The sequence below is a fragment of the Cetorhinus maximus genome, chromosome 1 (genome assembly GCF_964194155.1).
Source record: "Cetorhinus maximus chromosome 1, sCetMax3.hap1.1, whole genome shotgun sequence".
In the NCBI taxonomy this organism is placed as follows: Eukaryota; Metazoa; Chordata; class Chondrichthyes; order Lamniformes; family Cetorhinidae; genus Cetorhinus; species Cetorhinus maximus.
Genome location: NC_135879.1, coordinates 13,209,470 through 13,281,558, shown reverse-complemented (window position 1 = coordinate 13,281,558; position 72,089 = coordinate 13,209,470).

The window sequence follows — 72,089 nt, the reverse complement described above, 5'->3', positions numbered from 1 at the left end:
AACCTGAAATCTGCATCTCACCTACCGCTGATAACCTATTACCCCCTTGCTTACCAAAAATCTACCCACCTCTGCCTTAAAAATATTCAAAGACTCTGTTTCCACAACCTTTTCAGGAAGAGAGTTCCAAAGACTCAAAACCTCTCTGAGTGAAAAAATTTCACCTCATCTCTGTTTTAAATGGACGACCCTTTATTTTTAAACAGTGATCCCTAGTTCTAGATTCTTCCTCAAGAGGAAACATCCTCTTCACATCCACCCTGTCAAGTCCCCTCAGGATCTTATAGGTTTCAATCAAGTCACCTCTTACTCTATTAAACTCCAACGTATACAAGCCTAGTCTGTCCAGCCATTCCTCATAAGACAACCCACCCATTCCAGTTATTAGTCTGGTAAACCTTCTCTGAACTGCTTCCAAAGCATTTACATTCTTCCTTAAATAAGGTGACCAACGTACTCCAAATGTGGTCTCACTAGTAGCCTGTACAACTGAAACATAACCTCCCTACTTTTGTATTCAATTCCCCTCACAATAAATGAGAACATTCTATTAACTTTCCTAATTACTTGCTGTACTGTCATACTAGCCTTTTGTGATTCATGCACGAGGACACCCAGATCCCTCTGCGCCTCACAGCTCTGCAATCTCTCACCATTTAGATAATAAGCTTCTTTTATTCTTCCTGCCAAAATGGACAATTTCACATTTTCTCACATTATACTCCATCTGCCAGGTCTTTGCCCACTCACTTAACCTATCTGTATCTGTTTGTAGCCTCCTCACGTTCTCTTCACAACCTACTTTCCTACCTAGATAAAAACAAAAAACTGCGGATGCTGGAAATCCAAAACAGAAACAGAAATACCTGGAAAAACTCAGCAGGTCTGGCAGCATTGGCGGAGAAGAGCACAGTTGACGTTTCGAGTCCTCGTGACCCTTCAACAGAACTAAGTAAAATTAGGAAAGGGGTGAAATATAAGGAGGGGGGGGGAGCGTTGTTGGGACAAGCAGCCAGTGATAGGAGGAAATAGCCAAAAGCTGTCACGGACAAAAGAACAAAGAGGTGTTGAAGGCGGTGATATTATCTAAAGGAATGTGCTAATTAAGAGTATAATACAGGACAGATAAGGTACAGATAGCTCTAGTGGGAGTGGGGGAATACTAAAAGGTAGAAATAAACAATGGTGGAAATACATTTAAAATTAGTGGAAATAGGTGGGAAAAAAAACAATCTATATAAATTATTGGAAAAAACAAAAAGGAGGGGGAAGAAACGGGAAGGGGGTGGGGATGGAGGAGAGCGTTCAAGATCTAAAATTGTTGAACTCAATATTCAGTCCGGAAGGCTGTAAAGTGCCTAGTTGGAAGATGAGATGCTGTTCCTCCAGTTTGCATTGAGCTTCACTGGAACAATGCAGCAAGCCAAGGACAGACATGTGGGCATGAGAGCAGGGTGGAGTGTTGAAATGGCAAGCGACAGGGAGGTCTGGGCCATGCTTGCGGACAGACCAAAGGTGTTCTGCAAAGCGGTCACCCAGTCTGCGTTTGGTCTCTCCAATGTAGAGGAAACCGCATTTGGAGCAACGAATGCAGTAGACTAAGTTGGGGGAAGTGCAAGTGAAATGCTGCTTCACTTGAAAGGAGTGTTTGGGCCCTTGGACGGTGAGGAGAGTTTTACTTTCCTACCTATCTTTGTATCATGAGCAATTTTGGCAACCATCCCATCCATCCCTTCATCCAAGTCATTTATATAAATTGTAAACAGTTGAGGTCCCAGCACTGATCCCTGTGGCACGCCACTCATTACAGGTGGCACTGTCCAAACCCACGACCAATAGCATCTAGATGGATGAAGGCAGCAGATACATGGGAACACCACCACCTGGAAGTTTCCCTCCAAGTCACACACCATCCTGACTTGGAAATATATCGCTGTTCTTTCACTGTCGCTGGGTCAAAACCCTGGAACTCCCTCCCTAACAGCACTGTGGGTGTACCTACACCACAGGGACTGCAGCGGTTTAAGAAGGCAGCTCACCACCACCTTCTCAAGGGCAATTAGGAGTGGAGGGTGGAGGAAGGGAGGAAGGAGGGGAGCACGGGGGCAAAGGGGCCCAGGTTGTTTTCCTGGAGCTGGGAGGAGCACTCCTGCTCCTCCTGCTTCAAGTATCAGTAATTTCAAGTTCATCTTTCCAAGGCCCGTTTGGCTGCAATGCCAACGAATTTGGACAGTGTGTGTACAGCACTCGTGTCAACCAGTCCCATCCCAAAATGACAATCGCGGTCTTATGTGTGTCATATCTCCCTAATCTACATATTTAAAAGCACCTACAATCTGAAATAGGTGGGTAGCTGTAGGTCCCCCTAAAAGAGGCAACTGGCAGAATATTGGCATTGCCAGGGTGATATCCCCTGAGGAAAACCCATTGGAAATATAAGCTGGGCGTAACCAATCGCCAGTGGAATTAACCGGTCACCACTGGTTTTAATGAGATGCGATGAGTAACTGCAGTCCAGTTGGTATCCCTACCTGCCCAGTTAGCTTTAGCTGGAACCATTTGAATCTTACTGGAACTAGTTGCCACATTGACCTGTTCAATTGTACATAACCGGTATAACTGGCAGTTACAATCAGAAACCAATTATGATATCACCTGCCCAGTTAATTTCAATTAACCCTTTGAATCTTACTGGAACCAGCTGATTTCTGCTGGAATAACTTGGCAGGCAAACTGGAACCAGTTGAAATTAAGTGGAGCCAATTAACATTAGCGGCTTCAATGATTCTTTAAACTGGAAATGTTGGATGGGGTGGGGTTGATGGAAGTGTTGATGAGGGTAATGCATTTGATGTGGTCTACATGGACTTTAGCAAGGCTTTTGATAATGTCCCTCATGCCAGACTGGTCAAGAAAGCAAGAGCCCGTGGGATCCAAGGCAAAGGATCCAAAATTGGCTGAGAGGCAGGAAGCAGAGGGTGATGGTAGGGGGATGTTTCTGTGACTAGAAGTCTGTTTCCAGTGGGGTTCCGCAGGGCTCTGTGCTGGGGTCCTTGCTGTTTGTGGTATACATAAGTGATTTGGACTTAAATGTAGGGGGTATGATCGAGAAGTTTGCAGATGACACGAAAATTGATAGGGTGGTAAATAGTGAGGAGAATAACCATAAACTGCAGGAGGATATCAATGGACTGGTCGGGTGGGCAGAGCAGTGGCAAATGGAATTCAGCCCAGGAAAGTGTGAGGTAATGCACTTGGGGAAAGTTAACAAGGCAAAGGATTACACTATAAACGGTAGGACCCTGGAAAGTACTGAAGATCAGAGGGACCTTGGTATGCATATCCATAGGTCCCTGAGGGTAGCGGGACAGGTAGATAAGATGGTTAAGAAGGCATATGGGATACTTGCCTTTATTAGCCAATGCATAGAATATAAGAGCAGGGAGGTTATGCTGGGACTGTATAAAATGCTGGTTAGGCCACAACTAGCGTACTGTGTGCAGTTCTGGTCACCACATTATAGGAAGGATGTGATTGCATTGGAGAATATGCAGAGGAGATTTACCAGGATGCTACCTGGGCTGGAGGGTCCGAGCTATGAGGAAAGATTGGATAGGCTGGAGTTGTTTTCCTTGGAGCAGCGAAGGTTGAGAAGGGACCTGATAGAGGTGTATAAGATTATGAGGGACATAGATAGGGTGGATAGGAAGGCACTTTTTCCATTAGTAGGGGGGTCAATAACCAGGGGACACAGATTTAAGGTAAGAGGTAGAAGGCTAAGAGGTGAGTTGAGGAGAAATTCTTTTCACTCAGAGGGTGGTGGGAGTCTGGAACTCACTGCCTGAAAGGGTGGTTGAGTCAGAAACTCTTGTAACATTTAAGAAGTGTTTAGATATTCACTTGCATTGCCATAGCCCCAGGACTATGGGCCAAGCACTGGAAAAAGGGATTAATGTAGTCACATCATTGTTGACCATCGCAGACTCAATAGGCCGAATGACCTCCTTCTGTGCTATAGACGTCTATGAGTCTATGTACAGTTGAAGCCAACTGGATTGACTTAAGTGAAAAGACTGACTGGGTAAGCGTACAAGACAAAAAGGCATTGGCGTGTCAGTACACATTTTCACATCAAGTTTGCAATGTGTTACAAAGAGCACAATTATATTTATCTCTTCACCTCACACACGTGAATGTGTTACACAGATACAAGTTTACGAAAGCTGGGCCTTCAACCATTTCAATATTTTTCCTGATGTTGAGTACAGCCACACCCAAAGGGTCACACAGTGGCAAAACATTATAATCAAAAACTTCTCAGGGCAGCAAAAGCTCCAAAAGAATTTTTCTTATCGACAAGCATGAAAAGAAGCCATTATAGGATTAACCATTGCCATTGTTGCCATGACATAATGCCAGTCATAGCCCAGTGGTAGCATCACCAAAATACACTGTCATGAAAGTGATTGGAAATACCTCACATTCTCCGATAACCCCTGTTAGGATAATGGCAAGTTGAACCTACGTGGACACCAATTTAGAGTGTGAGCTGAAAAAAGTGGCAGATCCAAGCAGAACAAAACTCAAAGAAGTGGACATATAAACACGGAAGGGGGAGATACCTTGTGCTTCCCAAATACCCTTCCCACCTGCGAGCCATCCACAATGCTCCCATTCCCCAGTACTGGCTGCCTCCCCCCACTCTTGCTGGTACTCAACGCCTCTCTCCCATTCCTTCCCAACCTCCTCCCAATTACCAAACTCCTTATTGCTTCATCCTCACCCCATGGCTGCCCCTCTCCCAAGCCCTTGCTGCGAGTGAGGAGCTTGGGAGGGGCACGGCCACAGGATTGCAAGCGCGAAGCAACAAGGAGTTTGGCAATTAGGAGATAATCAGAGAGGAGAGGGAGAGAGGCATCGAGTACCAGAGAGAGGGGGAAAGGCGTCAAGGACCGGAGATCGGGAGAGGAAGAAAAGTGTCGAGTGCCGGGGAGAGCGAGTTGAGAGTCGGGAAGAGGGAGAAAGGTGTTGAATGGCAGGAAGAGGGAGGCATGCACTGGAGTGTGAGGGAGGACAACCCATGCCAGGAAGGAATGGGGGGGAGGAGGCCATCACCAGAGAGCAGGAAAGAGCTGCCGAGGATAGCCCATTTAGTGGCTAGGAGGCTGCAACATGGCCCACGAAGCTGGAGGGAGAGATGCAGCAAAATGACCCACAGAGCAGGTGAGAGAGATTGGAGCTAGTGGAGCCACCTGATTGGCCGGCTTTAACAAAACTCGCTTGCTGATTGGCCAGAATGATTGTCAATCAGCAGCGAGCATCCCTCATCCCCACCATGTGTGTTCAGCCCCTGTAGAATGTACGATATTCTGGGTGGAGGGCGGGAAAAATGTTTTTCTTTTTAATTTTCATTGAGAGAATGGGGCAAGGAGTGAGAGAAAGAATTTTAGAATGTTTGACAGTCTACTGGAGACAGGTTTCTGGCTATGGGGCTGTTTTAATATCACTTCTTTAATTTAACACTCACATAATATCTTTGCTCTTAATATTCTTTCCCTCTTCACAGCTAAGCCTACCAATTCCATTTTGAGACCGTTTGTAGCTGTATCGCGAGTTACAATGGAGCCTGAGGAGTTGCATGTGATCCATAGCTGCTTTTATAAATGTACGGATGGGGCTTGGGTTCCCCAAGATTGCAATGACCTTATCCCAGCCTAAGGCCCTGTTCTAAAGCAAAAACAAAAATTGCTGGAAAAACTCAGCAGGTCTGTGGAGAGAAAGACAGAGTTAACGTTTCAAGTCCATATGACTCTGTCTTTCTCTCCTCAGACGCTGTCAGACTGGCTAAGTTTTTCCAACAATTTTTGTTTTTGTTTCAGGTTTCCAGCATTCGCAGTATTTTGCTTTTATCTAAGGCCCTGCTCTTTTTGGAGTGCCACAAATTTAATCATCTACATTGGTTCCATGTTCACCAATGCCCCACGTTTAAAATTCTCTTCACCTTGTTCAAATCCATCCATGGTTTCATCCCCTCCCTATCTCTGTAATCTCCCCCCAGCCGTACAGCCCTCCAATAGCCCTCTCTGCTGCTTCAATTCTGGCCTTTGGTGCACTCCGATTTGCCTCACCCCACCACTGGCAGCTGTGGCATCAGGCATCGGCTCTGTCATTCCCACCCTAAGCATTGCTGCCTCTCTACCTCTCTCTCCTCTTTTAACATGCTTCTTAAAACCTACACTTTTGACCAAGCACTGGGTCACCTGTCCTAATGGACAGGGTGTTCCGGTCCTGCGGCTCCCACCCAAAGTCAACGGACATTTTGCCGGTCCATCAAATTATCCGTCCTGCTCGCTGTGATTCCTGCGGTGGGCAGGACTAGAAAATTTAGGCCAAAATCTCCTTAAGTGGCTCGGTGTTGTCATGACCATGGATCATAGCCCCAAATTACTTAAGGGCATTTTGAACTTAAGTTAGACAGTTGTTTTTTTTTAAAAAAAAAAGGACCTAAAAACAAAAGCTGGCTGAGACTGTAAAGTAACCATTTGCTGGAAAACTCCCAAGTGGATTACACTTGACCAACTAATCCAGAGAACAGGATGTCGCACCTAAAAAGATGCCAAGGCCTACTTCAGGCAGAGACACGTCAAAGGAAAAGATGCAATGCAAAAACTGAACCATAATCTCCTGTGGTTGCAGAGGTAATGAAGGCTCATTACTATCTCAGTAGGAACCATATCCTGTGAGCTATAGCCCAGACTGTGGACATGATAAGAGTTGAAAAAAAGGCAGATCTGGGTTAAAGACATGTTTGTTTTATTCCCTTCCAGGAATACACAAGAAAGGGGGTTAAAAGCCAACTGCAATCTTGGTCTCTATGTGCTAGTTTTGGTGTTCCAGGCCTGGTGTGCGAGGGTGCACTATGAAGGTCACAGCTGAAGAACATCAACTCGGCATCCCTGCACTTGCAGTTAAAAAAGTCCTCTCTCTCTGATTGCTGGAAGGCGCAAGTCAGCAAAGCCACAATTGAAAAGGAAACAGGACAACTCCTTTCAGCTAACCTGCAGAACCATGAATCTCCAACCCAACTGCTCAGCTGCCCAGTCAGCTCTACCGGAATCGCCCAACATAATGGCCACAAGGTTTCATCATCTACTCCTCACGGACCAGCCAAAGACTGATTTGTAAACTTTTATTTCTGCACTCACTTTTCATTTCTAATCTGTGCGTGTGTGTGTGCATTGTGTTTTTATTTTTATTCTCTCATGTTTCAGTAACTAATAAACTCACTCTTTCCTTAACTCAAGGCAACCTGGTTAACTTGCCTCCTTGTAAACCATAAATACATTTGGACTGGGAAAAGGTATCCACGAGGGAAGGGATCCTTTTTAAATTAATCTTGCTGCGACCAACCAAGGGGGTTGAATAAAGGAGGGGGGCCAATTCATCCCTCCTCACTCTGGAGCATAACAATTTGGTGTACCTCATCCGGGATCATAAGAAATTGGGGGAACCTCGCCCAGGGACAAGTCATAACAGTGTCAAATTTTGTTTAATAACACAGATTGGAACATTTTGCTACATTAAAAGCACTAGATAAATGCAGGCGGTTACTGTAGTTTACTGCCAGAAGTCGAATCGCTATTAACAGTCTCCCAGAATTGGAACAAAACAAACACTGGTGGACAAACAAGACTTAGACTCATTTTCTGTGCTAATGCTTGCTGCAGAAACATTCCATGTCCGATGTGCAAGCAAATAACGATCTCCTTAGCACTCTAGCAGCTCAGCTCACGGTACAATATGCACAAAATAAGAACAGCTTAAAACAGAGCTCATAAAATCAGACCTGTCACCACTACCCGGCTTAGTTGAAAAAGTGTCGGCAAATACAGTGCATTTTGCAATAATTACATTCATAATGGAATAGCCCATTTTATTCAACATTACCTGCTGTTGTCTGTCATTTTCTGCAGCCTTCTAGCAGATTCTGATTCAATGACATCAAACAGATCACCCTCTTGAAGCACCGAACTGATGCTCTGCATTTGAGTAACTGGGTGGATTTTGCAGAAGATATCTGCAAATACTGACAAGGAACTCACATTATCACCCAAGTTTTGAACCAAAATGAAGCCAAATAATTGCATCAAATGATTTATAAACTTGTCTGCCACCTGGCAAGCTGTACCACGCTTGTAGTAATTTAGAAATCCCACTGGTGTTAGATTTCTGCTGTTTATGTGTCTCGTTGGCAACTCACCGGTGTAATCGAGTAATGAGTTCTCAACTTGTGAATGCGAAAATGGCAGGGGCAAGTTTAAAAAATGTTCATTCATTTGAACGAAGGTGGAAAAACATTCCCTCTGACTTCATGAATCTGCTGCACTCATTGCAGAGGGCATAGACCGAGGCATAAAGCACAGCTGATGGCCCAGGGATTTTTATGAATGGAGTGGCATTGGACATCATCATGAGAGCGGCAGTAGTAAATCCCTGACATGTGTTTGAGATCTTAAACGCTGAAGCAAAACAGCCACCCGGCGTTCCACTGCTGAGGCTGGGATGACGGGATTACACTGGGATAGAGTGCTGAATCTCAGAATGCCAGGGCAGATTCAGTTTAGCAGGTTAGCTACTTGACTGACAAGTATTGCCAGTCTAATCTGCCTTGCTTAAAAGGTGCACACCATGTCACACAACTACCCATGTAATTGAGGGGCATCCATTCACAATATCCTACAAAATAACTTACAATGACCCTATTCTGTTGGAGGTTGTTATCTTCCAATGACTAAGTTAAATTAGTAAATATGAGAGATCATTACTCAAGCCTATTTGCATGTCGTTAAAGTTTATGGACCAATATCAGTTTTCCAACATCTGTTGTGCACACGAGGCCAGAAAACACAATGATTAACATCTTTACAAACCAAACCTGTTGACCAATTCCCAGCATTCGACGCCACAAAAAGACACTCCGATACCAGTAAAAATTTTAATGTCTCTCTCTGCCAAGGTTTTCTTTCTAAGCAGGTCAGTAGAGGTTGGTTGTCAGGCTAGTTAAAGCCACCCCAGTTATTGCACTGCATACTTCCGTGAGCTAGGCTCTGCAAATCAGCCTGGCAAGGAAGGAGCGCAGACACCACTTGCAGCCTCGGCTTCAAGATTAGGCAGCCTCTGGTGATTTGTCTGGGTGACCCACGCACCCCCTCTCCACCCAAGTTGAAGAAGCACATAACCAGGCAAAACTTGCCAGGCTGCGGGGGAGGGGAGGGGAGGGGTGGTTGGAGTGTCCACCTCAAGAATGGCGAAGAACCAGTAGCCCACTGTATCAGGGGATTGCTTCACTTGAAAGAGAAAAAGGGACTAGGGCAGGTGTGCTTGATGCTTTAACTTCAGGGTTTCCAGGCTGGAACTGCGGCTTGGTAAACTTGAAGAAGTAGATGGAAATCTTTGTATAACCATTTGGTGTCAGACATGGCTCAGTGGTAGCACATTTGCCTCTGAGTCAGAGAGTCATGTGTTCAGACCCTCGGAGAGTGAGAGTGCACTGCACTGTTGGAGGCGCCATCTTTTGGATGCGATGTTAAACTGAGGCCCCATCTGAAAGGGCAGAAGAGTTCTCTCCGGTGCCCTGGACGATATTTATCCCTCAACCAATACCTGATTACAGATTATATGGTCGTTATCACCTTGCTGTTTGTGGGATCTCGTGTGCAAATTGACTGCCACAATTATATTACAACGGAGTCCATGTGAAGGCAAGGGCAAGAGCTCCCAGCCAATTCCACTTCGTGGGCGGAGCTTTAAGGTCCCTCCCACCAATGGGATCTTCCGTTCCCACTGAAGTCAATGGAGTTTTGAACGACGCTGCATTTTCCGACCCCCCTCCCCACCTTAATGACAGGGCCATGAAATCCCACCCCATATGTTACTTGGCTTGGACGGGCAAGCAGAAACCTTCCTGGGAACTTGACTGTAGCAGACTGCTACTGAATTTACAAGGGGAGTTTTGCTGCAATGGCCCTGGAATCTTAGAATTCACAACATTAAGACCCCCTTGTTTTTATTTGTTTTGGAATGTGAGCATTGCTGTCAAGGGCAGCATTTATTGCCCATCCTTAATTACCCTTGTGGTAAGCTGCATCCTTAATTGCTGCAGTCCATGCGGTATCGGTACACCCAGAGTGGCTTTCTCCTGTAGCGGTTTGATACAACTGAGTGGTTTGCTGGGTCATTTCTGGGGGCAGTTAAGAGTAAACCACATTGCTGTGGACCTGAAGTCACACGCCCAGGTCAGGATGGCAGGTCTGACTAGCATTTTATGCCAGATTTATTTATTAATTGAATGTAAACGCCTCCTCTCCCCACCCATCGCCTTGAGGGGCTTTTCGAGTAGTTACTAGTCCAGTAACATTATGCTACTCTCCCCGATTATATCATGGCAACACTTCCATTATCAGTGGAGGCATAAAATGGGGGTTAGCAGGTCACCACAGCAGAGAACTCCCCAGCTTTTCTTTAAATAGTGCCATGGAACATTTTATGTCCAATTAAGCAGATATACAAGAGTCTTGATTTCACCTTTCCTCCAAGACAACACTGTCGACAGTCAACTGATTCTGTACTGAAGTTTCAATCAGTTGTATAGTCAAATTCTAGAGCAGTTGCAACTTCCAATTCGGAGGAAAACGTGAAGAAGAAAGAAAGAACTGTCCTCTGTTACTGGAAAACCAGCCAATGTCGTTCACTCCATCTTTTTTTACGCTATGAATAGAATGTCCTCTCTTGAGTATTGCTGAAAAAAGAGACATGCTGTCTCAAAGCTTTTTGTCTTGCGCCCATCAAGACAGTTTGCATGAATACCAATTGTAAAGGAAACAACAATTTATACTGCATGAGAAGTCAGTGCTGATTGGTTGGCAAGTAGACTCTGATTGGTAGAGGTGTTGCCCTAGGGGATGCACCAGGAAACAGTTAACTGCCAAGCTTTTGTTCAAATTCAAACCAGGCAGGTCGACTCGGATTGGTCAAGGCATTGCCATGGGGAATGAAGCAGGGAATGGCTGTGCCCCAAGCTTTTGTTTAGTTGAAAAAGGCTCAATACGTGGACATGCTCCTTCTGTCTGCAAAGTAAGGATCTTGTGTGTGAATATATGTAGCTTCTAACAAGTCTAAGTGAGCCACACTGCGAGCCCAACTGATAATTCTAAATTGGTGTCAGTGTAATTCTTAGCACAATCAGGATTGTTTAGCAAGCACTGTCCAATTGTGGAATCACTACTAATGTTGGACACCATGTTTTGAATTTTGCAAGTGCGGGCTGCTTGTACTTTGGCTGTTACAAAGCCAAATTCATATACCTCATTACTCAATTACAGAACATCTTTTTGGGTTGATGGCAGCATCCTGTTAGTGGCGAATACCACTCATGTTGCTACTGCACAGGAACAGCGTGAAACAGCTAGCTTCACCTGTTGCTCAAATTTTTGAGACATCTTACCCTTCCAGGGTAATTGGATGCAGACTGGGCACTCTTCAGGACTGAAAGAGGCTGCCTTAGGCCCATTCATGAATTGGCACAATATATATTGTACTCCGGTAATGAATGAAATCTTCATATCGTTTGTACTGTTTTCCTGAAGTAAAACAATGTTAGGTGTTTGAAATAAGTGACGATGATAATGATTATAATTGACCCAAAGTCCAATTATGGTTTATAATCCTATAATGTTAAGTTTAGTGTTATAATCCTATATGTATCAAGTAATTACAGATATTCTAGAGTCAAACCATTGCACAGCAATACCAATTAAAGCTAGAATCAAGTTCTTCTCAATACATTAACAAATAATGTAAATAACACAGGGGTTGGGGCGGGGGGTGGGGGTGGGGTAACGAGTTTCATCCCTCACAGGCACAGATTTATATTCAACCCAGAGTAGCTTGACTGAACACTCTAATGACTTTCAACGGTCACAGTGTTTAGGTGTTTCAACCCACTGCATTCACCAATATCCATCAGCTTATGAGCCCTGCACTGCCCCTTCATGACGTACTTCAGTTCTGAGCAGGTAGGCTAACAGAGTAGCCATTAAATGCACTATATGTTGTCTATATCACAAGATTGACTAAAAATGTGTCCATTTGCCCATGGGTCATTCAGAAACTGTGTGCCCTGCCCTGCTCATCTAATTTAATTCGGCCCACCCAAATAGCTGCTTTCAGTTTCATACCCCCATCACCTGTTATACCACACACCTGGTAAGGTCTAAGATCAACCTACTTGTCCCTAGTCCACTGTGTTAGTCTGGAAAAAAAGTGAACAGATGTGACTTGGGATGATTTTCCATTTAACTGATGACTACGCTGTGATTTACGTTTCACCATATGGCCACATACCTACTTCATGTCATAGGGGAAGGGGCTGGGAGGGGTTTATTAAATGGCATGAAGCCATCTGGGTGGGCGGGAGGTCGTTACTTCTGCTGTGGCCAGAGCTGGGAAAGTCCAGGACAGAGCGCCGGCTTGTTTGGCAACCCTCTCATTGGAATCCAATAACCAACACCCCCCCCAGTGCCGCAGATGCAGCATGCACAACCACAGGCTGCTATGCAGCAACTCACCAGGCTTAACTCCAATGGCATCTTCCAGCCCCTGCAATCTCAACCACAAAGGAGGGCAAGGAGGGCAACCTCATGTTCCACCCTCCAAGACATACAATCGCTACTCGTTCATTGTTGCTGGATCAAATCCTGGAACTGCCCACCCAACTCCATTGAAGGAGCACCATAAATTCAAGGCCTTCAGATCTTCAAAGAGAAGATACAGGAGCATATTCTCATGGGTGCTTCCCACTGTCACCCACATCCGGAAAACAATTTTTTTTTAACTTGACCATCTGCCAACCTTTAATTAAAAAGAACAAATGCGATTGCCATATTATTTGCATCAGTTGTTAAGGTCTGAGAATTACACAGAAAACTGAAATGGAGTGATTTATGAATGTCGACTTTCAGACAAAGGCTCATACCCTGAACGAGCACATCACGTCAATTAAACTAATAGTTTCTGGTAGGTTAATTGCTAAAGTCTTGAAGGAGTTCCGATGCAGTAATTGAGCATCCCAAGTGTAAGGTAAGTCGATACAGAAGAGCTGTCTGCCTCTGTCCCGGCCCTTTCTGCCATGTTTACTTTGGAAAGCACTGTGCTGGTTATGCAGTCACAAGCCCTGGAAACATCCTGTGGATCACACCAGAAGTAACTGGCATACTGGCAGACTGTAAATCATAGCAAGAACTGTCAAGCTTTGAATTAAGTTTTCTATCAGACCCACTACAGTCAAGCTCCCGGGCATGCTGCGGCAAGTAAAGGAAGACACTGCAGCAAGACACTGCTGTGCTGCAACTTCATAAATTCTGCAGCAAAAGTGCATTCACTTAAAGCAAAACAGATACCATCTTTTATTAATTTGAGGGTCAGGTCACTTTTTATTATTACTTATCTTCACCTCCTTTATTTATCTTATTTCATCTCTCACTTGGTGTTCCCCAGTGAAGTTGAATTCACTGACGTGCTTGATACTCTCCACCGATTTCATGGGGCCATTTCATTGAACGACATTTTACATTGAAAAACCCTCAAAAAACAACATATTTTGTTCATAATGAGAGTACATTCTCTGGCCACTGCAACCCTGTTGACTATGGGCTAAATTCTGGGGCCAGAGTCAGGCACTTTCCTAAATCAAGAGATCCTTTGATCAATGGGAAGGGGGACCTCACTGGCTTGGTTGAGCCTCCAGATGGCTCAGTTAAGTCCCGATGCCTGGGAAAGATTTTGACACCAGCGGAGTTGCCCGAGCACTCTTGTTACACAAGAACTTTTCTTTTTAAGGAAACAAGTAATTAACTAACCCTCTATTAGCAGTCACAGGGCCTCTGAAGAATCTCAAGTGACATAGGTCCAAAGCCTGCAACTCCTTCATCGCCAACTAATTGCTGGTTCGGGGTCATTCAACAGGCATTTGGCTTACACTTCAGGGGGAAGACTCAGAAGTTTTTTCATCTTCTTCTAGGCTCACACAGAAAGCTTGCTGAAGAGTTGCTGAACTTGTACCTAAGCCCACACCTTCGAGAGAGCAAGGAGTGACATGCTCCTTGGAGGAGATGGTTAGAAACATAGGAGCATAGGAACAGGAGAAGACCATTCAGCCCATCCAGCTTTCTCCGTCATTCAGTGTGTTCATGGCTGATCGAACACTTCAATACCTTTTATGCACACTATGCCCATAACCCTCTATGTTATTGTTAATCAGAAATCTATCAATCCCTACCTTAAACATACTCAATGACTGAGCTTCCATGGCCCTCTGGGGTAGAGAATTCCCAAGATTCACAACCCTCTGAGTAAAGAAATTTCTCCTCAATTTGGTCCTACGTGGCTTCCCCTTTATTTTGAGATTGTGTCCCCTGGTTCTAGACTCCCCAACCAGGGGAAACATCTTACCTGCATCTACCCTGTCTGTTCCTTTAAGTATTTTGTAGGTTTCAATGAGATCACTTCTCATTCTTCGAAACTCTAGAGAATACAGGCTCAGTTTCCCCAGTCCCTCTTCATAAGGCAGTCCCACCATCCCCAGAACAAGTCCGGTGAACCTTCGTTGCGCTCCCTCTATAGCAATAAAATCCTTTCTGAGGCAAGGGAACCAAAACTGCACAAACGGTTTCACCATTTGTGATCATGAAGGTTTTTAATTTGCCTCAGTATGTGGCAACTTGGCAGTCACGATGGTCACCTTTGGTAATGGTTGGATCATAGAAGCTTACAGCACCAAAGGTGGCCATTTGAGTCATCATGCCTGTGCTGACCCTTTGAAGCTAGACCCTTTTTCCTGAGAGCCCTGCAAGTTTTTCAATGGTTGTTGCATTAAGGTGTATAGCACACTCGCACAATCGATGCTGATGCAGCTACTGCAGGAGACAGAATGACAGAAATGACTGACCTTGCAGCAAAGCTTATTTACACACTGACTTACATTAAAATCGGACGTAGCACTGTTGATCTGTTTGTGTGTTGGCACTCTAGATGATACTCTCACCTGTGTCAGAAGGTTGTGGATTCAAATCTCACTCCAGAGACTTGAGCACCTAATCCAGGCTGAGACTTCAGTGCAGTACTGAGGGAGTGCACTGGCAGAAGTGCCAACCCCCATTTGAGCCATTAAACCCATGCCCTCTTAGGTGGATGTAAAAGATACATGACAATATTCAAAAAAAAAACAGGCGAGTTTTCTCTGGTGTCTAAGCCAATGTTTATCCTTTAACCAAAAAAGCAAATTATCTAGTCAACATATTACTGTATGTGGGAGCTTGCTGCGTTCAAACTAACTGATGTATTTCCTACATTACAACAGTGACTAGAGTTCAAAAGTAAACTAAAGCGCATTATTAGGTGTACTGAGGTTGTGAAAGGTGCTATATAAATGCAAGCGTTTTACTGCAGATTAAATCTGACTTTCCTGTATCTTACACTGGTAACAAAATAAAGCACATGCAAGGTTACACCAACGGCTGGGGTGCCCTCTTCCCTTTTAAGTCACCAGAGGCTTTCAACAAGCCAATATTCACTGGGAATTAGGGGACAGCTTAAACTCACTTCTGGGGTATCTGTTTATCATGGAGTGGAGCCAAGCCAAAACTGGAGGTGTGCTCCCTTTGACGAATGCTGTGCTGACCAATGATTGCAGGTTATTACTGTCAGAACTCACTCTGGTGCCCTGAGGAGGTAATATGAGTGAGTGGCTGGAGAGGAGGCTAGCACATTACAGGTCAATAAAGAAATTGACCCTTTTGAATTAGTAAGGGTTGTTTGCAGCTGACAAAGTCAGTGAAAGTGATGCTTATTGATTGACAATGGAATTAAAGCAGTTATGTAAGTTTTGGAGGCAGGTTGAGAGGGGTGGTGGTGGAGCTGAACAACAATTTGTGTAATGTGATCATTTTGAATGATGTCACAGGATACACATATTGGCAATTAGTAACTGTTCACATGCCAAATTGATCTGTTGGGACCTGAATTAACATTACACTAGCATTAAAGAACATGTGGAAGATGATGAACAGCTTCTCTTTTCTCATGGCAAATGAGTTTTCAGTCGAATGATTTATTTCTTGCTACGGTTCAATACATTTTTCTTTCTCTCTCCGTCCTCTCTGTGCTATAAAGCAGATTTATAGTTTAAGCACACCGTGGAATCCCTTTCCCCCCTAAATCCCAAATAGCAGAAGACACTAGTATCCTGTAAGACACTAAAAGGGAATATCAATCTAGGTATATGCTCTGTAACTAGTGCAGTCACTTTTACTTCTGCTTCTATGTGGAAACCCTCAGAGCTTTTACAGGTTTACTGCATGGTTTGTGTCAAGACAGATTCGACTATTAATAGTCTGCTAAATCAAAATTCCCATAACACTTGACACCTAGAGCACTAAGTAAGTAGGTAAGATGCCCTGCTTATATACATAATTTAACTGGATTGAAAATACACCGCTGTTTTATTCATAAGAAAAATAGCGATACATTTTCAGAGGGGAGAAAAACATTCTTCCCTCTTCCCTTCACTAGTGGAATAAAACAATACATTTTCACGTTAAAAGGAGCCACAGCCGTTGCTGCAGACTCCCCGACAAGTTTTTCCACAATTGCCCTATTAAGCCCCTTCATAATTCTAAGGGCCTCAGTCAGATCCATCTCAAGTCTTTTTTTCCCTCAAGAAAGAGCCCCAGCCTGTTTGATCTTTCCTGATAAGTCATATACTCTTAGATCTGGTCACATCTTGTAGCTATTTTCAGCTTTCCCACAGGGCTTCAACACTCTTTCTTAAGTATGGAAACCAGGACAGCGTGTAGTACTCTAACCGAGACATCTGGTGACCAACCACCGCTCGTGCTGTTATAACTGTTCGTGGAATTGGCGACCGTGAGTAAGCAGCTCATCTAATACCCTGCCCAATTATCACAGAATCTCAAAATCACAGGATTGGTACAGCACAGAAGGATCTTTCCTATTGATCTGATCAAGTAGGTGCAAGATAGGCTGTTGATTCACGATTGGCCAGGTTGTGCTACCACTGAATACCAATGTTACTCCACCCTTGTAACTTTCAAAAGTCCTTATTGTGGTCTCGCGGCCTTAACCTCCCATTCACCTGAAGCATAGCGTGGGCTCAAACTGGTGGCACCACTGTAAACAAACTGCCTTTCTGGATTGAAGAGAAGCTACTCGTTTGGATCACAATTTCTGCGGTTACTGGTCAGGGCCACGTGTGCAAATCAGGCGGGGCTGCCCCCATGCCTCTCACGCAAAGGTGAGATAGGCCATGATGATGCCGGGTTGGCAATACACGTCATCAGGCCGGTCTCCAAAATCAGGGAAGGTGAGCGGGTGCAGAAATCGGCATCTCTCGAGCTTGTTAAGGACCCAGTCGTCTTGCACTTTTTCATTGCCCGCTGCATTTCGGCCGTGGAAAGGTTTTGGAGTGTGTTACGCCACCGAGGACGAGGTGGCACAGGGGTAAAAGAAAAGGCCTGTTACCAGGATCATGATTGAATGTAGCAACGGATTCTGTTGGGAAGCATCGGTATGTTTTTATTAAAACTTATTTTTGAGTCTTTTTTGAGCCTGCAAATATAAAAAAAACACAAGTGACATTCTGAGAGCAGGGGACCATTGAACTCATAGCCACGAGGGACTCCCTGCTTACAGCATTACCCCTCTGCTGTACGACATCCCAGCCTACATTCCCAATTGGGTGCCGAGTCCCCGCGTTTGCACATCTAATTGGCCTCCTTCCTGCCAGATGGTTTCTAACTGGCCATCTGAAGCTCGACTGGGGGTCCAGCTGAGATAGCAGGGACAGGAGTGAGCGGACCACTCAGCTTCCCTCCCTCACCCCAACGAGAAACGTAAAATCCAGCCCGCTGGCTCCCGTCTCAATGCTAACTCTGTCTGGCTGGTTATGGTTTCCTGTCAATCATTATCAATTTTTAAAAAGTGACATTTGAATTTTTTTTGGTGAAATCATTGATATTGTTTCCAGCATTGAAATATGAAATTGGTGTTGATTTAAGAGACTGGAAAGCCGAACCTCCCAGTTCATTAAAACGCTCTCTCATCTCGTGACAAAATTGCAATGTATTGAATTCTGCTTTTGTACTGACTGCTGATTATTGTGAAGGAAACCTGCTATTCATGACATTACTGAAGCTATTCAAACAGATGTATTAGCTAGAGCATTGAAGCTGCTAGTGATTTTCTTTGGAAAGGCCCGGAGGACAAGAGAGGGTAACAGGTCAGCTTCTGTGACCAAGCCTAGTGTACAGAATCTGCCTTCGCTAATCTTGAGCATTTTCTTAAATCTTTACCCAAGTTTATGACCTTCTCTTGCCGCGAGAAACAATCCAAATAATTTCTGCTGAGTTTGCCCTGAATAGATAGGCCAGGATTTTTAGGATGGCAGGGTTTCCCTTCCCCCCCTATCCAAAATGTCGGCAGATAACGCATCCCCGCCAATGCCATTTGCCCTGGAGACAGGATTTCCACCCCTCACTTGGGTGACAATGACATGTAACCTACAGCACAGAGCAAATGGCCCGAGTCGTCTTTGCCAGTGTTTATACGTTAGATCAGCCTCTGCCCATTTTAATTATCCCTTCCTGCCCTTCTATTGCCTTCTCCCTTGTGAATACATCAAGCTGGCTTTAAAGACTTTAATGATATCTGCTTCAACCACTCCACGTGGGAGTTAGCTCCACACTCTCATCACTCTGAGTCAAGAAATTCAATCCTGAATTGTTGATTTGGCCTGTCAATGGTTATCTTCTATTACCTTCTGTTTAAGTCTCCTTTGTTGTAGACGCCCCCACAAATGTGAAACTTTTTTAAAAAAGGAGCTCCATACTGCTCATAAAATAAAAACGGAGAGTGCTGGAAACACTCAGGTTGTGGCACCCCGATCTGATTGGCTGGCAGCTCGCTAGTCCCTGCAGCGCCAGAAGCTGCAGTGGACAGGACTGGGACTGCATCTAGTCCCCAAAACCGAAGCCCTGGTAGCCCAGGACCAGAAAAGCCGGGGGGCCCTCAGGGTGGGGTAGGGAGGTGAGGCCCAAGGGAATGGGCAGAGAGGGGTGGAGGTGCTGGGGGGGATTGGGGGTGAGGGGGTACCCCCACAGGAGTCAAACCTTATGAGGGGATGCCCGATGTTAAAAGGAGGCTGCTGATAGAGGCGCTTTACCCCCCACCACCTCCCCCCCACCCCAGCCTCTCCGACCGCCCCCACAAGGCCTGAATATGGTTCATTTCAGGCTCCCTCCAGCTATTGAACTCCTCCTGCCGGCCTGAAAATTGAGCCTGGGCGTGAAATGGATCTTAAGTGGTCAATAATTGGTCACTTAAGGGCCTCAATTGATGCAAGGGTGGACGGGCAGGCCTAGGCTCCACCTGTCCAAACGTAAAATTTGTGGAGAGGTTGGGGCGGGCGGGAACTCGGTGGAAGGCCATCTGAGAAATTTTATGGTCACCCCACCCACCCACCACTGCCTACAAACCTACCCATGGGGCAATGTAAAATTCTGCTCATAGGGTCCCACTCAATGCAAAAACCCATGCTGAAAGCTTCTGCCTACAAGCTGACAATTGGGCACACAACCTTAAACACAGCATTAGATACAATGAAATACAACCTACAGCACAGAGCATTTGGCCCAAGTGGTCTATGCCAGTGTTTATACATTAGATCAGCCTCTGCCCATTTTAGTTGTCTCTTCCTGCCCTGCCCTCCATATCCTTCTATTGCCTTCTCCCTTGTGAATACATCAAGCTGGCTTTAAAGGCTTTAATGACATGGGCTTCAACCACTCCATGTGGCAGTTAACTCCGCATTCTCACCACCCTGAGTAAAGAAATTCCTCCTGAATTGTTTATTTGGTCTGTTAACGGTTATCTTCTATTAATGTCTCCTTTGTTGTAGGCACTCCCACAAATGTGAAACTTTTAAAAAATAGAGAGCTCCACACTGCTCATAAAATAAAAACAGAAAATGCCGGAAACACTCAGCCGGTTATGGCAGCGTCCGTGGAGAGAAACAGAGCTAACCGTTGCAGGCCTGTGGCCTTTCAATCAGAACTGGGAAACGCTAGAGGGGTTTTGAGCGAGGAGTGGAATGGTCTAATTAAGGACAAAAGGAAGGTCCGTGAGAGGGCGAAAGTCAGGAGAGAGTGAACGACAGAAGAGTTAGTCTCCCGGAGCCAAAGGGAAAGGTGATGGGACGGGAAATAAAGAAACAGAGGGCGGGATTTTCCGGCCCTGACACCGGCGGGCATTGCCGTAACAGCTCTCCAAATGCCCCCGTCCTGCCCGCGACAATGCCCGCTGGCGTCAGGGCCAGAAAATCCCTCCCAAAAGATGTGCCCAGAGTGGGTGTGCTGCTGATTGAAAGAAAAATAAATAATGAAACAAGCCAAAGAAACAAAATTCAGCAGAGATTATGGTCTGAAACTGTTGAACTCAATGTTGAGTCTGGAAGGTGGCAAAGTGTCTAATTAAAAGGTGCCGTGTCCTGAAGCTTGCATTGAGTTTCACTGGAAGAGTGAGGCACATCAAGGACAGAGATGTCAGTGTAAGATGGAGATTAAAGATGGCAGGCCACCAGATTACTCAATCTTTCCTGATAGTTGAATTCTCTCAATTCTGGCAACATCCTTGTAGATCTTTTCAGTACTTTCTCCAGGGCTTCACTATTCTTGCTGAGAATGACATGCAGCGCTTCAAGTGTACTCTAACCAAGGCATTCCCAAATTCTTACAACTGCCACCCCATGTTGTTACATCTGCTTCGCGACTGCTAAAAGAAGCAACAGCTGAAGACAGAGTCATTAATGGGCAAAAGGACATGGGCGGGGGAGATGGGATGGGGCGATTCTGCAAAGCTCTGCTCACAGTATGGAGCCTCAACCGGGGCAAGAGATCAACTGGAAGTCTACCCGCCATGGGTGGAGTGTGCCACATTATGTGGTAAAGAAAGTTTGGCCTCCATGAGAATTGGTGCCGAACATGAGCCTCACTAAAGACACATGCATAAAGGATACCCTCCTGAATTTTATTTGAGGTTTTTTCAGCCTGCTGTGTCCCATATTGAATCACGACATGACTAATCATTCGACCTGACCTGTTCAAATTGGATTCTTGAAACAAGATTACCGTTATAAAACTTTATTACAATATTTTCCCCATTTATCATTGGTGCTGTACTGCTCACACTAGTGTTGGTTGATGGATGGCGCTGATCATTTTTGGCCATACTTACCCAGAGTATTTGTCAGTGCTGATGCCATTGGCACAGCCCCAAAGCAGTGAGGATGAAAATTCCTTTAGGGTTTGGCTAGCACTGTTAAATTTAGAGTCACAGGGCTAAATTTTACACTGGGGGCAGGGACCACCCCCAATGTGTAAAAATCGGGGCTGGGGATGGGTGTGAGTCTACCTCCACTTGTCCAGTATCTATTTAATGGCCAAAAAGCCTTCTACCCCCATCGGGAAGGATGTCCTGCTTCTGAGAGCTGCCAGTCAAACAAATGGCTGGCAGCTCTCTTGTTCCAGCAGTGCCACCAGGTGCAGTGGCCACTGCTGGAACTGCAGCCAGTCTCCGAGGAAGATGTTCAGCGATGAAGCAAAGGCTGTGAGATGAGTCCGGAATCTTACCAAGGCCAGGCTGCAGGCTCCGGTGAGGGAGCAAGAAGGGTGAGGGGGGCAGGGCATGGTGCAGGTGGGAGTTCATGGGCCATCGAGCTATAATGACACAGGTGGATGACATTCAGGCCATCGAGTCCATGCCAGCTCGCTGAAGAGCAAGTCAAGCAATGACATTCCCCCGCTCTATCTTCACAGCTCTGCAAGTTTAATCCCTTCAAGTCCCCATCCAATTTCCTTTTGAAACCTTTCATCATCTCCACTTCAAACCTCATGGGCTGTAAATTCCAGGTCATTGCCACTCACTGCGTAAAAGAGTTCTTTCCAACCCTTCCCCTCGCATCTGTAGTCCAAAACCTTAATATGTATCTCTTAGTCCCTATACCATCAGCTAATGGGAAAAGCTTTCATTTGGCCGTCTTATCTAAACCTGTCATAACTTTGTACACCTCGATCAAACCTTCCCTCAACTTCCTTTGCTTCAACATGAACAGCCCCAGCTTCTCCCTGTGGCTAAACCTAACCTTGTGGCTAAAATCCCTCATCCCTGGAACCATTCTGGTAAATCTCCCCTGCACCCTCTCAAGGACCCTCACATCCTTCATAAAGTGCGGTGACCAGAGCTGGACTCTAGTTGTGGCCTGAAAGAGCTTTATGAAGGTTCAGCATAACTCCCTTGCTTCTGTACTCAATACTTCTATTTGTGAAGCCCAGGGTACCAGATTAATCACTAATATGCTAACTGCTCTCTCAATATCTGCAGCCACCTTCAAAGGTCTATCCACTTGAACACCATGGTCCCTTTTAGAACTCTCTTCAGAACATTCATTAGAATTGTGCCTTTTAGTCTAATTTGCCTCTCCCTATCCTTTTTGCCAAGATGCATCGCCTCATACTTCCCTGTATTAAATTCTATCTGCCCCTAGACTGCTCATTCTGCTTGCCTCTCTATGTTGTGTGCAGTTGATAATTTAGATTGCTCTGGAAAATTTGCAAATACTACAAAGGCTTATTCACATTTCCAGAGCCAAGATGTCCTTTTTGGGTATACATTCAGTGCAAAGGAGCTCCCATGTAGATGCCATGCATTCAGTTTTTATGCCCTGTGGCCCTTCTATGCCAACACTGGTGACCTATTCCAAAGCAATGGAGCTGTGCACAGATGCACTGAACAAATAACCAAATCTAAGCTTGCAAGGGGAAACACAATCATCGCATGCCCTGTATAAAGGAGTATTCAACTCGAATGTGCACAGAGCATTTCCTTGGTGACAAAGATCACAAAGGTACAAGTTGTAGTAGATGGTGACAACGTAAGGCATAGACCATTGAACTAATCCATGATCTCCTCATGACATAGACCTCTCATACCTGTCTGATGAAGCAGCAGACAAAGTTAGCGGCACCTGACAGGGATCAGGTGGTGCAATGCTTAATCACTAACCTCAGACTCTATTAAAAACCTCAACTTAAGGGTTTCTGATAACGTACTCTGCCTGGCACTTTTCTTCCCAACCTTCCCCATCCCACCCTCCTATCCCCCACCCACCACCACCACCATCCTCCACCCCACTCCTGAAGCTTTACAAAGTTTCAAACAATATTTACCCCCATGTGCAACCACTTACCACTAATTGCACGCATCCTTTAAATTTGGGCTGTTGGCTTGGTTTGGCATATCATCCACCAGGGTAGTCACGGACACAGGGACAAAGCTCTCCTGAGACCTTATGTTAATCTCTCAAAGAAGCGATTGCAACAAAACTGTAACCAGTGGGCTGGTGTGTCAGCAAGGCAGGCATGGCACGGGTTTTGATGGTCTTGCAAAATAAGGGGTAACATGTATAAATTTTCTCCATAAACTTGAGCTCATCCCCAAATCCTGCTGTCTATATTGTAACTTGCACCTGTCCCATTCACCCATCACCCCTGTGCTCACTAACACACATTGGGCAATACTTCAATTTTAAAATCTCACTCCTGTTTCAAATCCCTCCAAGGCCTCCCTATTTCTGTAAGGCCCACCAGCCCTACACCATCCAAAGTGCTGCGCTCCTCCATTCCTGATCAATTTTAATTGCTCCACCATTCATGGCTGTGTCTTCAGCTGCCTGGGCTCTGAGTTCTAAAATCCCTACCCTAAACATCACCATTCCTTCTATCTCCTTTGAGAGCCACCTGAAAACCTATATCTTTGATCTACATCTGCTTATGTGACTCAATGTCAATTTTTGTCAGATAATGATCCTGGCTCCTTGGGCGTTTTGCTACTTTATAGGCACTGTATAAATGCAAGATGTTAATCAGTGCAAAAGTGGCCTAAATGGTACTTCTGAGTGTGTGTGGGAACAAGGTTTTACTTTGTCTTTAATACAAGCATGACAAGCAGGAGTTGTTAGTAGAATTAATTAAGTGGCTTCCATAAACAGCAGTGCAAGCTGACATTCTCTTACTGCGAGAAACAGTGCTAACATTTCATCGGAACTTGATGAAAGGACTCAGACCTGTAACTTTAACCCTCTTTCTCTCTCCAGAGATGGTGCCAGACCTGCTGAGCATTTCCAGCATTTTCTGTTTTAAATTTCAGATTTCCAGCAACCACAATATTATGCTATTGTTCACTTGCTGAGCATTAGTCATACCGCTGGAACTATCATGTGCACATAGTTCAACACTGAAATGTAAAGCAATAGAAAACAGCCAGTGCGATGTAAAAATTAGCAGTGAGTGACCACATCATAGCACATCTAAATTACAGCCTAATGCATTTTTTCACTCCCAATAATTACGAATACTATAATAACAGCACTATGACTATCCAAAAGGATATGAATTTGCTTTACCTCACTTCAATTCATTGAGCACTCAAAACTAGTAATTACTATTGCTGAATGAATGCCCAACACTCCTCTCTTTTCTTCATGTTGACAGAGGCAGTAAGCCATTTATTTTAAACCACTCAGTCAAAATAGCAGCAAGAGACTTGATATGACCATGTTATTGTTTGTATGATAATAATTACCACCTTACAATCATTTAATGCTTAGATAAAATATTTGCCTGAATAACCAATTAAAAGTTTTTATGCATGCATAAATAACCAAGCTGATAAAATTGAAACTAGGTTTTCAGAGAAAATTGTTCTCTGCCATTTTTGTGTCCTTGGTCCAATGAATAAATTTCCCTTTAATGTTGATCAATCACCATTGCACTGTAAAGTGGAGCCCCTTTAAACATTTTGGCTTGGAATTCAGCTCCGTAATGCCCGTTCCTTTTAGCCTATGAATGTCGTTTTGCCCCTAAAATAGCCTCCATGGTGCATGCACTCACTTCTGGTCCGAGCCACGCTTGGCGCCATTTTGATGAGGGTGTTTATGGTGTGATGCTGATTTGATGCCAGCACTGCAATTTTGGAGATTAATGCTCCAGCTAATGCCTCCTTTTAACTTTGCAAAGCTGAACATGCATTCAACAGCAGGAAGGAACCCCTATCGGCACGACTTAAAACTACTTTCAGGTTCCTTCCTGCTGGTTCCCGCTGCAATTGTAGAAGTGTTTGGCTTTTCAGAGAGTTATTTAAAGTTGCTGAAATTGACAAAGAGTGATATGACATGTGCTTTTGGGCTTTGTTCTGAATTCAGGGATTCTGCAGAAAACACTTGCTCCCTGACATTTATAACAGTGACTACACTTCAAAAGAAGCTTCACTGATTGTCACACACTTTGAAACATCCGGTGGTCATGAAAGGTGTTTTATATAAGTCCCCTCTGGGTTACAGCAAGGCAGAGAGAATGAGCAGAGGTAAAACAGAGCAGGACAAGTTTCTAAAAGAGGGAGGAGAAGAGGGTGGAGGGCTCTCAACTGGGGGTCATCCATGCCTAGGGTGTTCGGGGAGCAATTCTCTTGCCTGAGCCTCAGTGAGGAACAGTCTGCCAAGACTTCTTCTGTTTCCCTAAGGATGTCCTCACTGAAATATGCTACCTGCTGCAGCCACAACTGCTGCCTCAGAGCAGGGTGAGGACAGCATTGCCAGTGGCTGTGAAGCTGACAATGGCCATGAACTTTTATGTGCCAGGCTCCTTTGCTGGCAATATTTGCAACAACTCTCAGTTTGCCATCCATTGTTGCATTACAGAGGTTACTGAAACTCTGTTTGCAAGGAGAGCTGAATACATTTCGTTCTGTCTTGCCAGAGAGAAGCAGGCAGGGTGAGCACATAGCTTCACTAGGACTGCAGGGTCCCCCATGGTGTAGGGTGTCACGGACTGCACACACAACTGCTTTGCAGGGGCCATATATCATCTCTGAGATATGCCACAACTGAAAGGGATTCCAATGTCCAGCTGCCCTGGGACCACATACAGCGTGTCACGCAGATCCTGCCAGCGGTCATGATGCCATCATTTTGCAAAAGTTCACTGTGCCATCTGAGCCATGGCAACAAACCAGAGGGTGGAGGCATGGAGGGGGCATGAGGGTATGAGGGGGCATGGGGAGTGGTCTGGAGGGGTGAAGGGGTGAGGGGTGAGGCTTGGGGGCACAAGAACAATGCTGGGGGCTGTGCTTCTGTCCCCAGATTATCATTTGACGCCATGGCTCATGGCTCTGGTGCACAACCCACACACACACGCACACGTGTGGGCAGCTTGATGAAAGCCAAGCTGCCGAACAAAACGTGACAAAGCTCACGCGATGCCTCCGCTGCGTGGACCACTCTGGAGGAGCCCTGCTTGTGCCTGAGCTAGTGTGACAGTAAGCCCAGCTTGTCTGACTTCAGTTTGAGCCTCTACGGCAGCACTCAGACACTGAGGCCGGGGGGGTTTCCTGGCCCCGGCAAGGCAGGTCCTCCCGCGGTGGATGCGGTGGGTCATTCAAACTTCCATTCGCTTTGGCGGGGTCGGAAGATCCAGGGGGAGGGGCCGGAAAATTCTGTCCTGAGCGTCTTCTGCTGGTGCTGCAATGGAAGCTGTGACTTTGGGCACCGGATGCTGCATCATGGCCTGCAAATGTGCTAATGGATTTGACCACCACTTCCACACTGGGAAGGATGGACGCGTAAGACCCTGTGCCCAGTTGGAGCTGGATTCCTCCATGCTTCTTGATATATGAATGTACGAATTGGGAGCAGGAGTAGGCCACTCGGCCCCTCTGAGTCTGCTCTGCCGTTCGATAAGATCATGGCTGATCTGAAAGTAACATCAACTCCACATTCCTGCCTACCCACATGCTGACCATAGGTTTTCTGGCAGGTCTATCAAAGCAGCAAGCATTTTATTGTGTACAGCTATACCTCATTTAGCAACGTTCTGAAAAATTGCCAATGCTAAATGAAAATCACTTACCCACAAGAAAACATGTAAGAAAGGGTGGGTAACGTACCTGAACTATTATTTTTACATTAAAAATCTATTGGCTGCCTTGAACCTAACTGGTCCAAAAATCCTCTTACCAATTCTTAATAACTGACTAACTTTTACTAACTCCCTCCCCCTCGCCGCTTCCTGGAATGTACCACTCACTGCCTCCTCGGACCCCCTTGCTCATCGCTTCCTGCCACCTACTCTGTTCCTGCCCTCCCACTCACAGCCCATCTCCCCAGCCCTCACTCGTAGCGAGGACTGAGGCGAAGTGCGGCAAGTGAGGCAGTGAGTGAGCCAGAAGCAGCGAGGGTTCAAGCGAGGGAAACAGCAAATGAGAGGGAGCAGGAGGGTCGGGGAGAGACAGCAAGTGGGAGGTCGGTGGCGAGTGGGAAGGTCGGAGCAGGGAAGCAGTGAGCAGGATGGTCGGGGAGGCGGTGAAGCCCTGGCTTGTTTTTTTTAAGAAGGCTGAGCATGCGCAGTAATGAAAATGGAGGCAGCGCTATCCCGGGAACATCCCTAATTTACAAACTGAGCTACAACCAAAACACGCTATTAGAACACACTTTAAACAGTATACCCATCAATCCGCTTCTCCAGGCTGCCCCACCAAATTCATCGCCTGAGTTCTTTGCAGTCGAACTCCTGTGCCTCCTCACCCTCCAGCAAACTGGCACCTGGGCATCCTTGCCACAGGCCACTCATACCCGGTGTGTCATCATGTGCAGATCCTGCCTCTAAACTCTCCTTTAAGATATGCGCAGTGTTAGTATCTGAGCTGGTTCCTGCAAGTGTGAAAGCAAATGTGTGATGGTATTTCTTCTTCCTCCTCTTCCACCTCTTGGTCTTCCACCACTGCCTGGCCAGGGGGCAGTTCTCGGGTGTCCAAAAGGGGAAAGGGACAAAGGGTAGGATTGGGGTGAGGGGAGGAGTAAAAGGAAGAGGTGCATGCTGGCACAATCTACCGCTTGTAAATCAGGGGAGGTTGTGGGATCTGTGGGGAGTACGGTGTGGGATCTGGGGGACTACGGTGTGGGATCTGGGGGAGTACGGTGTGGGATCTGGGGGAGTACAGTGTGGGATCTGGGTGAGTACGGTGTGGGATCTGGGGGAGTACGGTGTGGGATCTGAGGGAGTACGGTGTGGGATCTGTGGGAAGTACGGTGTGGGATCTGGGGGAGTATGGTATGGGATCTGTGGGGAGTACGGTGTGAGATCTGGGGGAGTACGGTGTGGGATCTGGGGGAGCATGGTGTGGGATCTGGGGGAGTACGGTGTGGGATCTGGGGGAGTACGGTGTGGGATCTGTGGGGAATACGGTGTGGGATCTGGGGAGTACAGTGTGGGATCTGGGGGAGTACGGTGTGGGATCTGTGGGGAGTACGGTGTGGGATCTGGGGGAGTATGGTGTGGGATCTGGGGGAGTACGGTGTGGGATCTGGGGGAGTACGGTGTGGGATCTGGGGGAGTACGGTGTGGGATCTGGGGGAGTATGGTGTGGGATCTGGGGGAGTATGGTGTGGGATCTGGGGGAGTACGGTGTGGGATCTGGGGGAGTATGGTGTGGGAGCCGTGCCTGCACCCCAGACAGGAGCCCGCTCTCTGAAGAAGACTCATATGGACTCGAAACGTTAACTCTGTTCCTCTCTCCGCAGATGCTGCCAGACCTGCTGAGTTTTTCCAGCATTTTCGGTTTTTATTTCAGCCCTCCAGCATCTGCAGTATTTAGCTTTCATCAAGAGCCTGCTCTATGTTATGGTGAGCCCATCTCGAGTCTATCCCAGGTCAGAATCAGTGGCAGAATGACTTCATTCAGCTGTTCCAGCCATTCAGAGGTGCTGGCTAGCTTCAAGTAGTGCAGGCTAGTTTTAACTCATGCCAAACCCACGACCTCTACCACCTAGAAGGACAAGGCAGCCAATACATGGGAACGCTACCACCTGCAAGCTCTCCTCAAAGCCACACACCATCCTGACTTGCAACATCACCTTTGTCTCACTGTGGCTGGGTCAAAATCCTGGAACTCCCTCCCTAAGCACTGCGAGTGTACCTGCACCACATAGACTGCAGTGGTTCAAGAAGGCGGCTCTCCACTACCTTCCAAAGGGCAACGAGGGGGATGGGCAATAAATGCTGGCCTAGCCAGTGAAGCCCACATCCCAAGAGAGAATTTTTAAAATTTAAAATAGCCTCTCTTGGTTTTTGCACGCCTGGCTCAAGTGTGCAGCCACTCAACAGCATGCACACTACACGGGGCACCAAGTTGTGCAGTGGCTGCATCGGGAGCAGCAGGCATGGATAAATTACTCATTGCAATCACCATGCCCATTTACAGGGATCACTGAATTTCGCAACCTCTGTTTGTCAAGAAACAAAAGGCAGGACAGCGCCGCTGTCATATTCAATCAATGCGCCAGTGACTCTTAAAATACAAAGAAACACTGCACAACTGAAGTCACAACAAAAGTAATCATAACACAGTGCTCAAATCACACATTGGAGGGACTCTCAATACCGCAGATTGGAGGGACAGCCAATATCAGGATGGAGGGATATGGCTTTGAACTCCAACTCCGCTGATTTGCTGATCTCAGACCTACTGACAGGAGGCAGTGAGTGGAGTCTAATGCAAACAGGCATAGAAGAATAAACTGGAATGCTTTGATACTAATATGAGACTGCAAGGGATAAGCTGTTTAAGTTAGAAATGTGCATAGCAAAGAAGGGTGGATGTTATTGGTACTAGAAAAACACATCTGCAAAATGATGATGGACAAGAGATGAATTTAAAAGGCTGCTGAGTGTTTCACAAAGATAAATCCATTATGCTTAAGCTGGGGAATAGCATCACTGATAGAGAACTATAATAGCTATCAAAAAGGCACAAAAGAAGGCGACAGAGGCAAAATGCATAGAAATTTGCAATGATAAGGATAACAATTGGCATCTGTTATCAGTTACCAGCTCAAGGTGGAGAAATAAATAGTGTTGTTTGTGCAAGTAAGAGAGACTGTAAGAAATTGTAGTTGGCCAATCACAGGGGAGTTCAAAATTCCAGACGCAAAATGCACAAGAACAATACAAATGGAGGGTTGAAAGACAAATAATTTCAAAGCAGGAATCATTGGTTGCTTCTTTATGCAATGCTGGAAACAAGCAAAAGACTTAGTGCCTAGCAATCCATCGGAATCACCCCTCATAGTGCCAACAGCACTGAGAAATTCCAGCAAGTTCAGGCAACCAATTACCTACTAACAGAGGGATTCAAAATATCTTTTTTTTTTAAGCAATATAGGATTACTGCAAAATTTTGAGAATTACTTTAGGCAGAAATACTACAGGCAGAAATGAATGATGTGTTAATTCCAGATAAACCTGGTGCTCCACACGGCCACTACTCCGGACAAACCGATGGTAACTCCCAGGACCTGTCGGCTTTACCCAGGCTGCAGTACACTGACGTGAGTGGGACTGATAGGTCAGGCACATGCTGCTAGAGATGTATCACTTGTGCCCTTTAAAGTTGGAAACAAGATACAGGAAAACTAAAAGATAGCTACAAGAACTGATTCATTGAAAAACTAGAATAGTGGTTTACTATAGGGCTCCATCCAGAGGTGGAGAATTTAGCAAGGCCACATCCGTATTTCCAATCTGGTGTTATTATGACCCAAAATAGCCTGAAGTTCTTCACTGTCAGTTTCTGCATGTTAGTAAGTTGTTGCAATATGTTAGGGGTGGACCCGACCTTTCTTCTGCTGTATCTTCTCTAGTTACCTTTAGGCCTGAGATTTATGCTCCCCCACCAGCGGGTTTTTAGGTTGTGGACGGGGGAGGAGGCGTGAAATTGCAGGGACGGGGTTCCCGCCACATTTCCGCCTGCCCTGACCACACAGCGATTTTACGCTAGGGTGGGTAAGACCTCGGATGGGGGGCCTGCCCTTTCCCAACTGAGGACCTTAAGTGGCCAATTAAGGGCTGTTTGCAACCCAGCCTCACTGTTTAGGCTGGTGGGAACATTGAACCTCTGTGGGGTTGGCCAGAAAGAATCAAAATTAGATCTCAGCAGGAAGGTGGGGATTGGGGGAGGGGGCCCTCCATCAGAAGACCCCCTCTGAATGGGGGTGCCCTCCACTTAAAGCACAGTGACCTCCGGACCACCCCCCTACCCCGTCGGCCTCTCCTCCGAGGCACCTATTACCCCCCTCCTTGCGACCCCCCCAGTCCTTCCCTACCCTCCCCGCCCTGGGACACCTTATACTTACCTCCGGCTCCAGCACTTAGGCTCAGGTAGGTTGGTGTAGTTCCTCTTCTGTCCACTGTGGCGCTGTTGCTGCAGGGACAGGGGAGCTGATTGGCTGGCAGCTCTCTACAGCGAGACTTCCTCACAAATGGCAGGGGGTGGGGTGACATGGAAGTCCCACCTGCAGCCAATCAATGCTCATTGGAGCATAATTTGAGTGCGGGGCAGTCGGAGTTGGCGAGGATGTGTTCCCTGCCGACTCTTCAGATGAAAAATCCGAAAAATTCAGGCCTTAATGTAGAAGAATGCCTCAAATGGACATGACGCTTAGGGAGAAGGTATGGGGCTGATGAAAAGCTTTGTGATATGTGTGGGTAGGGTATTAAAAGTAGGAGGGCAGAGCAATCTAGGGAGAAGATTTCAGAGCAGGGGGTCTAAGCTTCTGAGTGCACATCTTTAAATGGTGGGGTGAAGGTGGGGTCTTGGTGCTCTGTGCTCTACGGGCTGTTCCCAGGGACACACACCGAGACAAACATTAACTGTAGCTGGAGGATCATCAACTCGGTGAAAGACGTTCTTTGGTCTGCCCGAAACTTGTTGGTCTTCCAGCACAAAGAGTTGTCCCCGACCGAGTGTTGCAGACTGGCACATTCCAAAGTCCAGGACTACGTGCTGAGGGATGCACTAAAGCTTGGGGCAGCCGCTGCAAAGGCGCAATGGGGAAAGGTCGCTGCTAAGACCTTTCTGCCACAGTGCACCGAGGGGCTGGGAACTGTTGAGAGCCCCTTGGGCTGTACAGCTCAAAATGAATGTATGCGGTGAATACTAATTGTATTATAAATGTATTGAAGCACCTCAGAGCGCAACATGATGTATGTTGAAAACTCCAATACCATTGTCTGATTGTCTGCATTGACCAGATTGAAATGATTGTAATATTCATTGATTGTACTGATGCACCTTGTGATACATGTTGTAAAAGTTGAATCTGATTGTACTTATGTGATGGTGATTTTGAAATGGTTTGGAATGTTCTTCCAGATATTTTGTGAATGAAATATATTTTTCAAAAAAAAAAAGGTGGGGTCTTGGGCAGGTATGCACAACAATGGTTGGACTTATATGACCCCCTTAACATAATGAAATCACCCAAGGCACTTCATAGGAGTATTATAAAGCAAGACTTGGCACTGAGCCACATAAGGAGACATTAGGGAGATGGCCAAAAGGTTCGTCAAAGAAACAGGTTTTCAGGAATGCCTTATAAGAGGTAAGAGCGGTAGAGAGGTTTAGGAAACAAATTCCAGAGTTTAGGGCCTTGGGCAGCCAAAGGTATGGCCACCAATACAGCAGCAATTAAGATCGGGGATGCTCAAGATTCCAGGATTAGATGAGCGCAGAGACCTAACAGCATTGTACAACTGGGGGAGATCACAAAGATTATGAGGGAGGGATTTCAAAACTAGGATGAAAATTTTAAAATTAAAGCATTGCTTGATTGGCAGCCAATGTAGGTCAGTGAGCACAGGGATGAACAGGACTTGGTGAGACTAAGGACAGGGACAGCAGAGTTTTGGATAACCTCAAGTGTACAGAGGGTAGAAATGCAATAGATCAGTCAGGAGAGCATTGGAATAGTCGAGTCTGGAGGTAACAAAGGCATGGATCACAGTTTCAGAAACCCGCCATAGTTACTGATCCATTTCAAACCTCCGAATCTCAGGAAAAATTGGTAAAATGATTATTAAGGCCACTTTGGTGTTGCTGGGGGATCGGATTTAGTAGCCAAATTTTTTTTCTCCTCCCTTTTTCTTTCACTAAGCGGTTGCCACCTGTTATGGTGGTGACTCTGGACCTGGCTGTGGCTTGTTTCAAACCACACACTTAAAAATGAACCTGCCGTGTCCTCAGGACACCTTCGAGCATTTCACAGTCAATTTGACATAGGAATTCTGAGATTACTGCGTCTTGTTTTGAAGCTTCTGTCAAGCCTTTTTTAACGTTTGCTCAACCTTCCTCAGGCATCGTTATGTTCTTTGACTCAGCTTTTTGATTGGGAATTTTCAACAGACCTCCACATGCTTTGGTGGAGTCCTTCTTGAGCTGCACAGTTGATTTCTTCTCTGCCTCTCAGCCTCCATGTCTGTTATGGAGCTTTTCTGGTGATTTCCAACTGATTCATCTAAGTCTTCCATTTTGGTGAGTTCTTTTCAGGTCAGACTGCAGGTTTTTCAATTTTTACTTTCGGAGATTTCAGGGTCCTTCCGCTGCTGTCACCATGTTGTATTTGTTGTGGTTGTCTAAGAGGTTCAGAGGCATGGAGTCTGAACAATAGCTATTTATTGTAGAACATAACTATGCACAGATATACAAGACAAGAGGCTTCTTCAGTCCTAGCCATGAGCTATCTTCATTCAGATTACTCCCAGACTACGACCAGTCATGTGACTCCCTTTACTTCATCATGTGAGCAGTACTGTTTCCCCAGTCCCTTTCATTGCTGAACGCCATAATACTACGTGGCTGACTCTTAGTTTTTGACACACACACCAGCCGTAATCAACAGGTGCTACCAAGATTGAAATCTGGAAGAAAATATTATTCATGAATAAAGGTTACAGAACTGTGTTCATTACTGATTTAGCCTCTGTGATGTACAGAGGTAGGCATTCCTCCACCTGCCTGTATGTCCACCCACAAGTCTCAAGTCGCTAGTTGAACAGAAAATTAAATGAGCCTACCTTCAGTTGCTATGGTGTCCTTTGTACTACATTTCTCCTATTTAAGGGCAAGAGTTCAAACTTCATAAAGGGATTGGATCCCTAACCTAGGCTAACACAACAGTGCAGTACTGAAGGAGTATGACATTGTCAGAGGTGCTACTTTCGGTTGAAGCATTAAAATGAAGACTCGTTCAGGTGGATGTGTAAAAAAAACAATCTTAAGTCACTACCTGAAGAAAGGAAGAGGAAGGTTCCTTCTGTCCAGGCCAATATTTATCCCTTAACCAATGCTAGCCCAAAAGCAGCAAACAGATTCACTGGTTATTTATCTCATTGTTTTTTGTGGGACTTCGCTCTGCACAAATTTTGTGTTTGCCTACAAAACAATGACTGTATATATGACTAATTTGTGTGATAACTTGTCTAATAAGTGTGGCACTCGTGGGAGGAATAGATGACTTTGCGCCTGTGGTTCCCAAAGTTCTCCACGACTGAGGACTTCCTCATGTCATGTCTTGTTCCGTTGTACGTCAACTGATAGAGGCTGATTGTTATGATTAGTCAATAACTCAACTATCGTTACATCATACTAGAGTAGTAGAAGGTGAACTAGATAGACCTTAGCCTTTTTTCATCTCAGAATTCCTATGTCAAATTGACTGTGAAATGCTCGAAGGTGTCCTGAGGACACGGCAGGCTATATAAATGCGAGTGAGTTCTTTTCTTCTGTTTATTGACCCACAGTGACATTTTATGTTGTTAGTGGGGGCATTGGTGTCCCAGCAAAAAAAAAGGCTGCAGTCTGCCAATACAACAGCTATCATTAGCATCTCCCTCACGCTAGGCCATAAGTTTAACTTCCACTCCCTGCATTACAATTGCTTTCATTGCTATGAAGCTGAACGCGTAAAACAGGAGTTTAAAATGAGCTTTTGAAAACACACATTAAAGCAACTACATGCACCCAGAGGATTTAAAGCATCTATTGAATAAATAGAACCAAAAGAAATGGCAACTCGCTCTATTTATTCCATGTACTATTCATTATTTACTGACCCAGGAGGTTGAGTGGAGCCTTTGGTTAAAGGAAGTCGCAAGAGAAAGCTCACGAAACCAAATGCTACCTCAGTAATTCCAAGTTTTCAAAGGGTAAAAACTTTTCCTGTTGCTTTGTTTTTCTTTAAATCAATGACTGCCCCTCCTGTAAGGATCTGTATGGCCCATAGAGCTTGAAACATTTGAAAAGAACACTGGATAATGGGAGCATGGAGATTGAACATCAACTCAGGCCAACTCCAGCATTAGGACAGCTGTTCAATTAAAATAGCAACTCACTCCAGCAGTTTGCTCTACTTGAGGTTGTTCTGCCAGAAATCATTCAGCCCTGATTTGTGAGTACTCTGAAAATGAGCATAGCAAGCCCACAATACGTCACAGCCTGAGGAGAAGCTGGTGTTGTAAGAGCTACATGAAAAAAAAACAAAGCAGCCAATTTTTCAACACAGCTACTTTTGCATTACTGATCTGATTGGGGTTAGGCTCATAGGTTCAATTGTTGTTGGATTCTTCCTTCAATGCACTTTCTCGGGATCCTTCTTTTGCAGCTTGTCACTTGCAACATCCATCAAGTGCCACTGAAAACAGATTCAATCCGGAAGGTTAGGAACATAGGGCTGGATTTTACAGTTTCCATTGGGGCAGGGGGAGGTGGAATGGGAGCTGTGGGGTCCGCTCGCTCCCACGGTCTCAGCATGGTGAATCAAATGTCAGACAGCCAATTAGCGGCCATCCATCAGGAAGACAGCCAATTAGCATTGTGAAGTGGGCTCTGTGCCCAATTTGGCATCCAGGCCGAGGCATCAGGCGGGAGAGTGGTTATGCCATAAACCGGAAGCCCATAAGACCATAAGACATAGGAGCAGAAATTAGGCCATTCGGCCCATTGAGTCTGCTCTGCCATTCACTCATGGCTGATAAGTTTCTCAACCCCATTCTCCCCGTAACCTTTGATCCCCTTACCAGTCAAGAACCTATCTCTCTCGGACTTAAATACACTCAATGACCTGACCTCCACAGCCTTCTGTGGCAATGAATTCCATAGATTCACCACTCTCTGGCTAAAGAAGTTTCTCCTTATCTCTGTCAGCAACAGCCACCAATTTAAAGACCCCCTGCCCTCACTCACTCCTTATTTGTTATGGCAGCCTAAAAGCAGTAAATAAATGAAGTCCAATAATATGCAAATGCTGACACCTTCACCCCCTACATTCAGCCATGGTCCTGTTTGTAGGCCTTCTCATCTGCCCTTGTGCCACCTCCTGCTATCTGGTGGCATGGGGGAGATGGTGGCATAGTGGTAATGTCATTGAACTAGTAATCCAGAGGCCCAGCTAATGTTCTGGGGAAAAGGGGTCAAATCCCACCATGGCAGATGGCGGAATTTAAATTCAATTAATAATCTGGAATTGAAAGCTAGTCTTGGTAATAGTGGCCATGAAACCATCATCAAATGTAGTAAAAACCCACTAATGCCCTTTAGGGAAGGAAATCTGCTATCCTTACCCAGCCTGACCTATATGTGACTCCAGATGATCAGCAATGTGGTTGCCTCTTAACTACCCTCCGAAATCATGGTAGCAAGCCACTCAGCTCAAGGACAATTAGGTATGGGCAACAAATGCTGGCCTTGCCAATGATGCCCACAACCCATGAAAGAATTTAAAAAAAATTACTCCCAGTGAGATGCAAACATTACAGCATAGTTATAATGGGGGATTTTAATTACACAAATATAGACTGGGATAGTGGTACTATAAAGGGCAGAGAGAGGCAAGAGTTCCTACAACGTGTTCAGGAGAACTTTCTACAGCAGTTCGTGTCCAGTCCAACAAGAAAGGAGACACTGCTAGACCTGGTTCTTGGAAATGAGATAGGCCAAGTGTCAGCACGGGAACATTTAGGAGTGATCATTGTATCATAAGGTTTAGGGTGATGGTAGAGAAGGACAATGTGCAATCCAGAGTAAGAATAATTAACTGGGGGAGAGCTGACTTCAAAGGGGCAAGAACGGAGCTGGGCTGGATAGACTGGAACCAAAGGTTGGGGGAGAAGCTATAGCAAGAACAATGGCTACCTTCAAAGAAGAAATGGTTTGGGCACAGACAAGGTATATTCCCTGAAAAAGGAAAGATAAGGCAAACAAATCCAGAGCTCCCTAGATGAAAATGGAGATATAAATTAAAATAAAGAAAAAAAAGTGTGCTTATGTCATCTGTAGAAAATTGAGAACCAAGCTGAACACTGAAGGTTCAGAGAAGAGGTGAAGAAGCAACGATGGATTATGAGAAAAGACTGGCATCCAACATAAAGAGGAATCCCAAAGTCTTCTATGGGCATATAAATAGTAAAAAACTGGCAAAAGGAGGAGTAGGGCCAATTAGGGACCAAAAAGGGGATTGACACATGGAGGCAGGGGACATGACTGAGGTGTTAAATTAATACTTTGCATCTGACTTTACCAAGGATGCGTGTGAAAGAGCACACAGATCTCCCTGAGGCAAAGTGCTGCCTCATGGAGATCGGCTCGGATCTGAAACTTGAAATAAATCTGAGAAAAAAATTTCGCTGCCATGTCCCCTCATGTGACACTGTCACATAAGCTGGGGCACGTCCATAACTTTTATTTTGAAATATTCCGAGATTTTTAAATCACTTATGAAACCTCATCCCGCCCGTGGATGAGGTTACATGCATTTTCAGAAGCCCGCCAGGGCTCCCGGCCTGCCCGCCAACCTTAAGGTTGGATGGGCAGGTCCATTAATGATTTCAATTAGTTTTTTAATGGCCTTAATAGGCTGTTGACAGGTCAACGGGCGCACAGCTGAGTCAGCTGCATGCCCGCCGATCTGTAAAGCTAAATGACGCAGGGTGATGTCAGGACATACGCCCGCCGTCACCCTGCGTCATTTTATGCGTCGGCAAGCGGGCCCCGCCCCCGCTCGCCGAACAGAGGATTCTGCCCAATGTTTCAGTCAATAAGAATTTCAAAAGAGATTTCAGGGTCCCTTGTCCTATCAGACTGGTAGTCTCCATTGGCCAGGCCTAGCTTAAGAAATGTAAATGGCCTTTGTACAATTCCCTTGGAAGTTCATCTTCTGCAGCTCATCACTTAGCACCTCTTCAGAGATAACGAGGTGGCAGCTGCTCTGAACACCAAAAAGTTCCTTTTCTTTGAGTCACAGCCAGCCATGGATTCAGTCTTTTTAAAGTCTTTGTCCAGTTTTTAAAAGGTAATAAATTAGCCATGATGATATATATATATTCTTTAAAAATATAGAGTGAGGTCTTGTCTCCCTGACAAACACGTATTGGTTACAAAAACATTTGAAGTGGTGAGGAAGAAAGGATATCTGAGTGGTCGAGGCAGTTGGAGACAGAGGTCATGTGAAGGGGCCTTCAGGAATATGTCCAGAATTGGCAGCCCTGGTCAAGTGTCAGAAAACTATGAACTCAAATGCTTTATGGGGCTTGACCCCGTAATCTAGGCTGCCACTTCAGTGTATGATCATGCTGCCATCTCTTGGATGCGATGTTAGACTGAGGCCCCGTCTGACTGTTCAAGTGGGCGCAAAAGGCGACATGATTTCAGGTAGAGTAGGGTATTCTCCCAGTGTCTGGCAAACGCTTACCCCTTAAACTGAGACAAATGAATTGGTGATTCATTTCATTCCTGTTCTGGCAATTGCTGTGTGTAAATTGGCTGCCATGTTGCCAAGTTCAAAAGTTATTCATTGACTTTGAAGCTTTTGAGACATTCTTAGGATGTGCGACATGGAATGAAAGAACAAAAGAGGAATTTTAAGAAAACAAAATAAATGTTGCACTTGGCTAGCAGCTTTCGTGGAATCTTTTTTGTGCATCAAGTAGAGCAAGAGGCCTCGGTTTAACATCTCATCTGAAAGACGTTGCCTCTGGCAGTGCAGCATTCCATTGTTCCTTCAATGAAGTGCCAACCTAGATCTTTGATCAGGTTTCAGGAGTGACCTTCTGACTCAGTGATGAGGGCACTACCATTGACTCACGCTTGATAGATGGATCTACCTAAGGAACCAATCTTTGAGTTAAAATATGAATGAAAGTGTTTTATATCTTTGCAAAAATACTTGGAGCTATACTGAAGACTTCAGAAGTTACTAATGCTCCTTGAACCTATTGTAGAATAGAGCAGAAGGCAAGGTAAAAAAATGGGATGTCAGGAAAGGAGAAAGTCATTTGTGCAGAAACAGTAAAGATTTGTTGTGTTGGTATAAAAAAGGGGAATAAATTACTGGGTTAATGCAGTCCTGAACTAGGAGCATAGGAACAGGAGAAGGCCGTTTAGCCTTTTGAGCCCGCTCTACCATCAATAAGATCATGGCTAATCTGGTTGTAATCTCAGCTCCACTTTCTGTCTGCGCACCCTACCACTATCACCACCACCCAACCCCCCACCACACCCCCCAATAACCCTCAACTCTCTTGCTGAACAAAAATCTGTCTAATTCTGCTGTGAATAAATTCAATAGCCCAGCCTTCGCTACTTTCTGGGGAACTCTCCGAAATGCATCAACTAATCCAATAATATGTAATACTTTACTGAGAGGCCTGTGTAAAGGAAACTATTTTAGTGAACAGCTCAGCAAAGTCCGCAGAAGCCTGATAATCAGAACTGACAGCCTATTATACTCTCCCAGCTGTGTGTACTCTCATTACACTAAACAGACCAAATATCTACAGTAAGATGGGAATAAATATTCCAGCAGCATCATTTAGCAGCAATTGCATGTTACATTTTTTTCCCAAGAGGTTGGCAAAGATTAATTTATTAACTCCTTGTTCACCCACTATTTTTGGATGTGCAAATTCTGTAGTTCGAGTTATGTTATAATATAAAAACCGCAGTTTAAGTAACGATCTGAGATAGCAAAATTCAGACGGGTGCTTTCATCCCCTTTAAGGACTGTTATTTATTGCACTGTGTTTACCATTCCTATCTCCCTATTATATTGATGTTACAAGATTCATCACTGAATTGTCTCTCTTTTCTCCTAAGCTACAAATAAACTGCCCTCCATCCGCTTCCATCTCCCAACATCCCCACTATTTTGAAATTAAGACTCCTCATCCAATCTCTAGTGCTAACTGATTCAATGGGACCCCAATCCTCCCTAAATTTTTATTTGCTCCAGCCATATTCAGACTTTCATCAATCAAGCTCGCTGCTGCTTCCTGGTTTATACTCTTTTTCTTCTGCCTCACACATTTCACTTCCGACACTGCTCTGCGTTGCAGATCTGGTCAAAGGAGCAAGTGTCTGCCAGCCCCCGACCACCCTTGGGGTTTTCTGTTGGAAGGATAGAAGTATATAACACAACAAATCAACTTTTTATGGAGCCTTTCACACAGGAAAAAAAAATCCAAGATGTGTCACAGAGGGATAAAGAAAGAGACGCAGGGCCAAAGAAATTTTAGAAGACATGACCAATGACTTGTAAAATAAATGGGTTTTGGAAAGAAAGAACTTGTATTTACGTGGTGTCTTTCACAACCTCAGGATGTCTCAAAGTGCTTTACAGCCAATTAAGTACTTTTGAAGTGTAGTCACTGTAATGTAGGGATGTACAACAGACAGTCTGCGCACAGCAAAGGTTTCACAAACAGCAATGAGCTATTGACCCGATAATCTTATTTAGTGGTGTTGACTGATAAATAACGATTGGCCAGGTTGCCAGCCAACCAGCCCTGCTCTCTGAGCAGCGCTATGGATTTTATTACATCCACCTGAAAGGGCAGATGTGCCTCATTTTGACATCTCATTTGAAAGACAGAACCTTCGACACTGCTGCTCACCCTCAGTATCGACATCCAGGAATGGTTGAGCAGAAATGTTCTCCAACTAAATATTGGGAAGACGTTCTGTCCTCACCCCAATCTCCATTCCCCAGCCCCTGACTCCATCCCTTTGCTGGGGCTGGAATTTTACGGCCCCCTGGTGGTGGGGACGGGGCCATAAAATGTGGTGAGCCGTTCTAAACTCCATTGACTTTGGCGGGAGCGTAAAATCCCGCTGGCGTAAAATTAGGCCCCTGGAAACTACCTGAGGTTGAACCTTTCGTAACCTTAGTGTCCTATTTGACCTTGAGGTGAACGTCTGACCACATGCTCATGTCGTCTCTGAGGCTACCTATTTTTACCTCCTTAATATCACCTGATTCTGCCCCCACCTCAGTTCACCTGCTGCTGAAACTGTGTTACCTTTAAACTTGGTTATTGCGACCTACGATTCCAACAATGGACTCCCATCTTACAATCTCCGTAAACTTAAGTTCACCCAAACCTCAGTTGCCCATGTTTTAATTTGCACCAAGTCCCGTTCACCCTTCACCCCTGTGTTTACTGACCTACATTGGCTCCCGGTTAAGCAACTCCTCGATTTTGAAAACAGCAAGCGCTAGATATACTGACAGCATCTGTGGAGAGAGAAACAGAATGAACACTTCCAGTTGAATATGAATTCTTCAGAACTGAAGGAAGGCAGAAATGTGGTGGGTTTCTATGCCATTGAAAGGAGGGAGGGGAGGAAGAACTAAAGGGAAGGTCTGGGATAGGGCAAACAGCAAAAGAGATTAAATGACAAAGATGTCAAGGAACAAAAGGCAAAGGAAATGTACATTTCTACTTTCCTTCAGTTCTGAAGAGCAGTCATATTCCACGCAAAATGTTAACTGTGTTTCTCTTTCCGCAGATGCTTCCAGACCTGCTAAGTATTTCCAACACTCTGTCTTCAGGTTTCCAGCATCTGTAATGTTTTGCTTTTATCGTTGATTTTGAAACTCTCATCTTTGTTTTCTACTCCTTCCATTGCCTCATCCCTCCCTATCTCTGTAACTTCCTCTAACCCCACAACCCTCCAAAATATCTGTGCACCTCCAATTCTGGTCTCTTAAGTATCCCAAATTGTAATCGCTCCACCTCTGGTGGCCAAACATTCAGGTGCCTATGGCCTAAGCTCTGAATTCCCACCCTAACCCTGAATTTCCATCTCTGCCTCTCTCCTTCTCATTCCTCCTTTAAGATGCTGCTTAGAACCTAAATTTTTGCCTAAGGTTTTAGTTATCTGTCTTACTATCTCTTTATGTAGCTCAGTGTCAAATCTTGTTTGATAACACTCCTGTGAATCACCTATGGATGTTTTACTACAGTGAGGGTGCTATATAAATGCAAGTAGTTGTTGCATCAGCTTAGATTAGGTGCTCAAATCCCTCAAGTGGGACTGGAAGCTTTAAGGGGGATCGTAAAGGAAGAGGAGGAGGTGGGGAGGCAAGAGAGGAGTTTATAAAGGGGTTTCCAGTGTTGGATCATGACAATGAAGGCAGACCACCAATGGTGGGGACAAAGGGTAATGGGGGCACTGGGATGCAGAAAAGGGTAGAAACGAAGGAATAAAGAGTTGGTCTATAGAGCTTAAACTCTACAGCTAAACAGCTGGAGAGGGATGACGCCATGAAGAGATATAAACACAGGGATGAGAAGAATAAACTTGAGGCTTTGGGAACTAATGTAGACTGTGAGGACAGAGATGACGATTAGGATACGGGGAGCAGAAAGTTTAGGATGAGCTGAAGATTCAGTGGGTTTCAGTTGCAGATGGGCTTAGGCAGGCATGGGTGAAGCTAAGAACTGGCTTGGCATGGCACAGCCAGTGAGGTCCTTCAGCGCTAAGTTGCTGTTTGCATCAGATTCAACACGGCCAAGCCATTGCAATCAGGAATTAAAAAAATTGAATGAGCAAATTATTTGCCGCTCATTTTGGCCACGTTCTGACCCGCAGAATCAGCCGACCTCGAAGCGATTGGGGAGTGGGGGGGAAGTCCTTACTCCAAAAGATGGGTGAAGTGATTGGAGGTGGAAGTATACAGTCTTTATGATGGAGATGCCAAGGGATCAGAAACTCAGTGTCAAAGTGCACACCTAGGGCACAATTTTTCAGTTGGCGTGCGGGGGCAGGCCCGATATGCCGATGCGCCATGACGTCGGGCATGTGTCCTGATGTCATTGCGCTGAGTAGCGATGTTTCGGTCGGCGGGCGTGTGCCAGAGTCGGCTGCGCATGCCGCCGATATGTAAACGACCTGTTAAGGCCGTTAAGGATTTAATTAAGGTTATTATAAACACCGCCCGTCCAACCTTAAGGTCGGCGGGCAGGCGAAAAGGCCAAGCAGCCTTTGCCTTTTTTAGGAAACCTCATCCACGAGTAGCATGAGGTTTCTGAAAGTTTTTATTAAATAAATTTAAAAATTTTCATTAATATAAGAACATGTCCCAACTCATGTGACACAGTCACACGAGGGGACATGTTTAAATCAACTTATAAACCTTTTACCTCATTTTTTGAACATCGATTCAATCTCCCTGAGGCAGCTCCGTGCCTCCGGGAGATTGAAGCACTCTTTTGCACGTATGCGTGAAAGAGCACTGGCCCCGACTTTCCCTCCTCCCCCTGCCCGCACAGGCAGTGCTGAGCGCTACAGGCCATGTATTACGCTGGGCGGGCCTTAATTGGCACGCTCGTGTAAAATGGCAGCATGGAGCCAATCGCGGGCAGTGGTGTGCTCCGTACTCACCCGCTCCTGCCAAGCCCACCCACCATATGAAAAATCCTGCCCCTAGTTTTTTGTACAAACTGATTCAGCACGGGGCGGTGGTCAGAAGGTGGGGAAAGGGTAGGTATGGGGTGGGGGGGGTGAAGTTTGTGCCTCACTGAGCTTCAATAAATTACTTGTGATAAAACATTCCACATTCTCACACTTTCCAAACTCATTGGGGGTGAAAATGGGGCGGGTTCTATAGTGGCCAAGTGCTCCTGTCCACCAGATCGCTGCCCATGTGGTTATGCCAAAACTTTACTCCAAGTAGCTCTGAGGGGAAAATATAGGTGAAGAAAGGGCATGTTCATGCTGCTGGTCAGGAACCTGGAAGCTATCAACAGGGGGCTCGTTGCTATGGGCAAGGACTTCTGCAGGATCTCTGTCACACAGCTGGCAGAGGATTCCTGGAGGTACGTCAGAGATCGGGAGAACCCAGGCGGTAATTTTGGGCCGGTGTGCAATGGCAACATGAAGAAAAGCTTTTTTAACGCAGCAAGTGATTATGGTCTTTCATGAGCTACCTGAGAGTGTGGTGGAGGCAGATTCAGTCATGGCTTTCAAAAGAGAATTGGATCATTATTTGAAGAGTAAAGATTTGCAGGGCTGTGGGGAAAAGGCAGAGGAGTGGCAGGCTGAGGGTTGGAGCCAGATTGGAGTCACAACGCGAGGGAGAGAGCAGCAAGGGGTGAAGTCCAGGACTTGTGAGTTGCAGTGTGGGAGGGGCCAAGGCCACTCAAAGGGCACTCAAAGCCTCTGACAGTGGCTAGAGAAGCAGGAAGGGGAGGTGGAGCAGACACACAACTGCTGGAGACCCAGTGCCTGGGCAGCAGCCCTGCATCCGAAAGGCCATGAAGAGAGGAAGGATCCCCTCGTGTCTGGGAGATAATGTAACCTGGTTCACGTGGTGACATGAGATTAGTAATAGGAGCACCACCGACTGAACTCTGCTATCCGGCTGATGGCTGATTAGAGGTAAGCTCTCGACAGCTCCCTGGTGGACCTGGAGTGCCGGACATGAATATAAATTGTAAAATAGTTCGTTCCTCTAAGTTAAGATTTTCAATTAATGTTTATAAAGATCTGGTGCCAGTGGAATAAAGCATCCCTGTTTTCTAAGCTTTGTGCAGTCTGTGCACTTGAATCCCCCATATAAATATATATATACACACACATGTATGCAAATGAGTAATCAAATCAGTAATACGTTTTCAAAACTGATTGTTTGAATTTCAAAATTTAACTTTCCTCTACGAAGGAATTCCCATTTTCACACAATAACCTTTCTGATGGATTTCGCTACCGAATCACCCTCAGCACAAAAGCATCATTGTACTGGTTGACTTTAAATTTATGGATACGACCTAACCAATCGTTTGCTGGAAAGGGAATTCTGCAGCTCTGACTCTAATCAATGTGCTATTGGCTAACTTTGCAATCAGATCACTCAACAGCCTCTGTGAAAAACCAAGGTTGACTTTCATTTCAACCGTGTCTTTCAAAGATCGCAGTTCAGCGCAGTTTGCAGTAAGCGTGTAAAACTAAATCACCCGTGGAACTAAGGTGTCCAAAAGGCATTTAAAGCAAGAAAACCTCCTGGAGAAGGTATGGTGAAAACTAGGGATTTTCCAAACAGCAACAATGTTCAAAAGATAAAGCTCACTTCTTGGTGAGTAGTGGAAAGGATTCGCATCTGCCAGTGACTCTTAACAAATCAAGAATGGGATATAGGTTGTTAGCCAGGCAGAGTTTCAATGCTATTAAGCAATGGGGGAGGGCAGGAGAAAGATAGACACAAACAAATCTGCAAGCGTTTAAGTGGTGGGCTGCAAGCTAGGGGATCAGTGATATTTCTAAAAGAGAAAAGACCTACATTTACATAGCATCTTTCACAACCTCAGGAGATCCCAGAACACTTTAAAGCCAATTAAATACTTCCAAAGTGGTGGTTACTGTTGTTAACGAAGGAAATGTGACAGCCAATTTGTGCACAGCAAGCTCCCACAAGTAGCAATATGATAATGACTAGAGAATCTACTTTTTGTGTTGTTGATTAAGGGCTAAATATTGACGAGGACACCAAGGAGTAGTTCACTGCTCATCTTCAAAATAGTACAATGGAATCTTTGTATCTAATGTAGAAAGCAGAAGAGGCTGCACTATCTGACAGGCAGCAACCCCCTCAAAACTGCACCAGGGGTTAGTTTAGATTTTTCCTACCCATGTCTCTGGTGTGGGGCTTGAACCCACAAACATTTGACTCTGAGGTAAGCATGCTACCACTGAGCCACATCCTTCTAGCTTTGCACAGTAAGTTTATAACATCATTCAAACCCTTTAATAAGATCGCATAACATTGTGAATCATAACCATTTTTCCCAATAGAACCATTTTGACCTTACTATATTTCCTCCCAATTACATTTTTAAGACCAAAATTAAACTGACTGCCGACAAGGATTAGTAATACAAATTGTGCATCTGGGTACGTGTACCTTTACTCAGTCTGTTACTCTCCACATGATATTTTTAATGCACGAGGTAGCATTGATGGTAGAACGTATTGTAACATGGCCTTCATGGAATGAATAGCGATTTTCCTCCTATACTTTGTGATTTCACATGGGCCTTATTTTGGATTTCCTGGCCCGAGTTGTATGTCCATCATGTATATTCTGTTGCCTGTCCATCGTGTATATTGTGTTGTCTGCCTAATGCAGTGTTTTATTGCTGAAATATATAGCTTTTAGAAAATATTTTAACATGAGATAAGTCAGCTGTGGGAGCAGAACAAGGTCCCACTTTAGTTGCGCCAATCAAACATTCCCAGATCATTCGCAATGCTCAAGGAAGAGTACATCCCTCTCTGCTTGGCTTTCTGCCAATGACATGGCTTAAACTGAACCTCAGAAGCACAGTCCCTACAGAGGCAATGCACCCTTTCCATCTGCTACATTTTCCACCCTATGGAACCTCCTGGGCCTGAATTTCACGTTTGGTGTATGCGCCTAGTCGGCGGGAGCTGAAGCTGATGTGAAATCTGGCCACAGTCACGTTGCGAACGCAATTTCATGCTGGATAGCCACAGCGTGAAACGTGGGAGGGCAAGCCAGGTGAGCACTCAGTCCCCTGTTTCTTGGGGGCGGTGGTATCTCACGGTCCTTGTGGAGGAGGTCGGTGTCAGGCAGGACACTCTCGTACCCAGGGATGGCAGGAGGAGGCCTCTGCACCTGACTAAAAGCCTGGGAGGAGGTGGCAGCCGAGGTCAGCGACTGCCACTTTGTGCGGCGCACATGGGTACAGTGCCACAAAAAGTTCAATGGTCTGCTGCGCTCAGCAAGGGTGAGTACTGAGTTGGCATGGATCAGTGTGGAGAAGTGTTAAGGGCTAGCCATCCCCCTGTGGAGCTGAGGGGTCTGAGTACCAACAGTCACTGACGCCGGAGCCGGCCAAGGGGGTGAGCCCTGGCTGTTTGGACTGAGTACCTTGCGGGTCGAGGGCCACAACTCGGATGTGCCCTGCGAGGTGTTCCTAAGCTGGGGTTGGCCAGGCTGCCATGACGCTGAAGGTAGAGAGTGGACTAATCAATGCTCCTCTGTCATTTCTGGAGAAGAGAAGCCGTAACACCGAGCTCAGAACTAAGGCAAGTGGAGGCCCCCCCAAACCTCCTAATTTTGAAGAGGTATGAGATGGATGCCTTAGAGCTGGAGTCCCACCACCCACCTCAGTCAGCCGGTCGTAGAGAGGGCAGGGATCTCCAATGAAGGTAAGAGTGCAGTGCACAGAGGTGAGTGTGTCAGATTGTGCAAACATTCTTGTAGTTTCATCATTAATGGGAGCCTCAAACCTGGAGTCCCCACTGATCATTGAAAGATGATGGCACCATGATGCAGATCTCCATTGTCTCACAAGGACACCTGGCATGCACAGTGACAGTGTGATGACTTAAATTAGTGGCGTGTCATTGTTATCCCCTAGAATTGCCAACTTGTCCACAAAGGCAGGACCCCGAAAAGCCACCCGTGATGCCAGAGGACCACTGGGCTTTAGATGCACCTGTGTCACAGCCCCTCACTGCACCAAGCACCAGCGCAGATACCAGCACCTTGGTGGGCATTAGATCATTGGCTGGCATATTGGTGCATAGTGGTGTGCACTTTGACACTGAGTTTCTGATCCCTTGGCATCTCCATCATAAAGACTGTATACTTCCACCTCCAATCACTTCACCCATCTTTTGGAGTAAGGATTTCCTCCTCACTCCCCAATCACTTTGAGGTCGGCTGATTCTGCGGGTCAGGACGTGGCCAAAATGAGCGGCAAATAATTTGCTCATTCAACTTTTTAATTCCTGATTGTAATGGCTTCGCCGTGTTGAATCTGATGCAAACAGCAACTTAGCGCTGAAGGACCTCACTGGCTGTACCATGCCAAGCCAGTTCTTAGCTTCACCCATGCCTGCCTAAGCCCATCTGCAACTGAAACCCACTGAATCTTCAGCTCATCCTAAACTTTCTGCTCCTCGTATCCTAATCGTCATCTCTGTCCTCACAGTCTACATTAGTTCCCAAAGCCTCAAGTTTATTCTTCTCATCCCTGTGTTTATATTTCTTCATCACACTGTCACTCTGCATGCCAGGCACCCTGGCGAGACAACGGAGATCTGTACAACCTAAGTATAAGACAACGTAAGCACAAGAGGGACTGTTCACGGGTGACCTTCTGTTCTGCCATATTTTGTTAATAGGGGCAGAATTTTTCTGTCAGCGAGTTGGGGGCGGAGCCTGCTCGCCGATGTGAAAATGACGCCGGATGATGTCGGGGGAAACCCCCAACGTCATCCCGCCCCATTTAAATATTCAGGAAGGCGGGCGGACAGCGAAATCAGCTGTCATCCCGCCGACCTGTCAATGGCCAATTGAGGCCGTTGACAGGGTAGTTAAAACAATTAAAGGCCCTGCCCGTCCAACCTTAAGGTTGGTGGGCAGGCCAGGAGCCCTGGCGGGAAGGAGAAAAAACATGAAACCTCAAACACCGGCGGGATGAGGTTTCACGTCTGTTTTTTAAAAGTTTAATGAAGTTTCTGTGCTTTTTATTAACATGTCCCATCTCGTGTGACATTGTCACATGAGGGGGACATATTAATAATTTTTTTATTTTTCTATTTTTGAAGTTTACAAATCTTTCACCAATCTCGCTGAGACAGCACTTAGACAGTTGGGGAATCCGCCCCCCCCACACCCCCGCACAGACATAACGCTTCCCATCAGGCAGCCCGCTGGGCGGGCCTTAATCAGCCCACCCACTCAAAATGGCGGCAGGGCCGTTTCGGTGGCGGCGATGGGTTGCCCGCCCGCTGCCGAGCCAGTGGGGCCCGCCCGCCCATCAAGGGCAAAATTCTGCCCCATGTTTATTGGCGTGGGCCATATATTAGCACCATATATTGTTCTGTTCACTTGATGTGAGCGCCAACATGTTATAAATTTTGCTTCTGTCTTAATGGCCTGGGTATACTTCATTTGTTTTGTAGGTGCAGGGCACACCAGTATCTCATGCTGGACGTGAGTGGCTAAACTTTATTGTACAGGCACTGAGTGGACTTTAGGTTCAAAGGAAAGGGTCATTCCAGACATCTGGGATGGAGGCAGCAGCCCTGGCATGAGGTGGAAGCAGATCATTGGCAGCCTAGCTGAAGGAGCGCTGGATCAAGGTGTCCCTGCCTCCCTGAATAATCCAAAGGTCTGCCTCCATGTCTTCACCATGCTCCTCACCGGGGTCCCCGTCTGACTCACTGCTGGATTTATCCTCTGTGGCCTGTGGAGCTGCCTCAAGATCCTCTTCCTCCAGTGGGTCCCCCCTTGTCAGTGCCAGAGTGTGGAGAGCGCAGCATGTAACCACTATCAGTGACACCTAGTCTGGGGGGGTATTGCAGTGCTCCCCTGAATGGTTCAGGAATCAGAAGCGCATCTTCAGAAGACCTATCATCCTCTTTATCACCACCCTTGACGAGACATGACTCCTATTGTAACGCTTCTCTGCCTCTGCTCTTTGGTGGTGGAGAGGCGTCATAAGCCACCTCTTCAACGGATAGCCCCTGTCACCCAGCAGCCATCCATCCAATCGGGCTGGAACACTGAAGAGCCTCAGCACCTGGGAGTGTCTGAGGATGTAAGTGTCATGGGAGGTACCCTGGTACCTTGCACAGACTTGCAGAATCTGTGTCTTGTGATCACACACTATCTGGATGTACATTGAGTGGCAGCCCTTCCTGTTGATAAAGGCACCAGGCTGACCCGCTGGAGCCTTGATAGCTATAGGTGTGCAGCTAATTGCACTCAGGATGCAGGGGAACCCAGCAATTGCTGCAAACCCACTGACTCACTCAGCCTGGTTGGCCTCGTCCATACAGAAATGAATAAATGTCATTACCCACCTGAACAGAGCATCAGTCACCAGCTTGACACAGCTGATTGGGAGACTCCACAAAGATCCCCCACTGAGCCCTGGAAAGAGCCGGAGGCATAGAGGTTGAGGGCCACTGTGACCTTCAGTGACACTGGCATGGGGTTTCCACCCATACAGTTGGAGGTGATCTCAGGCCCAATCACCTAACAAATGGAGGTCACAGGCTCCCTAGGAAGGCGGAGCCACCTTTGGCATTGCACCTTGGACATGTTGAGGTAGCTGCATCACTGCCTGTAAAACCTAGCAGCAGGATAGTGGCATCTTCTGCGGCCCCTTCTGCTTTGGGCTACCTGCCGGCCCTGCGCCCCTTGTGCCTGTGCCTCTGCCCTCCACAGGTTGCTCTCCTGGAGCCTGCACTGGGACAACTGGCCTCCTCTCCCTTCTGCCCCTCTCTTCCTTCTCAAAGGAGGTGCCACCAGAGGAGAGCACAATCCCCATTACCAGGGTAACGGGAGGCTGTCTGATACCTGGAAGCATCCACACGGTCAAAATCCTCCCGGGGCCTTGGAGACACCAAGGAGTCCTGAAATGAAGCCTGGAAGTGCTAAGACTGAAGCTCAGAACTGAGATGGAGCTGTCAAGTTCAAATAAGCAACTATCTCCTAAACTCCTCACTACTCACACTGGCAATGCTACAGGCCCTTTTGATCCGACCTTGGAGGAGGTTTTGTTAAAAGTGGGCTGCCTGCCTGTCCGTGTTTCCCCTGCAATAAGCACGAAATTGCACAAGCGACATTGTCAGGAAGATATGATAATTGTCACAATGTTATTGGAATTTATTGTTAAGTGGATAGTGTGGTCTGCATCTGTATGTGTGCGTGCATGTGTGTGTGATTTAATTGAATTAAATGCAGTGGGTTGGAAGGCTTTGATGCATTAGAAGATAAGCTAGGTTTGAAATGTTAAGTAGGTAAACATAGGTGTAAAGGGAACATTTGCAATTTTAAATAAACCAGGCGAGATTGTTTTCAAAGGAGGAGTGAAATATGTCACCGAGCCAGGTGAAGTTCAGAAACGGTGGCCAGAATTTTGACGATGGCTTGCGGGTGTGGGCCGGACACGCCGACGGGTAAAATGATGCGCAGTGACGTCGGGCATGCGTCCCAATGTCACTGTCCACCCACCGAACTGTCAGAGGCCTGTTAAGGGCTTTAGGGAACTAATGAAGATAATTAACAGCGCTGCCTGTCTAACCTTAAGGTCGGCGGGCAGGCAAAGAGCCCAAGCGGCCTTCGCATTTTTCAGGAAATCTCATCCACAGGCGGGAAGAGGTTTCCTGAAGGTTTTATGAAATAAATAAATATTTTCTGCACAATCCTTAAACACGTCCCAGCTCATGTGACACTTCCACATGAGGGGGTATGTCTAAATAATTTTTATCTTTCTTTATTTAAAAGTTTCAATATGAACTTAATCTCCCTGAAGCAGCTCTGTGCCTCAGGGAGATTTATGCGCTCTTTCGCGCGCATGAGTGAAAGAGTGCAGGCTCTAACTCTCCCTCCTCCCCCCGCCCACGCAGGTACCGCTGAGTGCTTCCGCCCATGCATCACGCTGGGCAGGCCTTAATTGGCCCGCCCCATGTAAAATAGTGGCGCGCAGCCAATCGCGGGTGGCGATCGGCTCTGTACCCACCCGTGCCTGCCTGACATACAGAAAATTTTCCCCAATGTGTTTATTTTTCCCAAAGATTACTGGTAAAATTAGTACTATGAGAGATTTTTATTATCAGAGAGGTAAAGTCCAAAGACATAGTGAAACAATGGGAATTTGCATTCAAAGAGGAAAATATGTATAAAGGAGTGAAGGCTGTGTGTAAGGGCAGGCATTCTAAGATCTAACAAGTGTCAAATGCCTTCAGCATCTACACCTCAAGCTGCTATCTACAAAGAACTGAAGTTAAGAAAACTCACTTTAATTGGATTGTTCAGGGTATCATTTTTCTTTGCCTGGGTCTTTCAAAATCTATGTGTCCTACTGTTGCCTTAACGAAAGTGTAACTGGGAGTTAGATTAATTAGGGGATTTAGAAGTTATCATGGCAGTAATTTGTAGATCTATGTATCTATTTAAAATTATTTCTTCTATTAATAAAGGTTTAATTTAGTTTTGTAAGAAACCTATAAGACTTGGTGGTCTTATTACTACTGAATTCAAGGCACACACCTCGAAATTTATACAAGTTGCAAAACAGGTTGTAGCAGTTGTTTCAAGTTTCCCTTTGGGATTTGAGCAGCTCAGCATTTACCATCGGCTGTGCTTTTTTAACAGCCTTAAGTGGCCCTCTAATTGCTGGTGGGTGCGGCTCTAACACCCGCGTGCACCCGCCGACCTGAAGATTGCTGGCACGTGGGAAGACGTCGGGACGCTTGCCGGCGTCGTCTTGCGCTATTTCACATCCATTTGGGTCGGGTGCGCGCTCGCCCGTGAGTCATAAAATTCTGAAGTTAGTGGGGCTGTAAACCGGTGTTGATGAGAAACAGGATCAAATCTGTGAGCCAACTGAGTACATCTGGACAGAAACTTCCATCCCCATTCTGTCGGAACTAGATTCAAACAATGTCGCAATTCTAAGCCTTTTGTGTGCACACACACGCACAAAAAAAGACATAAGCAAAATGTATCAAAATGCTGGTGCTGATGAGGTGTATTGTTGAGAAATTTTGGTAAAGATAAATGATATTGTCGATTGTTCATAGCAAAACAATTATTTTGATGAGGCACTTATCACACCTGTTTGGAAGCTAAATGATACTCAGCAGGAACCAACAGGCCAGAATAAAAAGACTACCACTTGCATTTATATAGCGCCTTTAACGTAATAAATCCTCAGGATGTCCCAAAGTGCTTTACAAATAGCGAAATGCTTCTGAAGTGTCGTCCCTCTTGTAATGTAAGAAACGCAGCAGACAATTTGTGCACAACCAGCTCCCACAAACAGTAACGAGATAAAGGTCAGGTTATCTGTTTTAGTGATGTTGGTTGAGGAATAAATCTTGGCCAGAACACCAGGGAGAACTCCCTGCTCTCCTTTGAAAGGGTTGGCGTGACGTCAGTTTAACATCTCATCCAAGGGACAGCACTTCTGACAATGTAGCACTTCCCCAGACTTGCATTAGAATATCAGCCTGGATTATATGGTCAAGTGCCTGGAGTGGGGCTTGAACACACACCCTTCGGAGTCAAAGGCGAGGCTGAACCTTGCCTGACCCATTAAATAAAATGTTAGCATCCGTATCTTTATGCAATGCTTTGCCATAAATAATACAGGTACCCTAAGAAATGCAACATCAAAACTAATTCAACACAGGGCAATTAAAATGTTAACTACCACCCTTGTTTAAATGGCTGTGATGTCCAACTGGACCACAAGCCAGCACAGGCTGAGCAATAATCCGATATAAAAAGCTGTGTGTATCAAATCTTCGTGACTCCCATAAGCATCAGAATAAATTTCCCCTTGCAAAGCTCAGCCTTTCTCAGAGCTTTAGAATCCATCTAGCAGGCAGAACAATGGTGTTTTAAATCACGAGAAGGCCTGGCGTCGGAGGAATAATCACTTTCAGTTAGCATTACTCGCTGAATTATACCTGCGTCTGTAATTGGTGCTGCCAACTGACTTGCCCCGAGCACTGACGATTAGGAAAAGCTGAATGCAGCTGCCAGGTTTCAGACCGCTGTAACAGCTGCCGTAAATCAACACAGGGGCTCAAGTCTTTCCCAGACAGATTATCTGCGTACGTCTCCGGGATGGAGAAGCAGAGTCACCATGCACATGTTTGGGGCCTTCATTATTTAATAGGGAAGTGAGGCACTTACCGATAAAAGTACTTTGAGCCAACTGACGACTGCTTGATGGGACAACTGTGACTTTGCAATCGCAACTCGGCAAACAAGAGACCTTTCAGTTTTCAATTCAGTTTTTTTAAAAATTCATTCTTGGGATGTGGGCAAAGCCAGCCAGACCAGGATTTATTGCCCATCTCTAGTTGCCCTTGAGAGGATAGTCGTGAGCCGCCCTCTTGAATCGCTGCAGCTCATGTGGTGAAGGTGCTCACCTATTGTTGTTAGGCAGACAGAGTTTCAGGAATGGCGGGCAATATACGTTCAGGTCAGGATTGATGTGCGACGTAGGAGAACTTGGAGGTGGCGGTGGTAGCACCTGCTACCCTTGTCCTTCTCGGTGGTAGAGGTCATGGATTTGGAAGGTGCTGTCAAAGGAGCCTTGGCAAGTTGCTGCAGTGCATCTTGTATATAAGAGACATGGCAGCCAAAGTGTGATTGTGATGGAGGGGGTGAATCTTTGAGGTGGGATGCTTTAGCCTGAATGGTGTTGATCTTCTTGAATGCATATCCTTTTAAAAAAAAAGTTATACTCCAGATTTTGTTCCTGTAAAGGGGAAACAAACCTTTTCCTCAGTTGAGGATTCCCCCTGCATTGCCTTGAATTAGCTAGTGGTCTTCCTTTAATCACCTCCTTGCTCAGAGATGTAACAGTTTCTCTTTCACCTCAGCTTCTACTCCACCAGCCTCTACTTCCACCAGATCATCTGACATCACTTTCACCACCTCCAACACGATTCCATCATCATACACATGTTCTATTTCCGTTCCCGTTCTGCTCCTTGGGGGGACTATTACATCTACAAGGTTATTCAGCCATCCTTTTGTAAATGTAAGAGATGTCAAATGTGCTCATTTACCTCCTTACACACCACTGCCTACGGCCCCAAACACACCTTCCCCGTGATACAGTCATTTATATGTGCTCACTCTAATCTACTTTTTGCTGCCCCCAATGTGACTTCCTCTGCACTGGAGACCAATTGTTGATTGGGTGATCACTTTATGAACACCTTTGTTCTGTCTGTATGACCCTCAGCTACCTGTGCCCAGTCACTTGTCCTCCCCGCTCTCATTCCCGCTCGGAACTCTCTGCCAGGGCCTTTGTGGATGGTTCCGATTAAGGTCCCAAGAAGGATATCCCTCCTCCTGGACAATTCTCTGGTCTTAAACATTGACTTCAGTAACTTTAAGCTTCAGCGACATCTCCTGATTATCCAATCTCTTTTGTGCCACACCTGCCCTGAGTGTTTCATCTCTTCCAGTTCCACAGGGCTCCCGCGTCCTTCTGATTATTTATTTATCTCTTTAATGTGTCTGTCCGTTTCTTGACTGAGGTTGCGTCATTTCGCTCGTGACTCCCTTCCTGAGTTTTCTGTTCTTTTTTTTGCTACGGACGGAATTTTACGCCCACGGAATTTTACAGCTCCATCGAAGTCAATGGGCTTCTGAAGGGCTCACTGCATTTTACAGCAGCCTTTGCCCCCGCCACGACTGGGTTGTAACATTCCGCCCTGTGTGTACTTTCCACCTTCCTTTTACTTTTCAGTTCTGAAGAAACAGAAAGATCAACCCCCCCCAACAGATGCTGGCTGGCTTGCTGTTCATTTCCAGCACATTCTGTTTCTGTTTTAAATCTCTCAAACTAACTGACCCATCATGTGGCTCCAGGAGTCAGGAGTCTTTTGATTTTCATACCCTGATGGCGAATGCTCACTCCGCTTTCTCCGGCTGCTTGCTTGCCTCAGTTGGCATATCACCCACTGGGAGACTTGAGGCACAGTGACCCGGAAGGGCTCGGGTTCAATAAGTGCCAAGTCAAGTCAAGCAGACCTCCATTAGAGAACAGGAGGACTGTACGGGGGGGGTGGTGGATGGGGGCATGGGGGAGGGGCTGGATGCTGGGGGAGAAGAATAACATCTACCGATCCCACTTTTGATCACTGTCCAGCTCCTCTGGCTGGAAAGGGTGTTTGCGTGTGGTGACAGCGGCTGAAGCAATCAGTTCCGAGGCCCAACTTGAGTGGATCATCCGCCCTATCGAGTGGTACTGCCAGCGTCAGGCTCCGATTTGCATCTTATAAGTAAGTGGGGCTCTTTGTGCCTCCTGCGGTGAAAATGGTGGTCCACGGAGCAAGAAGGAGGCAGTAAGTGCTGCTGAGCAGCTTTAGGAGCGCTACCATCCTGGTCTGGCCCTGCCCCTCCCCTGGGTTCTGTCCCAGCAAAGGCTTTGAAAACCTAAACAAACTGGAGGTTGAGTTTTCAAACATTTAATGCAGCTAAATCTTGCACTTAAAATACTCAAGTTCTTTTTTTCAATTACAAACAACTAACTTAGCCAAAATTGATAATTAACTTCTGCAATGTCATTGTAAATAGAAAGCAAAGATTGTTTCTTGAGTTTATTCAATGGAAGAACTGAAGAGGATTTAACCAGTTTGAAATAAGCTAGAAGAGAAATTTCTAGCAACGTGGATTCTTCTGGTCAATCATGATGATTCCCTCCCTCTTCCTGACCACAATTATTCACTGAAATGGCATACTTGGAAGAATTAGTGTTCCATGTTTTTCTTTTTGTAAAGATCAGGGTAAATTCCCGGTACTCCAAGCAGGAATCTAGACTCAGAGTGAGCCAGGTTAGAGAAAGGGCCAACCACATTGCAACAGGTTAGAGATAGGGCCAACCACATTGCAACGATAATTCTCCATCCCTTGCTCCCTCAAGCATAGCTGCCCACTGGAAACTCAGCAGCACTGAATTGACCATGTTGGATATAAACATTACATAGAATATACAGCACAGAAACAGGCCATTTGGCCCAAACAGTCCATACCGACATTTATAGTCTACTCGAGCCTCCTCCCATTCTTCCTCATTGAACTCTGTCAGCATAACCCTCTATTCCCTTTTCCCTCATTTGCTTATCTAGCCTCCCCTTAAATGCATCTACACTATTCACCTCAACCACTTCCTATAGATAGCGAGTTTCAGATTCTTACCACTCTCTGGGCAAAGAAGCTTCCTCTGAATTCCCTATTGGATTTCTTGGAGACTATCTTATATTGAGAGCCTCTAGTTTTGCTCTTCCCCACAAATGGAAACATTCTCTCTGTGTCCACTCTGTCAAATCCTCTCTTAATTTTAAAAGCCACCCTTATGTCATCCTTCAGCCTTCTCTTTTCAGGATAAGGCACCTGACTTGTTCACCCTTTTCTGATGGTTTTACTCGGTATTTCTGGTGCTACCTTAGAGTCATGGAGTTATACAGCACAGACACAGGCCCTTCGGCCCATCGTGTCCGTGCCGGCCATCAAGCAACTATCTATTCTAATTCCATTTTCCAGCACTTGGCCTGTAGCCCTGTATTCTATAGTGTTTCAAGTGCTCAGCTAAATACTCCTTGTAAATCTTCTTTGCATATCCAATATTTTACTCCATGAGGTCTCAACCTTCTGCTCTCAAGTAGTAACCCACACGCCATTTGACCCAAATGAATGGAATTTGCCCTTTGTGTTCAGCACTGCATGCACAAGTGGAATATCAAATCTCTCCCTGCATTCTGCGTACATGCAGATGACAACGCCAACCAATGTTCACACACAGAGTGAACATGGGAAAGCACACTCGTCTTAGCGTGTACTAAATAGGCCATTTCCTCCTCAATGATTCAATATTAAACCCAGCCTTGAATTATATCAGCTTGATGCTTCTGTACTTAAAAGAGTATGAAGGCTTGCAGATAAAAGCAGCATCCTGAGACAAGGATTATCTCTAATGATCACGACAGATTGAGAAGGAATTCATGGCCTGAATTTTACGTCCCCCCCACAACTGGCGGGTTTTTCGGAGGGGGAGGCCTGAAATTGCAGGGACGCCGTTCTCTCCAGGTTCCCGCCCGCCCCAACCTCGCAGCGATTTTATGTTTGGATGGGCAAGGCCTCGACAGGAAACCTGCCCTTGCCCCAACTGAAGCCCTTAAGCGGCCAATTAATGTCCACTTAAGCACCGTTCCCCACCCAGCCTCAATTTTTCGGTTGGTGGGGCCATTGCATGTCCATGGGGGAAGGCCACAAATAAACAAACGTGGATCTCGGGTGGGAATGTGCGGGGGTGCCTGCATCAGAAGGCCCCTTCTAACTGGGGGCGAGCCCCCCAACCCCCCACCCAGCCTCTCCCACAGGACCCTGATTGCCCTCCTCGTGACCCCCCCCAGGCCTTCCCTACCCTCCCAGACCTGGGACCCCTGACATTTTGCTTTTCCTCCAGTTCCCGGACTTAGTCTCAGGCCTCCTCATGAGGTTCCTCCTCCGTCCACTGCAGCGCTCCTGCTGGAGGGACCGGAGAGCTGCCGGCCAATCAGATCGCCTGGCAGCTCTCTAAGGCGGGACTTCCACCCGAGTGAGGGGCGGAGGTCCCGCCTGTTGCCAATCAGCGCTCATTGGAGCGGGAGCCCCCGACATCCTAAAAATTCAGGCCCGTATCTTTTGTGATGGAATTAGCAGCCCAGCTTCAGGTTTATGGCTTGCAATAAAAGACAGGTCGGACGCAGGTTTGGACAATGAAAATTAACACTAATTGAGCTCTGTGCTGAATTGCATAAAATTAAGAACCACGGGCATATTCAGAATTGTGAAGTTCACAGTTTCAATGCCTTTGGCTCTTTGCAAATTTTACCCACAGGGATTGGGACACTAATTATTGACACGCTAGTCAAGTGGGTTACACTTCTGTACTTGAAAGATTAAATGAAGGACTGGATGTTGCAATGGGTTGGTATAGTGTCTTCTCACCTCTACAAAATGAGTTCAAAGTCATCATGAACTGATGGGATACACGTCTCCACTCTGGTCCTAAGTGAAATGAGTTTAGCCTACCTCAGAACGTCCTATAATTTGGCACAAATTGCTTTTAAATTGGCAATTTCATTCAGCGAGAGTCTAAGGAATATCTGCTTTATGACATGGAAATGTCAGTCTGCTAGTGAAAGATATTATTCTGCAGGTGGGAAAAAGACCCATCGATGGGACAAACTGATGGGGGAAACAATGACTCAATGCCTCGTCCATGTTACGTCTCAGCCTGGGGAGATTCGTGTAGATGTCACTTTCTCGCATCCCTCAGCGCTCAACATCCTCCTTATTCCCATTCTAGCCTCGCTTCCTTTGCATCCCCTCCCCCGCAAGAAAAACTTCTTCCCCCCAAGTCACTGACCACCACCACATTCAAACACCCAACGGCCCAGCTTTCGTTGTTGCATTCACACCCTCACTTACAGCTTTGATAGCCTCACCCTCAGCCAAATATTTAGGGCAGAATCGTCCCAGATTTGTAAAAAGTGTGGTAGCGCCAGCTGCAATTGGCAGATTTTCGCGCCCTATTGTCCCATTCCCACCTCACTCATTATGCAGCCACAGGGAACGCGCCCTCTCGCTGGCGAGCAGCCTCTGATTTGCCCGCCAAGCCATTACCTCACTGCTTCCTCACGCAGGGCGCCATATTTAAACTGTAGCCACTCGCACACAGTTCTCAACGCTTGCAGCCCAGGGCTGCTCTGGTGAAGACAAGGCCCCAAAAGCCAAGGAGAGTGTAGTCCCCCCCAGTTTAGTGACGCATCCCTGGGATGCCATCTGGACGCTGTGGGGGTCCGCCGCGATGTCCTCTACTCCCGCTCTGGCCGCAGGAGGCCCATCAATCTCACCACTCCGGCCTGGGAGGTGGTGACAGAGGTGGTCAGTGCCAACATTGCACAGAAGAGGTCGGCCATCCAGTGCAGAAAACGGATGAATGGTCTCATCTCAGCCAGGGCTCTTAACTCACACACTCACAAACCCATCACACGTTCACTGGCATCTCACTCACTGCCAGCTCAAGGGACATCACCGCTCACTCTCTCACACACACCCTCACATCTACATCTGGCCTCATCTCTTCTGGAGACTGACTCTTCAGCCCTCACCATCTTGAGGCCACTTCCACAGATCAACATGTGCCCCCCCACACACGCCCTGGGATACCCCACCTCCCCCCACCTCCCCCAGCACAGCCCTTGCCCTGCAGCCTCTTCCCTTGCCTGAGGCCACTGCTCCCCTTTCCCCAAGCAAGCCCTAGCCCTGCAGCCATTGAAAAGCCTGACAGCTGGACTGGCAGGTAGATACCTGCCCGTGTGCCCCCCTAAAAGTGATGTGGTGCTGCCCGCAAAGCCTGGCAGTGATGACTGTGAGTGCTGCCTGAAGCAAAGCAGGTCGCCAGGTGCATGTCGCTTATGTACAGTTGTGAAACACACTGAAATGCCCGGATGGTCCAGCGTGGGGTGGGGGGGAATGATTCTGGTGAGCAGGGCTTATAATGAGATGCTAAAGTATTGAAATTAGGTTCCCGATGTGCGGGGGCGGGAAACGTGGCCCTGCCATTGACGGACGGAGCAGACAATCGCAAAATGGTTTCACGACAGTGTGAAACCGACTTTTGGCCTTCTCGTTATATTGTCGCCCCGCCCGCTCGCCATGACGCCCAACACCAAAAGGGCCGGAAAATTCTGGCCTTAGACTCTTCAATCCCAATTACTCTAAACTTTAAAAAAAAATGCTCACTGACCACAATAAATCACGATAAAAATGAGTTTATTCACTACTGTGCCAAAAATCTGCGCTTAATTTAACAGCCACTTTAAACCAGCATAACCGTAGGTAACTGGTGTTGATGGCTCTTAAACCTGGATGAACCAAGATGAGATCTTACGCAAACGCATGTGAAAGAGCGAGGAAATTTGGGCATAATTGGGCACACATGCGCCAAAGTAAACACCCCCTGATTACACATGACCCTGAAAGCAAATACACAGCAAATTCCACCCCAGTATGTCTTTTCTTCACATCTATCAGAGGCCAGAAAATTCACTTCAATCACATCATTGACCTTCAGGGCCTGTAGCTGGACTGTCTCCTACACAGCCGAAGCGATTTACGCACAGATGTCATTCGCTCTTACACAGCATCTAATACCCTCAGGCTCATGGTACCACCATCCAATATTAGGGAAAACATTTTTTTGAATGACTTACCCCACTGTCCCACTGTCTTGAACTTGATGATCACAATAATTTGATGAGGAAAACTTTCCCACCTCCACGCCCCAATCTGAGGCTTCCAACATCCTCAAAGAAATATGACATTTTTCCAAACCACAACCACTCATGGTCTGGTCAATCCCGAGATCCTCTGGTGCTACATTTATTTTATCCATTTACAGGAAAATCTCTGTTATCCGGCACGCTCTGAGAATAGCAGGTGCCGGTTAATCAAATATGCCAGTTGACTGAGATGTAAGGTGGCTTCTGCATTTCCCATCCAATGAGAAAGCTCCAGGATGATCACACGGGTCTTGAGGTCAGGAGAGGTGTGAGAGCATGCGAATCGAGGGAGCCACACTGAAGAGAGATGGCGCTGCAAGAGCAGCAGGAAGTTGAGGCTGCAGCAAGGACAGGTCACCAATAACTATTACTGATGAGTTTGACTCCTCCAGTCAAAAACAGACCCCACTCCAGAATTCCGGTTAATAGAGAATTCCATTAGTGGAGTGCCAGATAACATAAATTTTACTGTAGTTTGTTGCCACATTGACAGTGGTTAAGTGGTCGTTAATCCAACTCATAGCCATCAAAGCAGCATTGCCAAATTATGCAGCTCTTCCTTGGGGACATCCTTAGGAGCTTCCCTTTGTGAACTTTTATACTGTTATTAAGGTCACCTTTCATGTCTTCTTTAAGTGTCTGACTGGCCACGTCAGTGGCCCCTCAGAGTCAGAAGGTTGCTGGTTCAAGTGCTGCTGCAAAGGACCACAGCACATAATCTTGGTTGACGCTTTGATGCAGTATTGAGGGAGTGTTGCACTGAGGGACATCCCCACTTTTAGATGCAACATGAACTCAGACACTACCTTACTCATTTCATGGAGAACATTTCAACCAACACTGCTAAACAGAAATTCACTGGTTATTTGTCTCATTGCTGTTCATGGGCTCTTGGTGTGTACACATTGGCTGCCATACTTACCTACATAACAAATCCATTGGCGATGAAGCACCTTTGGAATTCTCGAGGACCTGACTGGTGCTAAATGAATGCAAATTCTTTCTTCCTTCCTCTGGAACTGAAAACTCCCCATTTCCAGAATGGCTTGGACAGGAATGTTGAAATGACATTATTACAAGATGTTGGGCTTGGGGTGGGGACATACGGCTTGAACACCCACCCACTACCCCCTCCACAAACGACACTGCAACCCCAGAAGAAAAGTCGGTCACAAACCAACTTATAAAAAAGGCCACCCCACAGCAATAATAGGCCCCTCAGTGGAAGGAAGTTCTGATTGGCCAGCAGCTTTAGAAGTCCCAGTAATGCCATAAGAGAGTAGTGGACACCACTGGGACTACAAGGAGGACCACGAAGAAGTGTCATGGACATCGGTCAAGGTGAGTCCAGGGTTTCTTGAGTGGGAAGGGATTGGGCACCCTCGTGAGGGGGCACAAGGGGGTTGGGGTGGGGGGAATGCGTTGTAGAGGCCAGGCATGGAGGCACAAAATGGGGGTGGCATGGTGGCTGTGGTCATAAGGGGGGTGCCCCCAATTCACACAGGGCACCCCCATCCTTCCCCTGCCAAAGGAGGTGCCCCTCTTCCTTCCCGCCCTTTCACCAATTTTGGTGAAAAAATGGCCTTCCCACTCTTGCCCGCCTTCCATTGCCCAGCATACTATGGCAGTGGAGGTGGACTAAATTGCCACTTAATTGGGCAGTTAAGGGCCTCAATAGACCTAAGGGCAGTGGCCTAATGGGTGCCTTACACACCCCACTGTATTATGGGAACCAGGTCGGGGGTAGGCAAGAAGCTTGTGGGCCCAATTTACGTGCCCCTCCCCATCCCTGCCAAAAACACGCCTACTTGGAGAGCTGTAAAATCCCAAACATTGTATTTGCAGTGCGAGTCTGATAGCAATACCTCTCAGAACGTGTCAAAATAAACATCGAATTCAGGGGAGATTAGAAGCAAGTCCAATATATTTTACTGTTTCCAAATGGAAGTAAATGTGATGATATCGCCACCAGCGATCACCTACTCTCCAATACTCCTAAGGTGAATTAACATCCGTCCAGAAACCTGTCCAAAAGATCATGATGCAAACTTGACATCATTATTGCAGCTGGCCAATTTTTAAATCAATGGGCAAATTGGTGGAGTTTTCAATCAGGCTCAGCCCTACAATCGATTGTGCCCAAAAGATGACAAACGAATCGTTCAAATTTCATTTTGTTTTGTAAATTCTTTTAATCTATAGTTAAACTGTGCAAGGCAGTATTGATAAGAGACAATAAAGAGACACTGAACATACTGTCCCATTTGTTACTTGGATTTAAATATTTTATCATCTGTACTATATAAAAACTGTAGGGTAAAAGCAATGGTTGGACCATTGAAGCTTCATCTCACCTTAGCCATCTCCTTTTATCCTGCGCTAATCTAAACTAGATAATCCTAGGCTCCAAATACAAGTATACACAACCATGTAACTATTGGCAGCAATCGCAAAAGTTCAAATAAATAGTTTAAAATAATCAACCAATAAATTAAAAGAAATGGAAATTTCCAGTGCATAGCATCAATAAGTAAGACCATCAATTTAGCTATTTTCTTCACAGAAATGTACGGCAATGTATATATATATAAATGAATATGAAATGTGTGTGAGGGTACATGTGTATGTATAGTTAGTATTGTGTCTTCTATTAACTGGTGGATTTGCTGATGTGTCATTTATAGAAGCAGACAGCTATAGACTGGCAGGATAGACACACAGATGGCAAGTTCTGAGTATTACCCCTATTCAACACACTCTCATGTTTGACAATCAAGAGAAGTGACCGCCAGTGACCTAGACTCGGAATATTGTCATTTAGTTTGAAATCTACAAACGACTCCAACTTCACTTCACATTATTTACTAAAGCAGGATACAAACGGCCATTCAGTTAGAAGAAAGGACTCTCCAAATTAGCTGCATTCAATAATAGTTAAAGGCCGTTTAAAATGACGGCCGTTATTTCTTCAAATTCCGATTGCCCAAAGGAAGTAACACATTCCAGAGTTTACACACAGCAGGAACTTTCCCTTGGTCCAAGACATTGATTTGATGCCTCAACAACTCATACAAATTGATCACGAAATGCATCAACTGACAGTGCTTCAAATCAAATACTTCACCCCTAGCTTCATGTCGTCTTCTGTCGGAGTTGTTAGCATCCATTACATGTGTCTCATAGTTCTAATTTATGCAGTATATTATTGTATAAACATGTATAATCAAGACACATGCCATTATTGATTCAGAGATCCATGTCTAAACTGACTAACAGAAGTGATGATGACCGTTTCCCCCAGCGTTAGCAAAGCGTATGGTTGGTCATAATGTAATGCTATGCAAATCACAGAAGTTTGCTTCTGACGCCTGCCATCAACTTCAATTGCCATCCGTCTTTCTCCCAACTGCCCGAAAGTTCACCAAAAAGATTGCCAACTGCCTGAACCCCAGAGATTTGAGCATGGTCAGTGCTGCACTCTTATTTCAGGCACAACTCTTGCCAGGGCAAAGGCATTTGACAGGGTGAAACATTTCAGCCCCAAAATTTGGCGGGGTGCAAGGCCAGGATGGGTCACCCATGCGGTAGAGCTGCCAATTCTGGTTGGCCATATTCCTGGAGGTTTCATCGGGTGAGCTCTGTCGAATCAAACAGCCTTCTTCTCTCCCTCCATCCCCAATACTTTTGTAACGAATAAATGTGTGAGTTTAAGGAAAATTAAAGGGAAAACACAATTTTTAATGACCTTGTGATTTTTCTCCTGAGCTGCTTGTAGCAGGATCCATGAGATTAATCTGTAAATCTAAGAGACTCCAGGGCAATCCTGAAGCTTTGGCAACCCTACTGCACTGCCACCAGTATATCCAGAGGGACTTGTGCAAGCTGGGAGCTAACGTTATACCTGCACTGGGCCTCGCCTGAGACCTCAAAGAGACCAGAACAGACAGGGGGAAGGCTTGCATTTATATAGCGCCTTTCACAACCTTAAGCCATCACAAATCACTTTCCAGACAATGACCTATTTTTGTACTGTAATCATAACTGTAATGTGTGGCATGGTGCAGACAATTAGTGCACAGAAAGGTCACACAAACAGCGATGTGATTATGACCATGTGGTCTGGCACAGTGAAGTCAGTTGAGTGAATGAATAGTGACCAGGACCCTGGGGGGAATGCCCCTGTTCTTCTTCAAAATAATGTCATGGATTCTTTTACATCCACTGAGAAGGCAGCAGGGCCTCAGTTTAACAACTCATCTGAAAGACAGCACCTACAACAATGCAGCACTCCCTCAGCACTGCAGTGAAATGCCAGCCTTTATTATGTGCTCAGGTCTCTGGAGTGGGATTCGCACACACAAACTTCTCACTCGGGCTAGGGAACTACAAACTGAGCCACAGCCGACAAAAGTAAATCAGTCTCAGGGGAAATCAGTTAAACTTTAAACAACACCCTCAAAAAGTTATTTTCACAGAAAAAGGAAGCAGCCATTGGATATCGACTGGTGGTACGCAGCCCCTTTAGATGTGCGTATAAAGATAGAGGTACAACACTACAATGCCAAACCTGTTCCTACTGCACTCTTGCCTAGTGAAGCACACAATTTCTGACTCCATATATCCATAGCAGAGTTCATCCTTTCCTAAAGAAATATGGTTATATTTTCTAACTGAATAAGAGAGACAATCAGAAAAGACATCACTCTTCTCATTCTTCAGGATATTGTATGTGAAAGGGCTTCTTTTGCAGTTTTACTCTCCCCTTTGAGAGCTTGGTTTAGCGATAGCACCTGTTGGAAAATCAGGGCTATGCTCCGCTCCATTTCACCAAAATTTAAAGAATAATGGTTTGAAAGTCAATGGCTGAATTTCCAATATTTGCTCCCTTTGGCAGAAGTGCTCCAGAGTTGGAAAATCACCCAAATATTTCGAGATGCAGTAATGACAAATAACAGAATGTTAAATGATCCTCACAAAATAAGATCAATGCACACCCATTGCAAACATTTATAATCTTTTAATTATAATGGGCCCTCCAGATAAATGTTACTTTGATCAAACTTCATCACCCTTGCTTTGTAAATCAGTAAAATTTATTATAATCAATTTATGCCAAGCTAGGCATGTTTAATGGACAATATTCTACAACAACTGGTTGGGCCATTCTTCCCATGCAATCAGTTTCTATCCCTCCTCCTCCAATCCCTGATTTTCACTTTCTTAAGTGATGCAACAAGCTAAAGATCATTGATATCTAGCTCGAGTTGTTCAATCTTCTTTCATTTGATTTTAAGCTTGAGCTAGTTATTAATGTGGGGGTCTCCAGGACTGGCTTATCCTCCTCTGCACTCAAAAAGGGAGGAGGTAGTTGTGGAAGTGGCAAGAAAGTCAGACAGTGAGGCCTACAGCTGTCTTTGTATTGGATCTCTGTTACCCTCTGCCCTCACTACTAATACCCTTACATTGACCATCTACATGTAAGCAGGGTCCCACTAGCCACCCCATTTCCAAACGAAAAGAACAAACTTGCATTTATATAGCACCCTCACGACCTCAGAATGTCCCAAAGCATTTTGCAAGAAATGCAGTAATGGAGGAAATGCCAAGTTGTGAATAGCAACGGGCCACAAACAGCAAATGAACTAAATGGCCAGACTGTCCGCTTTCGATGTTGGCTGAGGGATTGGCCATGATGCTGGAACAACTCTTCTCTTCTTCTTTGAACACGGCTGTGGGATCTTTTACGGCTACCTGAGAGGCCTCGGTATAATATTTCATCTAAAAGATTAACAAATCATTCCAAGGTTGGCACCTCTGACAGTCCAGCACTCCCTCAGTCCTGCATTGAAGAATCAACCTCGACTATGTGCTCAAATCTGCAGTGGGATTCAAATGAATAACTTTCAGAGACTGCTACCCCTGCGCCCAGTTTGACATGTGGAAGGTCAAATATTCTAGCATTGCTTCTAGGGCCGTAACAGACAACATCTGCCTTATTGAAAGAAATGCAAAGACAGTAATGATTGGCTCAGATCTTCTGATCAGGATTGGATATTTCCAGCCTTGATCAGGCAAAACAAATGCACACTTACCTTCTATCGATATTTCGGGGCTGTCTTCCGATGGAGGATCCTTCAGAGAGCCAGTGCAGACTCGATGGGCCGAATGGCCTCCTTCTGCCCTGTAAAGATACTGTGATACTAAAATGTCTGACCCACTGCAACAAATCTCACAGGGAGCAGCAAAGAGAATCCGTGCAGAAACCACACCCTTTTTTTTACCGTACTAGATGCCAGATTCTGGTAAGTAAAGGGTTAAATGTCCCAAAGCTGCTTTGAAAACAGCTAGGGGAAGAAGTTAAGTATGTAAGGTAAGTGAGTAAGGGGATAGGATGGGTAAGGTAAGTGGGTAAGGGGGTAGGGTGGGTAAGGTAAGCGGGTAAGGGGGTAGGGTGGGTGAGGTAAGCGAGTAAGGGAGTAGGATGGGTAAGGTACGTGAGTAAGGGGTAGGATGGGTAAGGTAAGTGGGTAAGGGGGTAGGGTGGGTAAGGTAAGTAGGTAAGGGAGTAGGGTGTGTAAAGGGATAGGTTGGCAGGTGGGTAGGGTGGTAGGTGGCTGAGATGGCAGATTGGTGAGGTGTGTAGGTGGGCTGGGGGGACTTGGGTCAGGTGTGGGCTGAGTCAGCTTGGGTCGTTGTGGAGGGGGGAGTCGGGGGTCAGAAGTGGAATCGGATGGTGGGGGGCTAGTCAGGTCGGGTCAGGGGAGTTGGGGGTCAGGAGGAGTAGTCGTGGGGAGGGGTCAGTATGAGTGACTGGGGATCAGTTGTACAGTTACCCAGATGTTGGACCAGGTTTTTTTTCATGCCTAACATTTACCTGGGTAATTATTCTGGTAAGTAAGTCAGAATCGCCCGAAGTCTCTGACTCTAACTCAAGAGTTAAGACTTTTTTGGAGGGTCATGGGGAGCAGGGGATGTGGGCCAATGCCTTCTATCTAAGCAAGAACAGGCAACACATTAGCAGTAGAAAAAGAGTCTCTATTTCTGGCATTACATGCGCTGCATAAATATAATTTATTGTTACAGCATCAGTGGCAACATCCAAGCATTAAGACTGCATGAAAAAATACACATTTCTTTTCCTTAATAGAAGAGCCAGCACATGACAGGGTTTGTCAACATGCTGACAAATGGAGTTTCTTTTTAGTGCTGAGGCAGATGGATCACCTCAGAGCAACCAACATCTCATTGCCGGGCAATTCCTATTTCTTCTCTAAACTAACCAATATCCCTAAGATAATCACCAAGGCCAGACAATCACAGGTACCTCCATTGCTAAAGGGAAACATACTCATCAGGTCCTATTGTTTGTTGTCTATGGCATGATTGCACTAGAGAGGGTACAGAGTAGATTTAAAAGGATGTTGCTTGGACTGGAGAATTACAATTATGAGGAAAGATTGGTCAAGCTGGGGTTGTCTTCTTTGGAACAGAGGAGGCTGAAGGAAGACCTAACTAAAGGGAATAAAATTATGAGGGGTCCAGAGGGAAGGGATCAGAAGGCCCTATTTCCCTTGGCTGAGAGGCCCATAACCAGGGTCAAAGCTTTAGGTGAAGAGGTAGGTGGTTTAGAGGAGATTTGAGGGGAAATTCTCTCACTCAGGGGGTGGTGGGGATCTGGAACTCACTTCCTGAAAGGGTTTTGGAGGCAGAAACTCTCATAACTTTTAAAATGTACATGGATTATGCACCTGAAATGTCATAAGCTACTACATCACGGACCAAGAGCTGGAAAGTGGGGTTAGGCTAGATAGCCAGCATGGACATGTTGGGCTGAATGGCCTCCTTCCCTGCTGTCAATTTCTATGATTGTATGGCCAGGATCTTCGGGTCGGTGAGCAGGGACGGGGCCCGCTCGCCGATGTGTAAAATGATGCGCGGTGATACCGGGCATGCGTCAAGTAGGCCCCGACTCAGCCTACTCCCCCCGCCCACACAGGGAGCGCACAGCGCTTCCGGGCCAATTAAGGCCCGCCCATGTAAAATGGCGGCGCGCAGCCCATCGCGGGCGGCGATCAGCTACGCGCCTGCCCGTGCCCGCTCCCGTCCAACTGTCCTGGACGGGGAGAAAATTCTCCCCTATAATTTTATGAGTCCTGTGGAGATTCAATTCGAGCAGCACCACGTGTCAAGAGCATAAGGAGATATAAAAAAAATAAAAAAATAAAAATTTTTCAAAGTAATTTGTAACATGAGGGGACATGTTTTTTTTAAAACATTTTCCAATTCTTTCTTATTCATTTTTCAAAATCTTCATCTCCCTGAGGCAGCTCTGTGCCTCAGGGAGCTTTTCCTGTATCCACCTGCGAACATGCATGAACTTGCGTACTTGCCCTCCACCACCTCCCCCTCAACCCCCTCCCACACAGGCAGCGCTGAGCGCGCGTTTCACGCTGGGCAGGACTTAATTGGCCCTCCAGTGTGAAATCGCGGTCGGGCCCCGATCACGGGCGGCAGTCAGCTTCCCGACTTCCCCCGGCTCACCCCTGCCGAGCCTGCCCAACGAGGGCAAAGTCCTGGCCATGGAGTTATGGGTAGAAACTGGGGACATCATTGAACCCCTGCAGAGAAACACACGGTGAAACTGAAACAAAGGACAACTGAGAGAAGGTTATGGAAAGTTCTGCGTGATAGAGAAGACCAAAATGAGAAAATATCAATGAAATGGTTATCTGCATATCATGGCATTCTTTTGAATGGAGAATAGTGCGTAGCGGAAGGATTCGTAGACTGGTTAACAGTCTGACAGGCTGCAATGTGAACATACATTCCATAACCATCAATGTACCTGTCAGTTGATTCTAGATTGGGGGAATGCTGTATGGATTCCCATAACCTGTAAAATGGGGAGGCCACACATTGGACTTGAGTATCCCACTGGATGTCAACCTAGAATTTAGGGCCAGAGCTCCAGTCTCCACTAATTAGGACTGTCAGGGTTGAAACCCTGTGCTTTCTGAATCTGAGATAGGAATGCCAGCAATAAGCCAAAGTCTTGCTCCAATTACCAACAAGATAAAGAAAAGGCTAACGAACAAAACTTGAAATACAGTTCCTCTCTACACATCCCCCTCCTGTATCTTCTTGACTCTGCCTCTCCCCTTCCTTTCACATTCCCTGCCTTGCTCATGTCTCCATGCCTTCCTGTTGCTCAGTTCCCTTCTCTCTCTTCTTGAATTCCATTTGTTAGTCATGCCATGAATCATTACATATAAACATGCCATGTCCAATTTTGCCAGCCTGTGAACTTGCCGATACTGAGCTATAAGCACTTTCTACTTAATTGTTTTTCATTTTCCTAAGTGTTACAAAGGGAAGAAAGTGAATTTTGGGAATGAAGGTTATTCCCCAGGAGAAATCAGGTAGTTTAAAATAACACATGTTTTAACATCTTATTAAATATCCCTGAAGACCAAGCAGAAATTAACAATTTACCAAGAACAATTTTGGTATTGTTTTATTAATGCTTCCTTTTTGTTTTTTCCTGAATTGCTACAATTCTGACTGTGGAGCCCACGTATGTAAATCATCAACAATATTTTAATTGCTTTTGTACCATAGCTCAGTGCAGCAATCAGAAACTACATTACCTTGGAAGTTTATTTAATTACAAAGTGCACGTCGACTAATTCAGACCCACATGCAGTGTGCTGAAGCGAGCAAATAAGCCTTTGCGCCCTTGGATAGTTTTTACGAACAAATCATTTCTGGACACCGTTCAAGCTTACACGTAAAATGCTGAATGCAAATAAATATTAATAACTATTCAGTTAGGAGAGTGATTTGATTCTTTTGTCTCAATTTTCCCTCTTCCTCCAAACATTCACCCTCCGCTCCTGGAAATGTTTGCTGATGCTGGACTCAAAATCTGTGCACACTGGTTGTACCCTGGCATTACGCAAATTGCCATTCTACACCAATGGCGAGTTGGCATAGGAGGAAGAACTTTCCACTGTGGTTCAGGAGCTTGTGGGATCAGACATAACTCCTGGACATAAGAAATGCGAGGAGTTGACCATTCGGCCCGTCGGGTCTGCTCCGCCATTTAATAAGATCACGGCCGATCTGACTGTGGCTTCAACTCCACTTTCCTGCCTGTCCCTCCATAACCCTTTTGTCCCTGGATCTGAGTCCCTAATCTAGGCTCACGCTTCTGTGATGTTGTTGGGAGGTGCCGTTTTCAGAGATGACGTTAAACAAGGACCACATTGACCTGTTCAGCTGGATGCACACGATCTCATGGTGAAGGAGAATTCAGTCGCTATTCATCCCTCAACTAATACTATCACAAACAGGTTAGCTGGTCATTTACCTAATTACAGTCAGAGCTGTGTGAAAAGTACCTGCTACATTACCAACAGCCAACAATACATCTGAAGTGTTTCAAAGGCAGTGAATCACCAATCACTGAAGAGGTGAATACGCTGCAAAGATAGTTCTTTCACTTTCAGGCCTAGAGAGCGAGGTCTTAATTTTAGCAACCCCTTCCCCACCCCTTTTAGCAGGCAGTAAAGATCCTGCCTCCAAGCCTGTGTTCCTTCCATTCAATCTACGGAAAAGACTGCTGCTAAAAGCAGCTGGCTGCCTACGTAGAATTCATATGATGTCATCAGTGCTGCAACCTAAAACTTTATGGTCCGAATCGGGATAGCCCCATGACGTCTGTTGCTAGGCAGTAGCAAATGTGTGGGAGGAGTTGTACCGACCAGAAGAGGCGCAGATAAATTGAAAAGCTTTGCCTGTCTTGGAACTCCTTGTGAGGCAGGGGATGCAGGAGTGCGGCCTCACCAACAACACCCTGCCCCTCCCCTGCCTCTCCCCCACCCCCACCCCCACCCCCCTGCTGA